Source organism: Oncorhynchus nerka, linkage group LG6 (assembly GCF_034236695.1).
Source record: "Oncorhynchus nerka isolate Pitt River linkage group LG6, Oner_Uvic_2.0, whole genome shotgun sequence".
Taxonomy (NCBI): Eukaryota; Metazoa; Chordata; class Actinopteri; order Salmoniformes; family Salmonidae; genus Oncorhynchus; species Oncorhynchus nerka.
In genome coordinates this window covers 60,562,784-60,634,872 of record NC_088401.1, presented here as the reverse complement: position 1 = coordinate 60,634,872, position 72,089 = coordinate 60,562,784, and the positions used below count along the sequence as shown (strand labels likewise).

Here is a 72,089-nt window from a genome sequence, read left to right as displayed (position 1 = left end):
GAGATGCGCGTTATCTACCATGAGATAGAGAGAGCAGTGGGGTGTAGGGCATTGTGATTAGGTTATGTGACAGACTTCAATTCAAAACTCTATAGTAGCAGAAAGATTAGAGTAGGCAGTAAAATGCTAAGCTGTGCAGGGACATGCAAAGTAATGAAAGTCTGTTCATGTGATGTTAGCGATTGATAAAACAGGAAACAGGAAGTCTATTAAAGTATTTTAAGAACTGTTAGGGTATGATGGTAACACTTTACAAGTAGCTATCATTACAAAGCCTTACTTTACAACCAGTTAACCTTTAATGTAATATGGTTGACAGGAGCCATGATAGCATTTCTAAGTACTTTTTTTATTAACAGATAAGTATGTAGCCTTTCTGATAGTAAGGACCTGTCTTCCACCAGCCCTTTTATTTTCTCAACTTGTCACAATAAATCCATATAAACGCAATCAATCAATTACGTTCTCTAGGTTAAACAGTCATCACATCCCCCTGAAATGTACGACTGAATCTGCATGCGTTCTAAAAAAGACCTCTCCACCGATAAGTTTCCTAAATGATTGCTGTGTCCTCCTGTAGTATATGTATTTGAGAGACAAACCACAGGTGGCATTTCAGCTAATCCATGTGACATGTCACATGTTAGCACATACACATAATCCAGGTCACACCTTTTTTCCACATTTTGTGCTACAGCCTGAATTGAAAATGTATTAAATTTAGAGAAAAAAAGGGTCACTGATTTACACACAATACCCCATAATGTGAAAATAAAATAAAAATCTAATTCATTCAAAATCAAAAGCTGAAATGTGGGGAGTCATTAAGTATTCAACCCATTTGTTATGGCAAGCCTAAATAGGTTCAGGAGAAAAAAATGCTTAACAAGTCACAAGTTGCATGGATAGTATGCAACTATGTTAGTATTTAACATGATCTTTGAATGACGACCACCTCATCTCTGTAAACCACACAATTGTATGTAAGATCCTTCAGTCGGGCAGTGAATTTCAAACACAGATTCAACCACAAAGACCTCAATACACCCAGTTACTACAAAGATACTGTAATGGTTTTCTTCTGGGGAAAGAGAGGCGGACCAAAATGCAGCGTGGTTAGTTTTGTGCATCTTTAATAAAGATGAAAGTACAACAAACTACAAAACAAGAAACGTGAAAAACCAAAACAGTCCTATCTGGTGCCACAAACACAAAGACAGGAACAATCACCCACCAAACCCAACACAAAACATGCTACCTAAATATGGTTCCCAATCAGAGACAATGACTAACACCTGCCTCTGATTGAGAACCATATCAGGCCTAACATAGAAATAGACAAACCAGACACACAACATAGAATGCCCACCCAGCTCACGTCCTGACCAACACTAAAACAAGGAAAACACACACGAACGATGGTCAGAACGTGACAGATACAGACGTCTCTCAGGATAAGTTAAGACCCAGATGCAGACCGTGTCGAAGTAACAATGTTTTTTACAGCAACAGAGGCAAAGGTACAGGATTACAGGCAAGCTCAGGGTCAGGTCAGGCAGAAGTCGGAAATCCAGATAGGGGCAAAGGTACAGGATGGCAGGCAGGCTCAGGGTCAGGGGCAAGCAGAGTGGTCAGGCGGGCGGGTTCAGGGTCAGGACAGGCAGGGGTCAAAAACCAGGAGGACGAGAAAAAGAGAGGCTGGGGAAAAGACAGGAGCTGACAGGACAAACTCTGGTAAGCTTGACAAACAAGGCAGACTGGCAATAGACAAATAGAAAACACAGGTATAAGTACACAGGGTATAATGGGGAAGATGGGCGACGCCTGGAGGGCTGTGGAGACAAGCAGAAAGACAAGTAAAACAGATCAGGGCGTGACAGGTGTCCTTCCTAACTCAGTTGCCGGAGAGGAAGGAAACCGCTCAGGGATTTCAGTTATAGAGTTTAATGGCTGTGATAGGAGAAAACTGAGGATGGATCAACAACATTGTAGTTCTCCACAATACTAACCTAATTGACGGATTGAGAAGAAGGAAGTTGGTACAGAATAAAATATTCCCCAAAAATATTTCAAAGCATGCATCCTGTTTGCAACAAGCCACTAAAGTAATACTGCTAAAAATGTGCCAAAGTAAATAACTTATATTTGGGGAAAATCCAATTCAACACATTACTGAGTGCCACACCATTCAAGCATAGTGATGGTTGCATCAAGGGCAAATCTACACTGGAGTTGCTTACCAAGAAGAGTTTCAGTTTTGACTGCTTGAAAAACTGTGGTATGACCTGAAAATGGTTGTCTGGCAATGATCAACAACCAATTTGACAGAGCTTGAAGAATTCTGAAGAAAAAAAAATGTCAAGTGTTGCAAAATCTAGGTGTGGGAAACTTTTAGAGACTTACCCAGAAACATTCACAGCTGTAATCGCTGCCAAAGGTTATTCTAACAAGTATTGACTCAGGAGTATATTTCTGTATTTCATTTTCTATATAATTGCTAAAATGTCTATAAAACATGTTTTCAGTTCGTCATTATTGGGTATTGTGTGTAGATGGGTGTGAAAAAAATTTATGGAATCAATTTTGAATTCAGGCTGTAACACGACAAAATGTGGAATAAGTAAAGGGGTATAAACACTTTCTGAATGCACCGTATGCATAATGCATTGACAAAATTGCATCCCTGTGAAAGAGTCCAATGAGAGGACTCTATTTTAGTATGCACCTGGCGCCAGGACCCCCTCCCATCTTGATATCCTAGAGTCAATTGGAATGTGGTGCATCCTATGATGATCCCGCATTGAAAGTCACAGCTCTTCAGGAAGGGCATTCTACTGCCAATGTTTGTCTATGGAAATTGCATGACTGTGTGCTCGATTTCTATACTACTGTCATCAACAGGTGTGGCTGAAATACCCGAATCCACTAATTTGAAGGGGTGTCCACATACTTTTCTAAATATAGTGTATAATAATTGGGATGCCTGTGTAAATGCAGTCTATGGCTTTAGTACAGGGTTGAATGGGTTCCTTTCAATCAAATTAAAGAAAAAGATGAGAAATTGGTAGTGTTACACTGAGTAACATCGACTTTGGCTCAGAAACATTTTGCTGCCAAAAATGTTTAAAGCTATCTTACCTCATTGCATGGCATTAATACAGGCAGCTAGTTTGACTGATATTTTCTTGAACCTGTGCGTGTGTGTGTGTGTGTGTGAGTGCACACATGCGTGTGTGTGTGTGTGTGTGTGTGTGAGTGCACGCATGCGTGTGTGTGTGTGTGTGTGTGTGTGAGTGCACGCATGCGTGTGTGTGTGTGTGTGAGTGCACGCATGCGTGTGTGTGTGTGTGTGTGTGAGTGTGTGAGTGTGTGTGTGCACGCGTGTGTGTGTGTGTGTGTGTGTGTGTGTGTGTGTGTGTGTGTGTGTGTGTGTGTGTGTGTGTGTGTGTGTGTGTGCACCAATGACTCCCCGCTTCCAGGAATGCTGTATTGACATTTGCATCATTTAGGTACCTAATTTGGTTAACTACAGTGCCTCAAGTACTGCAAGGAGACTGTGATATTAATGTATAATCTCATTCCCATTGAAGGGAAGGTATCGATGACTGTGTTTGGTGATGATCTATTTACTGATTGACCCTGTTTGGTAGAAAATTAGAGGGTTTCAGTATTCTGACATCCCTAAATAAGACTATTACTCTGGATAATGTGTATTAAACTAGTTGGTTAGCCAGCAGTATCTGAGCATGGCAAGACCGGCTGTGAAGAAGTGAAAAAATATCAATATGATTAAAACACATATGTCCAAGTGTAGATCAACATCAATTGGTAGGCATTGGTCTGAAGCTGAAAAGGGAAAAAATATGACGAGCACCACAATGCCTTTTCCATCCATGCTCTACCAAAGTTTTCCCGCACACAGCTTTGACCTACTACAGTAGCTATAGTGAGCTCCAAAAGTAGTGGGACAATGACACAGTTTTTGCTGTTTTGGCTCTGCACTCCAGCACTTTGTGATATGTTGGGAAAGTTACAGATTCACAAATATCATAACCCCCCCAAAAAAAATGTCTTGGGGGTATAATATAATCATTGTTCATGATTGATCCAGGACTATCCGTAATCATCATTAATGTAGAAGCGTTTAGAACCATTTTCTATTCTTATTTACAATAAAAGTGACTGTCACGATCGTTATAATGAATGTCGGACCAAGGCGCAGCGTGCGTAGAGTTCCACATGTTTATTAAATGTAACTCACAAAAACAATAAAGAGTAACAAAACGTGAGGCAAATGCAGTGCTCACAGGCACTAAACAAAAAACAAGATCCCATCAAAACCCAGTGAGAAAAAGCTGCCTAAATATGATCCCCAATCAGAGACAACGATAGACAGCTGGCTCTGATTGGGAACCATACCAGGCCAACATAGAAATAACAAAACTAGAGTACCCACCCTAGTCACCCCCCGACCTAACCCAATTTGAGAATAAAAGGCTCTTAGGTCAGGGCGAGACAGTACCCCCCCCCCCCCCCCCCCCCCGTCGCCGGAGGAACCGGAACGTAGATCATCGCCGGAGGAACCGGACCGAGGATCGTCGGAGGAGGAACCGGAATGTAGATCGTCGCCGGAGGAACCGGAATGTAGATCGTCGCCGGAGGAACCTGACCGAGGATCGTCGCCGGAGGAACCGGAATGTAGATCGTCGCCGGAGGAACCAGAACGTGGATCGTCGCCGGAGGAACCGGACCGAGGATCGTCGCCGGAGGAACCGGAATGTAGATCGTCGCCGGAGGAACCTGACCGAGGATTGTCGCCGGTGGAACCGGATCGTGGATCGTCACCGGAGGAACCGGACCGTGGATCGTCGCCGGAGGAACCGGAACGTAGATCGTCGCCGGAGGAACCGGACCGAGGATCGTCACCGGAGGAACCGGAATGTAGATCGTCGCCGGAGGAACCTGACCGAGGATCGTCGCCGGGTAGATCGTCGCCGGAGGAACCAGAACGTGGATCGTCGCCGGAGGAACCTGACCGAGGATTGTCGCCGGAGGAACCGGACCGTGGATTGTCGCCAGAGGAACCGGAACGTAGATCGTCGCCGGAGGAACCGGACCGAGGATCGTCGCCGGAGGAACCGGAATGTAGATCGTCGCCGGAGGAACCGGAATGTAGATCGTCGCCGGAGGAACCTTACCGAGGATCGTCGCCGGAGGAACCGGAATGTAGATCGTCGCCGGAGGAACCAGAACGTGGATCGTCGCCGGAGGAACCTGACCGAGGATTGTCGCCGGAGGAACCGGATCGTGGATCGTCACCGGAGGAACCGGACCGTGGATTGTCGCCGGAGGAACCGGAACGTAGATCGTCGCCGGAGGAACCGGACCGAGGATCGTCCCTGGAGGAACCGGAATGTAGATCGTCGCCGGAGGAACCAGAACGTAGATCGTTGCCGGAGGAACCTGACCGAGGATTGTCGCCGTAGGAACCGGATCATGGATCGTCACCAGAGGAACCGGATCGTGAATCATCAGCGGAGGAACCGGACCGTGGATCGTTGCCACAAAAACTCAGTGGCAAAAGGCTGCCTTTAATATGATCCCCAATCAGAGACAACGATAGACAGCTGCCTCTGATTGAGAACCATACCAGGCCAACATAGAAATAACAAAACCCTAGTCACACCCCGACCTAACCCAATTTGATAATAAAAGGCTCTCTAAGGTCAGGGCGTGACAGTGACTCCAAAATGACACAATACATTATTTACCATTCATTTTTATTGGGCACAAAATAATCTGAAACACAAGCAAAACAAAAAGTAAATGCATCAAACAAGTTTGTAGAGTCACAAGTTTCATGTAATTGTTGAGTGCTAGGAAAATGAGACCAATTACAACATTTTGACTACTTTAACAAACATAAGTGAATTTGGCCCAATACCTTTAGTCCCCTGAAATGGGGGGACTATGTACAAATTATTCTGTAATTTCTAAACAGTTCACCCAATACAGTATGTATGAAAATACCCTAAAATTTAAGCTCACCATCTGCACTTTAACCTCATAGGCATTGTATAATTTCAAATCCAAAGTGCTGGAGTACAGAACCAAAGATTGTACAAAGCTGTGTGCAAAGCTGTCATCAAGGGAAAGGGTGGCTACTTTGAAGAATCTACTATATAAAATATATTTTGATTTGTTTAACACTTTCTTTTGGTTACTACATAATCCCATATGTGTTATTTCATAGTTTTGATGTCTTCACTATTATTCCACAATGTAGAAAGTAGCAAAAATAACAAAAATCCTTGAATGAGTAGGTGCATCCAAACTTTTGACTGGTACTGTATATATATATACATATATATATATATATATATATATACATATATAATCTTGGTATACATAATTTTAAAAGCAGGGCCCTTTAAAGTCCAGTATCCATCTGAAGAGTATGAATTAGGCTGTTTGAGAATGTTTGAATCCTATACAACCTGCCGAGACATAGTTTGAAGTACAATACCAACATAGCTACTGTAGTAGGTCAAATCTGTGCGCTAGAAAACATTGGTAGAGCATGGGTGGAGTAGGCATTGTGTTGAGAAATTGTACCCGCTGATTTGGCCTAGCTTTTTGGCTTGCTCCTTACATGTGTCTGTGAACACATACACAATCACAGTTCGATTACCAATGGCAGTTAAGATAGTACCTGTTTGTGTATCAGATATTACCTATGTTGAAGTTTGAACACTTTAGATAAAACCTAGCCAATTATGGTCTCCACATCAAACGACTGAGGCTGGCGTCTGGTAAAAGCATCTCCAGTCCATCTGTAGAAATAGGCAGAGTTGAGGCACAGTTCATCAGTGACACATGGAATGAAAAGGGTGTTGCTTTACTGGACATTTCTGCTATACTGTGTTATTAGTAATCCCCTTATTGTGGATGTGTTGAGAGCCAGGTATCTCTGCATCTCATGCATCCACGAACACACACACAGTCACTGTACTATTACCAATGGAAGTTAGAGATAGGGGATATCTCATACACAAACATATACTATGTTGAAGTTTGAACAGGTCAGACTAAACGTACCTAATTATCTTCTCCCCATAAACAACCATTGGTGAGCAGGCAAGAGGTGAGGCTGGAGGTGAGGTCTTTGCCAGAGCCACATTGATGGGCATGGCAGTGTAGATCAGTTCCTGGACTCTCATCATAAAGGTTGGTCACACACACTGAAGAGGGCCCACTTGCTGGTCTTCACTAAGGTGCATGTTCGGCTGCAAACTGGACATCTCTCAATCAACTGGTGGTGTTGACTGGGAGGGCCAGGGTGATTTAGTAAACAGCCAAGTCGTAAATATAATTTTGTTCTAAAAAAAGGACAAAGCTTTTTGCTAATGCACTTCACAACTAGTTTTTATTTTATTTAACCTTTAGTTAACTAGGCAAGTCAGTTAAGAACAAATTCTTATTTGCAATGACGGCCTACCAAAAGGCAAAAGGCCTCCTGTGGGGACAATGTTTTGTCCTAAAAATATAAACACACATAACGACAAGAGAGACAACACTACACAAAGAGACACCTAAGACAACAACATAGCATGGCAATAATACATGACAACACAGCATGGTAGCAACACAACATGACAACAACATGGTAGCAACACAACATGGTAGCAGCACAAAACAGTGTACAAACAGTATTGGGCACAGACAACAGCTCAAGGGGAAAGAAGGTAGAGACAACAATACATACATAGTCAACAAATAGCCACAAAGGTCAGTAAAAGTGTCCATGATTAAGTATTTGAATGAAGAGATTGAGATAAAACTGTCCAGTTTGAGTGTTTGTTGCTGCTCGTTCCAGTCGCTAGCTGCAGCGAACTGAAAAGACGAGCGACCCAGGGATGTGTGTGCTTTGGGGACCTTTAATATGACTGGCAGAACGGGTGTTGTATGTGGAGGATGAGGGCTGCAGTAAATATCTCAGATAGGGGGGAGTGAGGCCTAAGAGTGTTTTATAAATAAGCATCAACCAGTCGGTCTTGCGACTGGTATACATAGATGACCTGTTTACAGAGGAGTATAGAGTGCAGTGATGTGTCCTATGAGGAGCATTGGTGGCAAATCTGAATCATCTGAATTAGGGTTAGTTTGGCTGCTGGGTGAAAGAGAAGCAATTACGATAGAGGAAACCAAGTCTAGATTTAACTTTAGCCTGCAGCTTTGATATGTGCTGAGAGATGGACAGTATACTGTTTAGCCATACTCCCAAGTACTTGTATGAGGTGACTACCTCAAGCTCTAAACCCTCAGAGGTAGTAATCACACCTGTGGGGAGAGGGGCATTGTTCTTACCAAATCACATTACCTTTGTTTTGGAGGTGTTCAGAACAAGGTTAAGGGCAGAGAAATCTTGTTGGGCACTAAGAAAGCTTTGTTGTAGAGAGCTTAACCCAAAATCCAGGGAGGGGCCAGCTGAGTATAAGACTGTATCATCTGCATATAAATGGAAGAGAGAGCTTCCTACTGCCTGAGCTATGTTGTTGATGTAAATTGAGAGGAGCTTGGGACCTAGGATCGAGCCTTGGGGTACACACTTGGTGACAGGCAGTAGCTGAGACAGCAGATGTTCTGACTTTATACACTTCCCTCTTTGAGAGAGGTAGTTAGCAAACCAGGCCAAAGTCCCCTCAAAGACACCAATACTCCTTAGCCGGCTGACAAGAACGGAATGGTCTACCATATCAAAAGCTATGGCCAAGTCAATAAAAATAGCAGCACAACATTGCTTACTATCAAGGGCAATGGTGACGTCATTGAGGACCTTTTAAGGTTGTAGTGACACATCCATAACCTGGAGTGGAAATGAGATTGCATACCAGAGAGAATACTATAGACATTAAGAATGCCAGTCAGTTGATTATTGACAAGATTTTCCCACACTTTTGATAAACATGGCAAAATAGAAATAGGCCTATAAGAGTTAGGATCAGCTTGATCTCCCCTTTTCAATAAAGCATGAACCGTGGCTGCCTTCCAAGCAATGGGAACCTCCCCAGAGAGGAGAGACAGGTTAAAAAGGTTAGAGATAGGCTTGGCGGCAACCTTAAAGAAGAAAGGGTCTAAACTATCTGACTTTGGTGTCAAGTTTAAGGAGCTCCATTAGCACCTCGGACTCAGTGACCGCCTGCAGGGAGAAACTTTGTAGCGGGCAGGGGAAAAAGAGGGAGGAGTATCGGGGCGAGTCGCATTAGAAGGAGTGGGAGATGAGGAAATGTTGGACGGGCAAGGAGGCATGGCTGAGTCCAATAGGAATCCTAAATTAATGAAGTGGTGATTAAAGAGCTCAGCCATGTGCTTCTTGTCAGTAACAACCATATCATCAACTTTAAGGGACATGGGCAGCTGTGAGGAGGAGGGTTTATTCTCCAGGTCTTTAAACCATTTTCCAGAACTTTTTGGGGTTAGACCCACAGAGAGAGAACTGCTCCTTAAAGTAACTAGTTTAGGCCTTCGGGATAGCCTGAGTGCACTTATTTCTCATTTGCCTGAATGAGAGCCAGCCAGCCTGAGTATGCGTGTGCCGAGCCTTCACCAAATGCAATTCTTGAGGTGGAGTAACTCTGCAAAATCATGGTCGAACCAGGAGCTGAACCTGTTTTTAATTGTAATTTTCTTCATGGGGGTGTTGGTTAACAATACCACTGAAAATATCAAGAAGAAGGTCCAAGTGTCTTTGACAGAGGGGATCAAGCTGATCCTATACCAATTTACAGAGGCCGGGTAATGAAGGAAGACTTGCTCATTAAAGTTTTTTACCAAGCGTCTATGGCAAATCAAGGCAGGTAGTTTTACTGAGCAGCCATTACGAACACAGGCTGTAAAACAATGATCACTCATTACAGTATTACAGTATTTTTTATTTTATTTTAATTTAACCTTTAAGTAAACACCAGACTGATACCTACTAGGATTATTTGTGAGGATAACATCGAGGAGAGTAGCCTTTTCTGGGTGTTTGGAGTCATGCCTTGTGGGATTGGTAATAATCTGGGAAAGATTTAGGGAGTCCCATTGTTTTAGGACATGGTCGGGTGGTTTAAGCATGTCCCAGTTTAGGTCACCTAGCAGGACAAATTCAGACTTAGTGTAACGGGCCAGGAGAGAGTTTAAGGCAGGTAGGATACAGGCCGGTGCTGATGGAGGACGATAACACCCAGCAACAGTCAACGAAGAGCTATTTGAAAGTTTAATGCTTAAAACCAGCAAATCAAATTGTTTGGGGACAAACTTGGTGGAGACAACCGAGCACTGAAGGTGATCCTTGGTAAAGATTGCCACTCCCCACCTTTGGAAGATCTCTCTTGCCGAAAAAGGTTATAACCAGAAATGTTAACATCAGTATTCAAAACACTCTTCCTTTAACCACGTCTCAGTAATGACAAACACTTCTGGATTGGAGCTGTGAACCTACACTTTCAATTGATCCATTGTAGGTAATACGCTTCTAGTGTTAACGTACAGAAAACCCAGGCTTTCGCGAGAGCAGAAATCAGTGAATCAGATATCAGAGCTAGCAACAGTAGATGGGTCAGGGTGTACATGCACATTTCCAGATATCATCCAGAGTAAAACAATAAAGGCACGGTGCAGGACAGGCAGAGCTCTGCAGTGTTCATTTATGACATTTGAATGTGCGTTATATCATATTGTACAGCAATGTCATCAGGTAACATGAATACAAAGCCGGTGAGAGGTGGTTAGAATAGGATGGGAGGCCAAAGGTCTGTCTAACCAATACAGAGTCAGAGTCCCGAGTGTGGGAACCAACATAGTCTGTCCCACGGTTGGGTAAACAAGAAAGTTCTTAGTCTACAAAGCATGCAGGAGTCATGAGGCAAATTGTAAAATAGCAAAATGCACAAGAGAAAAAAATATAACGACTTTGGGCTAGCCATTGTAAGGACAGAGTCACTCACCCCAGCAGTGCCTGTTTGCTGGAGGCAAGCAAAAGCTCGGGAGAGAGGGGGAATGTGGTGGGGGTACCTGTACCAGACAGGGAGACAACCAGGGCAGACGGTGAACAGATCGCCAGGTGGAATCCAAGCAGCAGTGCAGCAGGCTACAGGAGTAGGTGTCACACCCACTTGGGAGAAGCTTTTATTTCTGGAGGCAGATTTATTGTAGAAAATGCCAGTGGATTGTCTCTGAACAGCGGGAGAGGACTTCAAAGACCTCTGGATTTGGGTGGGGTAGCCTGTGAGATTCCTGCCATTAGTTGGGCTCAAAGGCTTCGACCCTGCTCATTTCACACCTGAGTGCGAATTGAAGTTGTATCTGGTCTGTCTCAGTTTCAGGTTGGAAGGTGTCCTCAGGTCTCTGCTCTTTGTTTGCTAGAGCACCCTCTGTATATCTTGGAAAAAGGAATCCTTGGTAGTAGTAATCTTTACAGGTAATTCTGTCCAAAATTAGGTTGTAGGTCTGGAGTTTTGATCTGGAGTGAAAGTTATGCTGTGGAGAGTATTAGTATATGTATATATGTAGTATATGTAGTAATATATGTATATGTCCCTGCCAAAAAATCTAAGTTTATCTAACTCCAACATGTTGAAAAATGTGAGAGCTCACTTGCAGTTGTCTCTCTCTCTCCCTTCCTTTGTGAATAGTTGTATCTACTTGGCTGTGGAAATAGCCTACACGTCTATCAAGCTGTGTATTTTCGAAAACAAATGTTCAAATATACACTGAACAAAAATATAAATGCAACATGTAAAGTGTTGGTCCCATGTTTCATGAGCTGAAATCAAAGATCCCATAAATGTCCCATACGCACAAAAACTTGTTTCTCTAAGATGTTGTGCACACATTTGTTTACGTCACTGTTAATGAGCATTTCTCCATTGACAATCCATCCACCTGACAGGTGTGGCATATCAAGAAGCTGGGGACAATAAAAGGCCATCCTAAAATGTGTAGTTTTGTTACACAACAAAATGCCACAGATGTCTCAAGTTCTGAGGGAGTGTGCAATTGGCATGCTGACTGCAGGAATGTTCACCAGAGCTGTTGCCAGATAATTTAATAGTAATTTCTCTACCATAATCCGCCTTTAACGTTGTTTTTGAGAATTTGGCAGTATGTCCAACCAGCCTCACAACCGCAGACCACGTGTAACCACATTAGCCAAGGACCTGCACATCCGGCTTCTTCACCTGCGGGATCGTCTGAGACCAGCCAGCCGGACAGCTGATGAAACTGTGGGTTAGCACAACCGAAGGTGTTCTGCACAAACTGTCAGAAGCAGTATCAGGGAAGCTTGTCTGTGTGCTTGTCGTCCTCACCAGTGTCTTGACCTGACTGCAGTTCAGTGTCATAACCATCTTCAGTTGGCAAATGCTCACCTTCAATGGACACTGGCACGCTGGAGAAATGTGCTCTTCACGGATGAATCCCGGCTTCAACTGTACAGGGCAGATGGCAGACAGAATATATGGCGTTGTGTCGGCAAGCGGTTTGTTGATGTCAACGTTGTGAACATAGTGCCCCATGGTGGCAGTGGGGTTATGATATGGGCAGGCACTACCGACAATGAACACAATTGCATTTTATTGATGTCAATTGGATTGCACAGAGATACCGTGACGAGATCCTGAGGCCAATTGTCGTGCATGGAAGAACTGGGACATTTTCAGCATCCAGGAATTTATACAGATCCTTGTGACATGGGGCCGTGCATTATCATGCTGATGGTGGCAGACAGCATGATAATGCACGGCCCCATGTCGCAAGGATCTATATAAATTCCTGGAAGCTGAAAATGTCCCAGTTCTTCCATGGCCTGCCTACTCACCAGTAGAGGTCGACCGATTTAAAGGAATGGCAGATTAATTAGGGCCGATTTCAAGTTTTCATAACAATTGGAAATCTGTATTTTTGGGCGCCGATTAAAAAAAATATATATGTATTTTTTAAACTTTATTTAACTAGGCAAGTCAGTTAAGAACACATTCTTATTTTCAATGACGGCCTAGGAACGGTGGGTTAAATGCTTCGTTCAGGGGCAGAACGACAGATTTTCACCTTGTCAGCTCGGGGGATCCAATCTTGCAACCTTACAGTTTACTAGTCCAACGCAATAACGGCCTGCCTCTCTCTCATTGCACTCCACAAGGAGACTGCCTGTTACGCGAATGCAGTAAGCCAAGGTAAGTTGCTAGCTAGCATTAAACTTATCTTATAAAAAACAATCAATCATAATCACTAGTTAACTACACATGGTTGATAATATTACTAGATATTATCTAGCGTGTCCTGCGTTGCATATAATGTGACTGAGCATACAAGCATACAAGTATCTAAGTATCTGACTGAGCGGTGGTAGGCAGAAGCAGGCGCGTAAACATTAATTCAAACAGCACTTTCGTGCGTTTTGCCAGCAGCTCTTCGTTGTCCGTCAAGCATTGCGCTGTTTATGACTTCAAGCCTATCAACTCCAGAGATGAGGCTGGTGTAACCGAAGTGAAATGGCTAGCTAGTTAGCGCACGCTAATAGCTTTTCAAACGTCACTCACTCTGAGCTTTCTAGTAGTTGTTCCCCTTGCTCTGCATGGGTAACGCTGCTTCGATGGTGGTTGTTGTCGTTGTGTTGCTGGTTCGAGCCCAGGGAGGAGCGAGGAGAGGGACGGAAGCTATACTGTTACACAATAGTCAAATGTTAATGAAATACAAACGGTATAGAGGGAAATATTCCTATAATTCCTATAATAACTACAACCTAAAACGTCTTACCTGGGAATATTGAAGATTCATGTTAAAAGGAACCACCAGCTTTCATATGTTCTCATGTTCTAAGCAAGGAACTGAAACGTTAGCTTTCTTACATATCACATATTGCACTTTTACTTTCTTCTCCAACACTTTGTTTTTGCATTATTTAATCCAAATTGAACATGTTTCATTATTTACTTGAGGCTAAATTTATTTTATTGATGTATTATATTAAGTTAAAATAAGTGTTCATTCAGTATTGTTGTAATTGTCGTTATTAAAAATAAATGAATAAAAATCGGCTGATTAATCGGTATAGGCTTTTTTGGGCCTCCAATAATCGGCATTGGTATCGGCGTTGAATAATCGGTCGACCTCTACTCACCAGACATGTCACCCATTGAGCATGTTTGGGATACTCTGGATCGACGTGTACGACAGCATGTTTCAGTTCCCGCCAATACCCAACAACTTCGCACAATCATTGAAGAGGAGTGGGACAACTTTTCACAGGACACAATCAACAGCCTGATCCACTCTATGAGAAGGCGATGTTTCGCGCTGCACGAGGCAAATGGTGGTCATACCAGATACTGACTGGTTTTCTGATTAATGCCCCTACTTTTTTGGGGGGTGGGGGGGGGGCATCTGTGACCAACAGAGGCATATCTGTATTCACAGTCATGTGAAATCCATAGATTAGGGCCTAATGAGTTCATTTCAATTGATAGATTTCCTTTATATGAACTGTAACTCAGTAGAACCAGATACATAAGCAGAAGTCTATGGTCTAGCTACCACTGCACTGGGAACCAACAAACTCGAACCACCTATTCTGCATGGGCCGAGGGTTAGGATTTGGAACTGGAGACAAGTGGGAGTGAAGTTGCTGGGCGGGGGTTAGAATGACGGTCAAAGATAAAAGTAAAAAATAAAATCAACATTTAAAAAAAAGTTATACGGACACTAAAAGGAATGTTGTTAGGTTACATCCAATACCTGCTTGCCTGAGGTTGATGACACGCAAGCGCTTTCGCCCCCCACAATGTGACAAAAGAATCCTTCCTCGTTAAAGAAATAGAGAACAGCTCAAACTCCTGGACGGGTTGGAATATCATGTCACACGCAGAGCCTTTGCTCCCTTGTTGTAGGGAGAACCGTTCACATGCAATTAAAGTCTAAATAGATTGCATTGCAAAACAACCGTCCCCATTTAATTCCTGGATAATGACATTGCAGTTAAGTGGACCCATTCCTCTAGAGGTGTAGTGCAGGAAAAACCTCATTAACTTTTTTTGTATTCCGTTAATTTTTTTCACAAGAATCCCGCCCCTATCTGTTGACTGATTAAAAGTGCACTGAGGGAAGTTTTGTACAGATAACACACAGAAAATCTCAGCGGGGACACCTCCCGAGATATGCAAATCATTCTATTTTACAGTGATGAAAGAGGCAGAATGAAAAAAAAAACATTGTGGCGTTTCACCAGACCTGGGTTCAAGTACTATTTGAAATCGTTCAAATGGATCTAGCGTTTGCTTTAACCTGCCTGGAGTGTCAAATAAGCGGGTTTTTACAGTTTTGTGACTATTCTATTGCAGCAGACAAGCTGAATTCAGTTTGAAATGATGAGGTCGGCGTTTCATGTTAGATTATGACCTGGAAGAAGGTCACACTTTATTTGGATAGTCCGATGTAGAAGGTGAAACTGTCAACACACTATCTGTTGATAAGCAACTGCTTGCTAAGGTTACGGTTAGGGTTGGGTTTAAAATAAGGGTTAGGGTAAGGGTTATTGGCTAGAGTAAAGGTTATGTTTAGGGATAGGATAATGGTTGGGGGGCTAGGTTTTGTAGATAGTTAGTTAAAATGTCACTGATAGTCCATCTGTAGATGCTCTACAGACTATCCAAATCAAGTGTTATCTGGAAGAATGCTGGTGATCAAGTCCCCGACCAAAATGCAAAATGGCTGCCATGAGTACAGGAGACAAATGCTTATCAAAATGGGTCTGCATGTTGTTTTTCTGCTCCCTGTCCTGGTCAATAATTCATCTATGACATGAATGATTTATGCTCAGTGTGGTCGAAAAATGTTTGTTTCAGCATGGGTCAGGTATTGTTTCATGGTATTAACTGGGGACAGCGGTGTCGGATTTAATTGGGGAAAGTATGTGGTATCCGTGCAGCTTTGGTTTTTGCTTATTAAGTTAAAGCCCTTATGCATGTGATTGCATTGTTTTCTTACATGCACGTACTAGCATATTGGCTAAACAGTACATGTATAGTCACTGGAGGTTGGTGGCAGTGGTTAGCATGCGCACAGTGTCCATATTGGGACAGCTACACGTTGGTGGTGGATGAAGTGCGTAATCTATTTAAGACATGAAGTGCTTTGAGACTCAACAAAATGTGCTGCTAGACAAATACATTTCATTGTTTCTTTTGTTTTTTTCTCTAAAGCAACTTAAGTGGCATAGACATGGATCAACAACACAAAGTACCAGGCACCATCTGTTGCACAATTCAAGTACGGCAACTTTAACTACTGTAAGCAAATCTTTTTAAGCACACCCAATTTATTTAATGTGACGCCAGCTGAAATATATATATGTATCTTCTCTTCTACTTGAAGATGTGGCAGTGTGTTTTGCTTCACAGGGTAACTAATTGCCAAGGGGTTTTGCGGCTATAAATAAATGCTGATATTTTAGTTTTTTAGTTCCAGGGTGTGGAAGTGAAAGAATCTAATCCTTGTCTTCATTCTCAGAAGAGGTTCTTATCGGGAAGCCCTGGGGGCACCAGTGTTTATCCTACAGAAAAGATGACATCAGACAGAAGCAGAGCGAAGGATTATGGGGGCTTGTAGGACGTGCTCAGCTGCCACTCAAGACAGCCGGGTTCAGAGGGGTGAGTCTTAAGAGGAGTCTGCCAGGTGAAAGCAAACATAATCCAAAAAAGCCCATGCGCAGTGGGCTTACCCATGAGTTAACCATTGCAAGTAAATGCTCTCCTATTGCAAAGCACAAGGCAGCCAACATAGTAGCACCTCCAGAGAACCATGACAACATGAAAGGTTTCACATTTTAATTGGCCAGACTTGAACAAGTTCAAGTTGGATAATACTTTTTTTAACAGTCCTACTGACCGTGTAATTTGTAAAGTAATGTACACATTCTTGATGCAAAAGATTAGTATGTTGTCCCTACCCTCGGTCCTCTTGCACCAAATATACCATTAATCAATCTTTAACAAAAGCGCTGAGGGGTGCAATCGTATCCCGAAAAGTCTGAATTAAAATTCCCCTCATGAAACTGATTTAACTGGCAGGGGCACATGTCATTAAATCTTTGTGTTTAGTTTCTTCTAATTACAAATGAATGGAATCACGCTGGCTGCATTCTGTCACAGCTATAGCAGTAAATAAAGACCGTTAAGGAGAACTCAGGAGATTTTCTTGACTTTCTGCTTCTTGATATCACATGGAGTAATTCTGGACCCAGTGAGGACATCTCCTCACGTCAACTCAAAGTAAGGCTTTTGACAGTCTTTTGAGGACCGATCATCAGGCATCCCACTAATCCTGGCACTCTGTACATTCTGCAGCACTCAGACACTGAGGGTAATAGAAATGTACGAATCCATGGTAAACAAGGTCATATTTTTAGTGTGCAGCACTATGGTAGCCTACATTCCATTTTCTTCTCTCCGTAACTTTAGTTAGTTATGAGTGCTTTTCAGTGAAATGCCTCAACAATACTAATAATTTCACATTTAATTTGATTGTCTTCTTTCTGAGCACACAAGCTTACCATATGTCAGTACATGTACTAAGAGATGAGGTGAAGGGGTGAAAGGTGACACATCCAAGAATAATCTCTGTTAACTAATTGGTCAGCCTCTAGATTTAAGTTCTGGGTCCATGCATATTAACCACTCTGCTCTGTTTCTCCTGGTTAACCACTCTGTTCTGTTTCTCCTAGTTAACCACTCTACTCTGTTTCTTCTAGTTAAACACTGTTCTGTTTCTCCTGGTTAACCACTCTGCTCTGTTTCTCCTAGTTAACCACTCTGCTCTGTTTCTCCTAGTTAACCACTCTGCTCTGTTTCTCCTGGTTAACCACTCTGCTATGTTTCTCCTGGTTAACTACTCTGCTATGTTTCTCCTAGTTAACCACTCTGTTCTGTTTCTCCTGGTTAACCACTCTGCTCTGTTTCTCCTGGGTAACCACTCTGTTCTGTTTCTCCTGGTTAACCACTCTGTTCTGTTTCTCCTGGTTAACCACTCTGCTCTGTTTCTCCTGGTTAACCACTCTGCTCTGTTTCTCCTGGTTACCTACTCTGCTCTGTTTCTCCTAGTTAACCACTCTGCTCTGTTTCTCCTAGTTAACCACTCTGCTCTGTTTCTCCTAGTTAACCACTCTGCTCTGTTTCTCCTGGGTAACCACTCTGTTCTGTTTCTCCTGGTTAACCACTCTGTTCTGTTTCTCCTGGTTAACCACTCTGCTCTGTTTCTCCTGGTTAACCACTCTGCTCTGTTTCTCCTAGTTAACCACTCTTCTCTGTTTCTCCTGGTTAACTACTCTGCTATGTTTCTCCTAGTTAACCACTCTGTTCTGTTTCTCCTGGTTAACCACTCTGTTCTGTTTCTCCTGGTTAACCACTCTGTTCTGTTTCTCCTGGTTAACCACTCTGCTCTGTTTCTCCTGGTTAACCACTCTGTTCTGTTTCTCCTGGTTAACCACTCTGCTCTGTTTCTCCTGGTTAACCACTCTGCTCTGTTTCTCCTGGGTAACCACTCTGTTCTGTTTCTCGTGGTTAACCACTCTGCTCTGTTTCTCCTAGTTAACCACTCTGTTCTGTTTCTCCTGGTTAACCATTCTTCTCTGTTTCTCCTAGTTAACCACTCTGCTCTGTTTCTACTAGTTAACCACTCTGCTCTGTTTCTCCTGGGTAACCACTCTGCTCTGTTTCTCATAGTTAACCACTCTGTTCTGTTTCTCCTGGTTAACCATTCTTCTCTGTTTCTCCTAGTTAACCACTCTGCTCTGTTTCTACTAGTTAACCACTCTGCTCTGTTTCTCCTGGGTAACCACTCTGTTCTGTTTCTCCTAGTTAACCAGTCTGCTCTTTTTCTCTTGGTTAACCAGTCTCGTCTTTTCTCCAATACACTGAAATTCATTCCTTGACCCACTGGTTACAGTAAAGCATCCTTTAATAACTATAGCTCCATGTTTATCGGAGTGGGGTGCACCTACTTTGATTATTTTGACAATCAATATTGCTGTGGTAACAGTAGTTCTTGTTAACCCTGCTTGTGTATGAGGTCAAAGTACACAAGTGGGTCTGAACAATCAATTATTTCCAGCGAGGTATCATTACTTAAGGAAGTGCCAATTTTTCAATCAACAACCTACTTTACAATCTCACAGGAATGGAGCTCAAACCTGTGTACCGCTGTATGAGTGAACCAGAGATCTGTGTGTTCACACGTGCATGTGTGTGTGTGCCGTCACTGTTAATCACTTCCTCCACCTTTCAAAAATGTGAGGGCAGCCAAAAGCCCCCTGCCAGGCTTCCTCATAGAGCTACGCCACAGGGCCAGCCAGGTCTCATCAAGGAGCTGCGCCACGGGGCCAGCCGGGCCTCATCAAGGAGCTGCGCCACAGGGCCAGTCGGGCCTCATCAAGGAGGGGCACCACAGGGCCAGTTAGGTGTCGTACGAGACACAGCGAGGACCCAAATTGATTTCAAAAGCCAGGGGGACTTACACGTTTACCTCGTCAAGCGAGCGGCAGAGCAAAGAGCATACACAAAATGAAGTAGAAAGTAAAATAAAGCAGAGGAAAGGGTTATGGGGTTGTGTGGGGGTCCCACGATAATGACATTCTCTCCCTCCCAGCTGCACCTTGCCAGTGTTCATATCCCCCTTATCCGAGACGGGCAGAGGCTGTAAAGGGGCCACCGACTGATACAATTCCTGGCACTGCCTTTGCTTCATGCTTCTCTCCTCACAATTATCTTCCCTGGCAATCATTTCTCCCTCTACTGGCGGATGTAATGGGCTCCTCTCTCTCCCCTTTAGATTGGTCTCCCTGGTGACCCTGGTAGCCCGGCTAAGTCGGAAATCATCCCTACTGTAAGCATTACTTGCATTATCTGGCTGGTTGATGCTATCTCTTTCTTCAAGATTGCCCCAAAATGGCTGCAGGTATGACTTCAGAGACCTCGCACTGACTCTAGGTATACTCTAGATTTCCAGATACAAGAAGGTGAAAGAAAAAACCTCAGGCAACAGTTGTGTCTATGTCAAATGGCTTTGAAAAATGTCTGCGGGCTGGGGAAATAGAGGGGGGTATATCTATGTGCAAGTGGGGGAGGAGAGATAGAGAAAAATACATAGTGATGTGTTCTTTATCATATAGTTCTTTATTGTCATTGTCAAAAGCAGTGCAAGTCTATGTGTATAAAACATTTACAGTACAATGAAATCACACACTGTATTGCAAACATTCATTATCAATAATAGCAGAAAGTAATTTGGTGCCCTTGCATGACCATTGGTTGTGCTGGTGGGAATGGAGATCTGGGGAGGGAGAGGGCCCAGTGGGTTGACAGTGGGGTTGAGGGTGGGGGAGAAGCTGGCGGTCATTCTAGACTCTGGGCCCAGGTGATTGGCCCGATGGTGAGGGGGTTGAGGGAGACAGACTTGGCCACAGAGCGGGACCTCCTCCTGGAACACACTGGAGAGCAGGATGAGCTTCTGTGGTTACACAGGCTGAGGCGGCAGTGCAGGAAGACGTAACGGTAGCCCCCAGACAGCAGAGCAGAGAATCGAGCCTGGAGGGATGAGGCGCTTTCCTCGACTGTCACGTGGGTACGATTGCTTGGACAACTGTCCTGAATTATGTAGTATCGAAGGAGGTTGTCAGGGCTGGGGGATTCCGTGGTGAAGCAGTCGTTCACGAAAAGCTCCGGGTCTGACTCGTCTACGGACACGCCCACATGCAGGGTGGAACCCACAAGCAGAGTGACTGCCTGACCAGCTGGGTAAGGCTCTGTGTAGTTGGAGTTACGATACAGAAACATGGAGGCTCTGGCCTTGGCACCGACTGCGACAACTGCATTGTCAGTTGGTAGATGGGGTCTGATGGGCACATCCAGGCTGCTCTCTATCTCCAGAGGATAGATACAGGAGAAAGGAAAGCTAAGAGGAGAATCATTTTGTGCATCTACTGGATAAACAAATATGCTGTTGGAGTAGACAGCCTGAGTGCCATTTGTCTTCACTGTGTTTCCACAGTGTCCCTCCCTGCGCTCCACCTGGTACCACACCATGCCATTACGATCCTCGTGGGCAGAGCAGCGCCGGTCAGCCAGATGAGCAGTGGTAGCGTTTATACCAGCAGCCTCCAGATGAGCTCTGCTGAGACCCACCTGTAGGAGGCTCCACCCACATACCAGCTCTGGAGCTTTCCTCTCACATCTCCAGTTGATCTTATCCTCACTCACACAAGTCTGATCACTTCCACAGGTAGCACATACCATAGTGTTGACGTCTGCACAATAGGCAAAGGTGCAATACGTTGGACTGACAAACTTGTAGACATAGTAGTTTCTATAGCAGGCTTTGCCATGGATTGGGGTTTGTTTATATTGGCAGCAGCTATCATAGCTCCCACAGACACCCTGCTGAACCACTCCGTCCGACAGCTGGGGGTGGGGATCTGTGAGCCACATCGGGCTGTTGGTACCACATGTGTGCTTTTGCACACACCTCTCTGGCATCTGAACACTGGTGTCCCCCAGGAACATGCGATACCAGCCCCGAAAGTTGATATCCTTGTCGCAGTTCCCTATACCCCTGTAGTTGGTGGCACGCCAGGCGTCATTCAGTACAGAGTAGTGCTGGCAGTGGTCTGCACAATGAGATGTTCCACCAATACTGATACAGTCCTGTCCCACTGGACACTCTGTGTCCCCACACATAAACTGGACAGAGTGGGGGTCCACGTTTGGGCTGGTGTGCTGGACTGAGCGGAGGTTATCGTCAGAAAGCACCAGGCAGTTGAAGGACCCAGGGGTGTTCTCACAGACCTGAGGGGCGCAGGGCTGGTCAGGAAAGGAACACTCGTCAATGTCCACACAACCCAGTATAGAAGACCAGCGGTAACCTTGACGACAGCAGGATCCGCTTTCGCAGATCTTGGGGTTATAGCAGGTGATGGCATTGCCGACAAAGCCGTCTTAACAGGTGCAGGTGAAAGGTGCAGGTGAAAGAGCAGCAGAGCCCCTGATGTCATCACTAAGAGCCCCATCATTTAGATCAAAACAGCCTACACACCATTCACAGGAAGTATGTGCTGGCTTCTTCCTGTGAACTTGAGAATTTATATTTTTCCAGAGACATCATGTGACTATCGGTAAAATACTTTTATGTTGTGATTACGTGCATGGAGTTACTTATTAATCACTATGAAAACTGATAACTCAAGTATAAATGAAAAACTCTTCATCTGAAAAATATGGCTCCGCTTAATCTGCGTAATTCTTGTCCCATGTAAAATACAACTTTGGAGATTCTAAAGTTGTTGAACCGATAAGCTTTGACTTAATTTACAATTGTACATCTGACACTGACACATTTATTTGATTAGGATTTGATTGGGTTATTTTCCCATAATAGTCCCCCTGCAGAATGAGTCATGCAAAGTAAACTTCCCTAGTGAAAAGTAAACTTCCCTAGTGAAAAGTAACTTCCCTAGTGAAAAGTAAACTTCCCTAGTGAAAAGTAAACTTCCCTAGTGAAAAGTAACTTCCCTAGTGAAAAGTAAACTTCCCTAGTGAAAAGTAAACTTCCCTAGTGAAAAGTAAACTTCCCTAGTGAAAAGTAAACTTCCCTAGTGAAAAGTAAACTTCCCTAGTGAAAAGTAACTTCCCTAGTGAAAAGTAAACTTCCCTAGTGAAAAGTTAACTTCCCTAGTGAAAAGTTAACTTCCCTATTGCATAATTGTCCCAATTGCAACAGCACACGTAAAAAAAAACAGAAACGGCACAAACAAAAGAACAACATGAATGACCTTAACTTGGAATCGGATTGAGTCGTGATGCTTTGTGGTTTTAAATATAATTTGTTTGGCATATTGGAAGTTGTCTTTCTGTTGCACTATGCGGCTACAAGTTGAAAGCCACAGAATATTAAACGTAACATTTATAATTAACGAAGTAAAGAGTCAGAATATTCTGAGTGAGAATCCGTATCAAACCCACCAAACAGATCAGTATGTAAATAGACAATGTTCTAATAGCTAGTTTTATTGCTGTTCTGATGTCCTTGGGGAAATATAATGGCCTCCAGAACCTGCAAAATAAATCCTTGAAATCCATCATGTTAGATGTTGCTTCTTGGATGTTAATCTGACTTTAAGTATCTATTTACGCACAACAAAAGCAGAGCTGGCTATCACTTTGGTTTTTGTATCACATTTCCACAACGCATGTAAAGAAAAAATTATGACCCCATTATCTAGGCCGTGCAAGCATTGGAATAGCTTGATTTGTTTTATTTCTTCACTAAGACCTCTGTTCAAAATATATTTCCAAATGAGGAGTGAGCTACTCATATTAAAAGGGAAACTTCACAGTTTTTCAACTTCATCTCCAGCATCACCCCAACATCAACATATGTGAAAATTGCACATTTCTATGTTTTGTTGAAAAGAAGATAGAGGAAGTTAAGTGTTTCCAATGTCATCATCAACCAATTAGTAGGCAATGGCTGCTCATAATTGATTAAAATCACACAATGCACACTGATGATGTCATTGGAAACACTTATCTTCTTCTATCTTTTTTACTACAAAACATAGAAACGCACCATTTTCACACATGTTGATGTTGGGGTGGTGCTTTTTTAAATGTCCCTTTAAAGCCACTCACAAGATTAACATTCTCATTTCAAAGGAGGCCAGAAATTGTGGTTGTGCTTTGTCTGCCTAGCCTGTTCTTCGTCGGCCTGTAGTATTTATTACCATTGGCTCGGAAGGTTTTATCAGCGTTCATTCAGTGCAGCACTTGCACACATGACAGTTCATTTTCTGCATGATGTCACAAAAGTCGATACCATCTTGTAAAGACAAATACCAGATAACGCTGGCTAACTGATGCAATTTGGGGGAAGACCCTTAATCATGGGGTCATAGCAGGTGGTGCCTTCATGAACCATAAACCACTTCAAATCTCATACAACAAGACAGGGTGTCTATCTAATTAGCTGGACTGGAGAAATGTTTTGCTGGCTTGCCCTTTATTTGAGTATGTGTATTGCTATAGTGAACTCAATTACTTGAGCATATTGTATAATAGTTAAGTGCTACACCTGTACAATGTTGTGCATTGTATGTGATACATGTTGTATTTTTGTTAACTCCTGGATGCACTTTTTTTTCTAAACTGAAATGAACATCCCTTTGAATAAGAGTTGTTATAAAGTAAGCAAGGCACGGGAGGTAGGTAAACCTGCCACAAAGCAGCCAACAACTGCCCAGCAAGGCAAGGGAGGTAGGTAAACCTGCCACAAAGCAGCCAACAACTGCCCAGTAAGGCAAGGGAGGTAGGTAAACCTGCCACAAAGCAGCCAACAACTGCCCAGCAAGGCAAGGGGGGTAGGTAAACCTGCCACAAAGCAGCCAACAACTGCCCAGCAAGGCAAGGGAGGTAGGTAAACCTGCCACAAAGCAGCCAACAACTGCCCAGCAAGGCAAGGGAGGTAGGTAAACCTGCCACAAAGCAGCCAACAACTGCCCAGCAAGGCAAGGGAGGTAGGTAAACCTGCCACAAAGCAGCCAACAACTGCCCAGCAAGGCAAGGGAGGTGGGTAAACCTGCCACAAAGCAGCCAACAACTGCCCAGCAAGGCAAGGGAGGTAGGTAAACCTGCCACAAAGCAGCCAACAACTGCCCAGCAAGGCAAGGGAGGTAGGTAAACCTGCCACAAAGCAGCCAACAACTGCCCAGCAAGGCAAGGGAGGTAGGTAAACCTGCCACAAAGCAGCCAACAACTGGCCAGCAAGGCAAGGGAGGTAGGTACACCTGCCACAAAGCAGCCAACAACTGCCCAGCAAGGCAAGGGAGGTAGGTAAACCTGCCACAAAGCAGCCAACAACTGCCCAGCAAGGCAAGGGAGGTAGGTAAACCTGCCACAAAGCAGCCATCCCCTGCCCAGCAGGGAACTGAGAAGTGGTACAACACAAAGCAGCCACCCCCTGCCCAGCAGGGAACTGAGAAGTGGTACAACACAAAGCAGCCATCCCCTGCCCAGTAAGGAACTGAGAAGTGGTACAACACAAAGCAGCCATCCCCTGCCCAGCAGGGAACTGAGAAGTGGTACAACACAAAGCAGCCATCCCCTGCCCAGCAGGGAACTGAGAAGTGGTACAACACAAAGCAGCCATCCCCTGCCCAGCAGGGAACTGAGAAGTGGTACAACACAAAGCAGCCATCCCCTGCCCAGTAAGGAACTGATAAGTGGTACAACACAAAGCAGCCATCCCCTGCCCAGCAGGGAACTGAGAAGTGGTACAACACAAAGCAGCCATCCCCTGCCCAGCAGGGAACTGAGAAGTGGTACAACACAAAGCAGCCACCCCCTGCCCAGCAGGGAACTGAGAAGTGGTACAACACAAAGCAGCCACCCCTGCCCAGTAAGGAACTGAGAAGTGGTACAACACAAAGCAGCCATCCCCTGCCCAGTAAGGAACTGAGAAGTGGTACAACACAAAGCAGCCACCCCTGCCCAGCAGGGAACTGAGAAGTGGTACAACACAAAGCAGCCACCCCCTGCCCGGCAGGGAACTGAGAAGTGGTACAACACAAAGCAGCCATCCCCTGCCCAGTAAGGAACTGAGAAGTGGTACAACACAAAGCAGCCACCCCCTGCCCAGTAAGGAACTGAGAAGTGGCACAACACAAAGCAGCCACCCCTGCCCAGCAGGGAACTGAGAAGTGGTACAACACAAAGCAGCCACCCCCTGCCCAGTAAGGAACTGAGAAGTGGAAGCAATACAAAAGACAACCATTAGTTTGAGAGTATTTGAACTTTTTGTATTGTTTGTTGGTTTGGCAATGCCACTGTCAGCCAGAGAAATATGCTGGGAAAGATTATCACCACAGCAAGCAAGATACTTGGAGTCAAACAGACAGGCCTGGATGAGATCTTTAAGGTCAGGGGCCTCCGAAAGGCTCACAAAATAATTTTAGACCCAAGCCACACCCTGTACCCGGACTTTGAACTACTCCCCTCTGGGCACAGGTATAGGGCATCCCTCGGCAGGAAAAACGGAACTAGACAATCATTTGTGCCAGGTGTGATATCTCTCCTAAATAGCTCGGACTCGTGTTCCTATCGACCCGGTAAGGCCAGCAGGCTAGTCTCTTTTTATTGGCATGTAACTGTTATGAAAGTTGTATTGTCAAATTGTTTTGTATTTAAATGCCACTTTAAACGTGTACATGACACGGTAACAAAATTTCCCCATGGCAAAAACAACATGCAAAAATCTTCCTAATAAGGTCAATGCTTTAAGCTTGAATATTTTAGTGGGTCGCAAAAGTTTTCTTCCCTTGTGTTAAGTGAGCTAAGCACAGATTGAAAGCTTGAGTGAGTCAGTTTTATTTTTACCTGACTTTGTCTGTTAAGATTCTGAGATAACTGTATGGTGTCCATATTAGGACATCCTTGGTCTCAGACACTGTCGTACATACAACATGTTGGCAGGGAAGATACAAGGTCATAATGATGTGGATTTACCACAATACAGGTCTGATTCAATCAATTTGTTTGACGTATACACGATACACTGTCCACAACATGTTTGGTCATCTTATATTACGGAGATGTAATGACATATTAAACGGTAGGTTCGCTCATTTATCTATATCAGGACTAATTAGGGCTCTGAATTCAATTGTTAATTTGTGAAAATGTATTATGTGCCTAAAACATGCATGTTCCTCATTAAGCTCTTACAGAATGTAAAGTAAACAACACCATTAATTACTCTGAAGGCAAGGACATGGTAGTAAAAGTAACATGGTACTAAACACATACTGTATGCAGATATTAACCCGCAATGATACACGTTCAATTTACAGTGAATCCCCTACACAGGACAATTTCAGTTTTAGCGCTATTTATTTTTTATCGAAGTTAACTTTCCGGGACCCCCTGCACTGACTGAATGCCTGATGTACTGTTAATAGCCAGCACCATATTGCCGCTTAGCCTATCACTGGTGATATCAACTATGAACACTGAAAGGTCCTTTCTTCCTCAGAGAGATAAGCATTACAGCATGAGATGAGAATGAATGTCTCCATTCTGGGAGTGTTAAATCACCCAAAAGCGGCTCTTAATGTGGGCAACTCTTGGTGATATGATATACTGTATAACGAAGTCCATTATAAGAATTAAGCTGTAGCTTTCACGTCTCAGCATGGACCCTCAGATAAAGTCGGCCATCAGAATAGGACAACGAAGGAACACAGAGAGAGACGTTGTCACACCAGACTAGCATGGCTTTTTACTTTGCAAATGGCTGTTTTATATCTCTGTCTGAAAGAGGGAAAGAGAATACTGGGAGGGCAATTTAGATGTGAAACTTGTTTTTTTGATTCAGAAATTAAGCTGTAATATGTGACGGCTTTGCTTGGTTAAAGATTAATATGACGAAAAGAGGGAACATGTTCTGATCTCTATGAATATTCTGGTCTCTCTGGTCTCCTCGCCCCCACATGTTTTTTTGATCTCTTATTTCTTCCAGATGAACATCTCTGTCTGCATAACGACAACAGCGTTGGGGAAAGCTGTCACAAAAATTCTCTCCAGAAGCAATTGTTGAAAAAAAAGTTGAAAAAAGTTGAGTTATGATATATTGTAATTGGCCTGAGGCCTCACCGAGACCTCTCCATAACCTAAAGAAGAATACATGCTAAATCATTCTCATGGCATGTTTTTGCATAAACTAGTCCTTAGGCTGCCCTGTGCCTCTTAGATACAGTCCAGACTTCTTCTAAATCGTTCTTGTTAAATCAGTTAGCAAACACTTAATCTATACCCCCGGGATGCTTTAGTCCATTCACAGAAGAAGCAGGTGGCTATTGCTATTCGGGGGTTTATATGCTTTTGGAAGAGTTCGTTAAAAACACTCTGCCTTATCTCTGAAGGGTTCCTATCGTTTGAAATATGCCTTATTGTTGAGAGAAATATCAATTTAGCAGTAGATTTTTACAACACACTCTACCACACAGTCTCTTTCTTCTCCCTCATTCTCGCCCCCTCCCATATGCGGAGTGTGATCACCATAATCATGAGTGACTAGTTTGATTTTCTGAGGAATAGACTTTTGTTTTCTCTAGATATTCTGGCAATACTGTCCATGCAAATGAATAACGCCCAAAACATTCCACATCGTCATCAAATAAAACACACACAATTCTATAAACACTATACAGACAGAAATATCCAGAAGAAGTGCATGGGTAGTTAAAAAGCTATAACCATATCCATATTTTTACCAGAAGGCAGTTATTCAGTAGTATTAGTCCTACTGTGACAGTTACTTCCTTATTACCTCACAATGAACAATGCCCATGTTGGATTTATGTGTACAGTATGAGTATAATGTTCCATTGCACTCATTATTGCTTCTCATCACTGTTCTAGCCTGCAATCCTCCCACCATGCAATCTAAGACCGGTATCTGCAGCATGAGGGATGGAGGATAAGTTATTACCATGCTTAGGAACTAAAATGGACAGCTTGCGGCCTCGCAACATGAACAATATTTACAGTTGAAGTCGGAAATTTACACACACTTTAGCCAAATACATTTAAACTCAGTTTTTCACTATTCCTGACATTTAATCCGAGTAAAAATTCCCTGTTTTAGGTCAGTTGGGATCACCACTTTATTTTAAGAATGTGAAATGTCAGAATAATAGTAGAGAAAAGGATTTATTTCAGCTTTTATTTCTTTCATCACATTCCCAGTGGGTCAGAAGTTTACATACACTCAATTAGTATTTGGTAGCATTGCCTTTAAATTGTTTAATTTGGGTCAAACATTTTGTGTAGCCTTCCACAAGCTTCCCACAATAAGTTGGGTGAATTTTGGCCCATTCCCCTTGACAGAGCTGGTGTAACTGAATCACGTTTGTAGGCCTCCTTGCTCGCACACGCTTTTTCAGTTCTGCCCACAAATGTTCTATAAAATTGGCTTTGTGATGACCACTCCAATACCTTGACTTTGTTGTTCTTAAGCAATTTTGCCACAACTTTGGAAGTATGATTGGGATCATTGTTCATTTGGAAGACCCATTTGGACCAAACTTTAACTTCCTGACTGATGTCTTGAGATGTGGCTTCAATATATCCACATAATTGTCCTTCCTCATTCCGTCCAGTGCACCAGTCCCTCCTACAGCAAAGCACCCCCACAACATGATGCTTCGGCTTGCAAGCCTCCCCCTTTTCCCTCCAAACATAACGATGGTCATTATGGCCAAAGAGTTCAATTTTGTTTCATCAGACCAGAGGACATTTCTCCAAAAAGTACGATCTTTGTCCCCATGTGCAGTCGCAAACCGTAGTCTGGCTTTTTTATGGCCGCTTCCTTGCTGAGTGGCCTTTCAGGTTATGTCGATTGGGGACTCATTTACTGAGGATATAGATACATTTGTACCTATTTCCTCCAGCATCTTCACAAGGTCCTTTGCTGTTGTTCTGGGATTGATTTGCACTTTTCACACCAAAGTACGTTCATCTCTAGGAGACAGAACACGTCTCCTTCCTGAGCGGAATGACGGCTGCGTGGTCTCATGGTGTTTATACTTACATACTATTGTTTGTACAGATGAATGTGGTACCTTCAGGCATTTGGAAATTGCTCCCAAGGATGAACAGTCAACTTATTGTATGTAAACTTCTTACCCACTGGAATTGTGATACAGTGAATTATAAGTGAAGTAATCTGTCTGTAAACAATTGTTGGAAAAATTACTTGTGTCATGCACAAAATAGATGTCCTAACCGACATGCCAAACTATAGTAAGTTAACAAGATATTTGTGGACTTGTGGACTTGTTGAAAAACGAGTTTTAATGACTCCAACCTAAGTGTATGTAAACTTCTGACTTCAACTGTAGATGCAGTCTATCAATTCTAATTTGGCCATTTCATCCTTGAAATAAAGTAATACATTGCTGCCATCTGCTGCTTTAGGTAGAGCAAAGCATCACATTTCATTTCCCATTTCTAATTGCCATTGTGGAGCTAAGGAACATTTGATTTGTAATTCTACATTAGATGCTATGTTAATGGTTCTTAAAGGGATAGTGCGAGATTCTGGCAATCAAGCCCTTTTTTCTATTTTCCAAGAGTCAGATGAACTCATGGTTACTATTGTTAAGTCTCCGCATGCAGTTTGAAGGAAGTTTCTCATTAGCGTTAACATAATTGCTAAGTAACTGGAAGTCTATGGGAACAGTCATTGCACTGATGCTAGTTAGCAATGGCTTGTGAAGCTACCTTCAACTTCCTTCAAGCTGCACGCAGAGACATACATTTTCATCTGAATATGGGGAAGTAAAAAAGGGATTCATGGCTGAAATCTCACACTATCCCTTCAAGACAGTGACAGTTCAAATATCCAAATATATATATACATAGTAAATGTGTTACAAATATAAATGAATCTGTAAAAGGTGACACTAGGTTGACATTTGGATTAGATAGTGTCTCTTTGACTGTTAATGTACAGTCAAAAAGACACCTTTGAGGGTGGGGTCAATGCTTGGGTCATTTTGACATAAACATGAGAGGTAATGCCTCTGTGAGCTCTGACATAATGCATTGGCATCGTTGTAGAAATGATTTCCACCTTCCATACTCAATCTCCACGCTTTATGTCTGAGTCCTCAAAGAACAGCTTAAAGACCTGGCAAAAGGGGCACAACCAGATCATTACCCAACCAATCCATGCAATCAATGAACCTTGACCTAATTGTTCCTTTATATAGCTTTACTCTACAAATTATACATATGTAGGATCTTCATTTGAGCCAGTTTTGCTACAGCAGGAAAATAATCCTGCAGCAACAGGAAATGTGAATTATTATGTGGATTATAATTAATGGATATTTTTTATAGGGGTTGATACATATTTTTGTTAGGGCAAATCAAGTCTGACATTTTTAAAGTGAAAATGACAAACTTTAGGAGCCTTTTAGACATCGCATATGCGCTGCAAGTTTGCATGCGCTACAAATTCTCAGCAACAAAAGTGATCAAATTAAGATCCTACATCTGTAGCGTCTAATTACAGTCAAAACAGGGTGAATTATTAATAGACATACATTAACCTCCCACTTAATCACACACCAAATGTTCAAACAGACTCCCCTGGACAGATACAGACCTTCGCCCCTGAGTTTGAGCCCCTTATTGATGACTTCCTTTCTGCTATCCTCTCCAGCGTACACTGGGGGAAAACGTTGAATGGAGCAAGGACTTCAATCACCACACACAATGTCAACACCTGCATGAGGCCCATATGACTGTCTGAGCACAGATAAGAAAAGGTAGTTTAGCACACGTAAAGAATTGTTTTGAAGTTGTGTGAACTGTTTTGACAGCATGGAACCTTGATTCTAAAAAGGTGTTCAATTGATAAAAGCCCCTCTGGGTTTCTTACGTATCCTGCACGTGTTTTCTTTGTTTACCTCTTAAACATTCATCATTGTTTAGTATTTTCTTATATGCAAAACATTAATATTTCACCAATCATATACAAGCAGTCATCATGCTACATATAGCATGATATAAAAGATAACAGTTATCATGCTACATGTAGGGTGACATAAAAGATCGCCGTTATCATGCTACATGTAGGATGATATTAAAGATAACAGTTATCATTATACATGTCGGGTGATTTAAAAGTTAGTCATCATGCTACATGTAGGGTGACATAAAAGACAACCGTTATCATGCTACACGTAGAGTGATATAAAAGATCGCCGTTATCATGCTACATGTAGGATGATATTAAAGATAACAGTTATCATTATACATGTCGGGTGATTTAAAAGTTAGTCATCATGCTACATGTAGGGTGACATAAAAGACAACCGTTATCATGCTACATGTAGAGTGATATAAAAGATCACCGTTATCACACTACATTTAGGGTGATATAACAGATAACAGTTATCATGCTACATGTAGGATGATATAACAGATAACAGTTATCATGCTACAGTTAGGGTGATATAACAGATAACAGTTATCATGCTACAGTTAGGGTGATATAAAAGATAACAGTTATCATGCTACAGTTAGGGTGATATAACAGATAACAGTTATCATGCTACATGTAGGATGATATAACAGATAACAGTTATCATGCTACATGTAGGATGATATAACAGATAACAGTTATCATGCTACAGTTAGGGTGATATAAAAGATAACAGTTATCATGCTACAGTTAGGGTGATATAAAAGATAACAGTTATCATGCTACAGTTAGGGTGATATAAAAGATAACAGTTATCATGCTACAGTTAGGGTGATATAAAAGATAACAGTTATCATGCTACAGTTAGGGTGATATAACAGATAACAGTTATCATGCTACAGTTAGGGTGATATAAAAGATAACCGTTATCATGCTACAGTTAGGGCGATATAAAATGTAGCAGTCGTCATGCTACAGTTAGGGTGATATAAAAGATAACAGTTATCATGCTACAGTTAGGGCGATATAAAATGTAGCAGTCGTCATGCTACATGTAGGGTGATATTAAAGATAACAGTTATCATGCTACATGTAGGGTGATATTAAAGATAACAGTTACAATACTACATTTGGGGTGTTATAAAATACAGTCATCATGCTACATGTAGGGTGGTATAAAATATAACAGTTATCATTCACATGTAGGGTGATATAAAAGATAACACAACATTTATAACGCTAAATGTAGGGTGGTGTCATGACGTTGGCCTGGGGGGTAGGTTGATGACAGTCATAAATACCTCTTCCCCCCTTTTTTCCTCTCTCTATGTAACGTTCCTCATCTTCCTCCGATGAGGAGAAAGAGAGGTCTGACCAATTTGCAGCGTTGTATGTGTCCATTTTAATAAGAAAAACTGAACACTACAAAAATAACAACGTGACCCAAACGAACCGGTCCCATGTGGTAACAAACACTAACATGGAAGATAATCACCCTCAACTCAAAAGTAAAACCAGGCTACCTAAATATGGTTCTCAATCAGGGACAACGATTGACAGCTGCCTCTGATTGAGAACCATACCAGGCCAAACACAGAAATAGCAAATCATAGAAAAACTAACATAGACAACCCACCCAACTCAAGCCCTGACCATACTAAAACAAAGACATAAGAAAAGAACTAAGGTCAGAACGTGACACTCTGTGGTGCCCGACTCTCTAGTTAATTACATTTACATGATTAGCTCAATCAGGTGATATTAATTACGGAGAAATTATTTTATAGAATAGCATATCATATCACTTAATCCGGCATAGCCAAAGACACGACAGTGGTATAAAAGATAACAGTTATCATGCTTACATGTAGGATGATAAAAAAGATGACAGTTATCATGCTACACGTAGGGTGATTTAAAAGATAACAGTTATCATGCTACATGTAGGGTGATATAAAATAACAGTTACCATGCTACATGTAGGGGGAAATAAAAGATAACAGTTATCATACTACATGTAGGGTGACATAAAAGATAACCGTTATTATGTTACATGCTTAGGAAGACCACCAAAATCTCTGAAATCTCCATCGCTAACTACAACATTTTCAGACAAGATAGAACGGCCAAAGGGGGCGGTCTTGCAATCTAATGCAGAGATAGCCTGCAGAGTTCTGTCCTACTATCCAGGTCTGTACCCAAACAATTTGAAGTTCTACTTTTAAAAATCAAACTCTATAAAAACAAGTCTCTCACAGTTGCCGCCTGCTATAGCCCACACTCTGCCCCCACCTGTGCTCTGGACACCATATGTGAACTGATTGCCCCCCCATCTATCTTCAGAGCTCGTGCTGCTAGGCGACCTAAACTGGAACATGCTTAATTCTTGACGCACCCATCCCGTTAGCGGGATCATTTTCATCAACAGCAGCTGAATTGCAGAGCGCCAAATTCAAATTAAATTACAAAAAATATTAAATTTTCATGAAATCACAAGTGCAATATAGCAAAACACAGTTTAGCTTGTTGTTAATCCACCTGGCGTGTCAGATTTCAATAAAGCTTTTCGGGGAAAGCATAACAAGCGTTTATGTAAGAACATCTCTCTCAGTAGACAAAATATTACAAACAGCTAGCAGCCAAGTAGATTGCTTTTCTGACTTTCGTGACCAATCAATTAAATCGCTTACCTTTGATGATCTTCGGATGTTTGCACTCAAGAGACTCCCAGTTACACAATAAATGTTCCTTTGGTTCCATAAATATTATTTTTATATCCAAAATACCTCCATTTGTTTGGCGCGTTATGTTCAGAAATACACAGGCTCGAGCGGTCACGACATCGCAGATGAAAATTCCAAATAGTATCCGTAAAGTGCGTAGAAAGATGTCAAATGTTTTTTATAATCAATCCACGGGTTGTTTTTAGAATATATAATCGATAATATGTCAACCGGAATGTAGCTTCTTCCATAGGGAGAGAGAGAAAATGGCTGTTGCGCATGAAAAACTCTGCTGGCACCCAGCCATCCACTGACGCGATGGGTTCTTTCTCGCTCGTTTTTCAAAATAAAAGCCTGAAATTATGTCTAAAGACTGTTCACAGCTTGAGGAAGCCATAGGAAAATCGTTGATATCTCTTTAAATGGAGGCAAGGCATCTAATGGAACAGATAGCTTTCAGGCAAAACAGCACTTCCTTGTTGGATTTTCCTCAGGTTTTCGCCTGCAATATCAGTTCTGTTATACTCACAGACAATATTTTGACCGTTTTGGAAACTTTAGAGTGTTTTCTATCCTAATCTGACAATTATATGCATATTCTAGTTTCTGGGCCTGAGAAATAGGAAGTTTCAAATGGGTACGTTTTTTAGCCAAAAACGAAAATACTGCCCCCTACAATCAAGACGTTTTAACACCCCAGCCATCCTACAATCTAAGCTTGATGCCCTCAATCTCACACAAATTATCAATGAACCTACCAGGTACCACCCCAAAGCCGTAAACACGGGCACCCTCATAGATATCATCCTAACCAACTTGCCCTCCAAATACACCTCTGCTGTTTTCAACTACACGTATATACTGTATACGTATATACTGTACTCTAGATCATCGACTGCATCCTTATGTCACTAGCCACTTTAACTATGCCACTTTGTTTACTTTGTCTACATACTCATCTCATATGTATATACTGTACTCGATACCATCTACTGTATGCTGCTCTGTACCATCACTCATTCATATATCCTTATGTACATATTCCTTATCCCCTTACACTGTGTATAAGACAGTAGTTTTGGAATTGTTAGTTAGATTACTTGTTGGTTATCACTGCATTGTCGGAACTAGAAGCACAAGCATTTCGCTACACTCGCATTAACATCTGCTAACCATGTGTATGTGACAAATAAAATTTGATTTGATTTGATTTGACCAAGATCTCAGCGATCACTGCCTCATTGCCTGCATCTGTAACGGGTCAGCGGTCAAGCAACCTCCACTCATCACTGTCAAACGCTCCCTGTAACATTTCAGTGAGCAGGCCTTTCTAATCGACCTGGTCCGGGTATCCTGGAAGGATACTGACCTCATCCCGTCAGTAGAGGATGCCTGGATATTATTTTTTTTTAATGCCTTCCTCACCATCTTAAATAAGCATGCCCCATTCAAGAAATTTAGAACCAGGAAATGATATAGCCCTTGGTTCTCTCCAGACCTGACTGCCCTTAACCAACACAAAAACATCCTATGGAATTCTGCATTAGCATCGAACAGCCCCCGTGATATGCAACTTTTCAGGGAAGTTAGCAACAAATATACACAGGCAGTTAGGAAAGCTAAGGCTAGCTTTTTCAAGCAGATATTTGCATCCTGTAGCACAAACTCAAAAAGGTTCTGAGACACTGTAAAGTCCATGGAGAATAAGAACACCTGCTCCCAGCTGCCCAGTGCACTGAGGCTTGGAAACACTGTCACCACTGATAAATCCACTATAATTGAGAATTTCAATACGCATTTTTCTACAGCTGGCCATGCTTTCCACCTGGCTACCCCTACCCCGATCAACAGCCCTCCACCAGGTACAACCCCAAATCCGTAAACACGGGCACCCTCATAGATATAATCCTAACTAACTTGTTCTCCAAATACACCTCTGCTGTTTTCAACCAAGATCTCAGCGCTCACTGCCTCATTGCCTGCATCCGTATTGGGTCTGTGGTCAAACGACCACCCCTCATCACTGTCAAATGCTCCCTGAAACACTTCAACGAGCAGGCCTTTCTAATTGACCTGGCCTGGGTATCCTGGAGGGATGTTGACCTCATCCCGTCAGTAGAGCATGCCTGGTTATTCTTTAAAAGTGCCTTCCTCACCATCTTAAATAAGCATGCCCCATTCAAAAAAATGTAGAACCAGGAACAGATATAGCCCTTGGTTCTCTCCAGACCTAACTGCCCTTGACCAGCACAAAACATCCTGTGGCGTTCTCCATTATCATCGAATAGCCCCCGTAATATGCAACTTTTCAGAGAAGTAAGCAACAAATATACACAGGCAGTTAGGAAAGCTAAGGCCAGCTTTTTCAAGCAGAAATTTGCATCCTGTAGCACAAACTCAAAAAGGTTCTGAGACACTGTAAAGTCCATGGAGAATAAGAACACCTCCTCCCATCTGCCTAGTGCACTGAGGCTTGGAAACACTGTCACCACTGATAAATCCACTATAATTGAGAATTTCAATAAGCATTTTTCTACGACTGACCATGCTTTCCACCTGGTTACCCCTACCCCGATCAACAGCCCTCCACCCCCCACAGTAACTCGCCCAAACCTCCCCCACTTCTCCTTCTCCCAAATCCAGTCAGCTGATGTTCTGATAGAGCTGCAACATCTGGACCCCTACAAATCAGGCGGGCTAGACAGTCTGGACCCTCCCTTTCTAAAATTATCTGCCGAAACTGTTGCAACCCCTACTACTAGCCTGTTCAAACTCTCTTTCGTATAATCTGAGATTCCCATAGATTGGAAAGCATCCGCGGTCATCCCCCTCTTCAAAGGGGGAGACACTCTAGACCCAAACTGCTACAGACCTATATCTCTTCTACCCTGCCTTTCTAAGGTCTTTGAAAAGCCAAGTCAACAAACAGATTACCGACCATTTCGAATCCCAATGCACCTTCTCCGCTATGCAATCTGGTTTCAGAGCTGGTCATGGGTGAACCTCAGCCACCCTCAAGGTCCTAAACGATATCATAACCGTCATCGATAAGAGATATTACTGTGCTGCCATATTCATCGCCCTGGCTCTGGTTTTTGACTCTGTCAATCCCAACATTCTTTTTGGCAGACTCAACAGCCTTGGTTTTTCAAATGATTGCCTCGCCTGGTTCACCAACTACTTCTCTGATAGAGTTCAGTGTGTCAAATCGGAGGGCCTGTTGTCCGGACCTCTGGGAGTCTCTGTGGGGGTGCCACAAGGTTCAATTCTTGGGCCGACTCTCTTCTCTGAATACATCAATGATGTCGTTCTTGCTGCTGGTGATTCTTTGATCCACCTCTACGCAGATGACACCATTCTGTATACCTCTGGTCCTTCTTTGGACACTGTGTTAACTAACCTCCAGACGAGCTTCAATGCCATACAACTCTCCTTCCGTGGCCTCCAACTGCTCTTAAATGCAAGTAAAACTAAATGCATGCTCTTCAACCGATCGCTGCCTGCACCTGCCTGCCCGTCCAGCAACACTACTCTGGACCGTTCTGACTTAGAATATGTGGACAACTACAAATACCTAGGTGTCTGATTAGACTGTAAACTCTCCTTCCAGACTCCCATTAAACATCTCCAATCCAAATTTAAATCTAGAATCGGCTTCCTATTTCGCAACAAAGCATCCTTCACTCATGCTGCCAAACATACCCTCGTAAAACTGACCATCCTACCAATCCTTGACTTCAATGACTCCAACACTCTACTCAACAAATTGGATGCAGTCTATAACAGTACCATCCGTTTTGTCACCAAAGCCCCATATACTACCCACCACTGCGACCAATATGCTCTCGTTGGCTGGCCCTCGCTTCATACTCGACGCCAAACCCACTGGCTCCAGGTCATCTACAAGTGTCTGCTAGGTAAAGCACCGCCTTATCTCAGCTCACTGGTCACAATAGCAGCACCCACCCGTAGCACCCGTAGCATGAGCTCCAGCAGGTATATCTCACTGGTCACCCCCAAAGACAACTGGTCACCCCCAAAGACAATTCTTTGGCTGCCTCTCCTTCCAGTTCTCTGCTGCCAATGACTGGAACGAACTTCAAAATCACTAAATCTGGAGACTCCAACCTCCCTCACTAGCTTTCAGCACCAACTGTCAGAGCAGCTCACAGATATACTGCACCTGTATATAGCCCATCTGTAAATAGCCCATCCAATCTACCTCATCCCGAAACTGTATTTATTTATTTTGCTCCTTCGCACCCCAGTATCTCTACTTGTACATCCATCTTCTGCACATCTATCACTCCAGTTTTCAATTGCTAAATTGTAGTTACTGCACCACCATGGCCTATTTATTGCCTTTCCGCTCTTATCCTACCTCACTTGCACATGCTGTATATAGATTTTTCTACTGTATTATTGATTGTATGTTTGTTTATTCCATGTGTAGCTCTGTGTTGTTGTATGTGTTGAACTGCTTTGCATTATCTTGGCCAGGTCGCAGTTGCAAATGAGAACTTGTTCTCAACTAGCCTATGGTATAGGGGACGCTTGCAGATTTTAAAAAGCTTTTCGGCGAAAGCATAAGAAGCTATTATCTGATGATAGCACAATGTCAATAAAGAGGGTAGCATATTTCAACCCTGTAGGTGCTACACAAAACGCTGAAATAAAATATAAAACATGCATTACCTTTGACGAGCTTCTTTTGTTGGCACTCCAATATGTCCCATAATCATCACAATTGGTCCTTTTGTTCGATTAATTCCGTCCATATTGTGGAAGGACCACCAGAGGGCAGGCTGGGCTCATGGATAGTAGCCCAACAAGGCATGGGAGACAAGGTAACCAGAGGCAATTAAGCACAGCTGACGGTACTAATGACATACTCTCCTTCCCCTATAAGAGAGAGGATGGAACCAGCAGAGGGGGAGGGAAAACTATCTCTGGAAGATGGGCACCGAGAGAGAGGAGCTATCCAGGAAGAACCACTAAGACAGTGACAAGCCTGTGACTTTTTGTTGTAGTTTAAAGATAAGCCTATTGTGTTCCGGTTTCATCCGGAGAAGAAGATGTATGTTTTTCCTTGGAAGATTTTCATTGATTATGTTGGACTGTTTGTGTTGACCAAATGCCCTCAATAGAGAACTGTGTTCAATCAAGAAAACCTACTCCTGACTCGTTTATTCCACCTTCCCGCTTTCGAGTGACGCCCAATTACTTGGTCCGCTCACAATATATACCCAAAATATCCATTTATAAAGCACGTTTGATCCAGAAAAAAAACAGCTTTCCAAAAACGCAACGTCACTACAAAACATTTCAAAAGTGCCCTATAAACGTTGCTAAAATATTTCAAACTACGTTTGTAATACAACTTTAGGCATTTTTAAACGTTAATAATCGATCAAATTGTAGACGGGGCAATCTGCATTCAATACAGCAAGTAAACAAACCATGCTCCTTTTTACGTCTTGCGCAACTCTCAATAGTGTAACGCTGTTCCAGGATATGCTTCTTCTTCGTTGCACAAATGAATAACCTCAACCAAATTCCAAAGACTGGTGACATCCAGTGGAAGTGGTAGGTCCTGAAAAATGGTTCCTATCAAATATCCCTTGGCAAAGACAACTGAGGGTACAGTCAGAGACAAAATAATAATAATTCTTAACAGTTGGTCCTTTGGGTTTTGCCTGCTACATAAGTTATGTTAAACTCACAGACATGATTCAAACAGTTTTAGAAACTTCAGAGTGTTTTCTATCCACATATACTAATAATATGCATATTTTATATTCCATGAGTAGCAGGAAGTTGAAATTGGGAACGCTATTTATCCAAAAGTGAAAATGCTGCCCCCTATACCTTAGGAGGTTATAAAGGTGAAATAAAAATAAATAAATAAAAATTGTGGGAAACTATAGTTGCGTTTACACAGGAGACCAAATTATTGGCAAAGATATGATTTGATTGGTCAAAAGATCTGTGCAAACACACCTAATGTCTAAACACAAAAAAAAACACATGTTAACTGATCTTTTGAGTTCCGATTTATATCACATTTGTATGTGGTTCTCAATCTTGATAGAATATTGGCTGTGTTTACACAGTCAGCCCAATTTTGATATTTTCCCACAAATTTCTATTTTAACCTATCAGATCAGCTCTTTTGCCAATAATTGGGCAAAATATCATAACTGAACTGCCTGTTGATCTGCCGTTACCATGACAACCACCAAAAAGTGCATGCTAAATCTGCATTCTACTTCAAAGGCTACATCAGCGTAAATGTGCAAATCTGATATGGGTCACATAAAACTAAGTGTGGACAGTCAGAAAAAAATATTGTATATAAAAAAATATAGAATTGGGTTAATACGATGACTGTGTAAACACTGCCAAAGGTCACACACACACACTACTTGGCACCTTCTTGTAACAATTAATCTATGAATATAATGTAAACATAATTATTGCCAGAGACTGTTGTCTTGTAGACAGCTTTATAATCTCTCACGTGCCTCCAGTACTTCCCATAAAACAATAACAGCAGCATAATGGGTTTGCTTCTTGATATCCTTGTATCAATCATAAGACATCTGATATGTGTTTAATGTAGATAAACAAGGAAGTGAATAGGAGTGTATAACCAGTAACCCATATCACTGATAAATGTCATGTTGAGCTCTTTGAAACTTCAACACGTTGTTTGTTGTGGGAGTATCATAAAGGTAAGAGGTCGGAACATGATCAATTCATGACGGGTGGACTATCCCTTTAAGCTATGTTTATACTCCAATACAGAATGAATGTCAAATGTCATTTCAGATGTTTACAACATTTATGTATTTCATACAATAATAAAAAAGGATGAAGTAATGTTTTCACACAGTAAGGCCTATCATTGTGATCATTTAGATGATTTCTTTAACCAATCAATCAGAAGTACTTGGTGGGGTCGGACTTGTCACACATCTGGACGTGGACGTGAGAAGTGATCCCTGGGTAGACACTCTGCATGGGGAGCAGGGTCCCAATCCTCTGGCCCTTCTTCACCACCCCAGAGTAACTGTCAGGCTTCACGTAGAACAGCTTAAAGCACAGACCTGCAAGACAGAAAATCACAGTGTGAGTCAATCAATCAATCATTCAACCTGTCAATCAATGAATTTGCCATATATTCTTCCATTTCATTCTGCCATGACACGTTAGTTGTCGGTGTGTACTCTACCTCAGTGAAACAGTAGTCATTACATTGGGATGCATTATTAAAATAGGCATAGCATTTACAGTATTATTGATCTCCTTCCAGGGTATTAAAACAAATAATTCAGGATAGACTATTGATCTCCTTCCAGGCTATTAAAATAAATTATTCAGGGTAGACATTGACCCTCCCCACTGAGGTTGATCCCATCGTTGATGGCTGCCTTCTTCGGGTTTGTGTACACTGTCACTTTGCCGCTGAGTTTCACGTCAAATGGAGCGTACACTGTGGCCCCGTCGTTACACACAATGTCAATGCCCTCATGCACATGGTCTGTTCTGGACATAGAGAGTGGAAGGGGTTAATGCAGAAGGATTCACAAAGCATTCACAGTCTCTCAATCAGACCACTATGGTATGTTTTCACTTGTTGTTTTGTGAGTATTGTACTGTGTACAGTCAGTGTAGGGGTCTCAGATCAAATTGATATTATTAATATTGTACTAATTGGTTCTTAGAAATAATTATTATGTGGTTACCATCTTACCAACTAAATTATGACGTAAATTGCAGACAGTCAAATAAAGCTAAACCAGGGACGGCAGGGTAGCCTAGTGGTTAGAGCGGTGGACTAGCAACCGGAAGGTTGCAAGTTCAAATCCCCGAGCTGACAAGGTACAAATCTGTTGTTCTGCCCCTGAACAGGCAGCTAACCCAGTTAGGCCATCATTGAAAATAAGAATTTGTTCTTAACTGACTTGCCTAGTTAAATAAAGGTAAAATAAATAAAAAACTGATACATTAACTTGCCATACCTGCTTGCTCCATACTGTCCTTGTCCCCAGTTGTCCCCTGTCCTCCTCCTGTTACAGGAATTTCCGCTACACAGTTGACCAAACTTGGCCATCTCACACTCTGGCAACACAGCTAGAGATTAGATGGACAACAGATAAGTTGACTGAGGAGGAAACCCTTTTATGCTGATATTCTTTTCCACTAAACTAACTAAAAGGCATTCATATTAAAGGGGCAGTGCTGTCAAAAGTTTATCATTTTCAAAGGATAATTGATCAGTAGAAAACCATTTTGCAATTATGTTAGCACAGCTGAAACTGTTGTTCTGATTAAAAGAAGCAATAAAACTGGCCTTCTTTAGACTAGTTGAGTATCTGGAGAATCAGCATTTGTGGGACCGATTATAGGTTCAAAATGGCCACAAATAAAGACCTTTCTTCTTGATGTCGTTACTCTATTCCTGTTCTGAGAAATGAAGGCTATTCCATGCGAGAAATTGCCAAGAAACTGAAGATCTCGTATGACGCTGTGTACTACTCCCTTCACAGAACAGGGCAAACTGGCTCTAACCAGAATAGAAAGAGGAGAAAGTTTGAGAAACAGACGCCTCACAAGTCCTCAACTGGTAGCTTCATTAAATAGTACCCGCAAAACACCCGTCTCAATGTCAACAGTGAAGAGGCGACTCCAGGATGCTGGCCTTCTAGGCAGAGCACTGACGGGAATAGAAAGAGGAGTGGGAGTCGGTAGTGTATATTGTATTTGAATGGTAGTGTATATATCTTTTAATGTATACGCCGGGAGTCAGAAAGCAGGTGCAGAAGGTGAGTTTTAATAATGAACAGACACAAAAGAACAAACGTGGGACGCATACTAAACGTGAGAGAAAAAACACCTAAAGAATGATGACAAGAGAGGGCTAAATAAAGGACATTTTTAAATACATTTTTTGATAAGTGTTACGGATACCAGTATCAACAGGTGTTGCTCTAATTCGTACGGTTGTGAGGTCTGCAACAAAACAGGTGCCTCAGGGTAACTGTAGTTTGAAAGTCTCAGTCCCCGACCGCAATTATGAACCATTCATTTCCGAGGGGTTTGTGTCCCTAACGAATGACGAAGCGTCTCAGCGTCCGGTTAAAATCCTTAGAGATACTGATGCGGCGCAGTCGTTTATATTGTCTGATGTGTTGCCCTTATCTGACGATACATACTGTGGTTCCAGTGTGTTAGTGCAGGGTATTGAAAAGGGTTTTGTCCCAGTGCCATTGCACTTTGTGAAAGTACACTGAGTTAATCAGTGGAATATTCAGAGTGGGGGTACGTCCTAAGTTGCCAGTGAAAGGTGTGACCTTTATAATGGGTAACGATATTGCCGGAGGAAAGGTAGTACCCGTATTGGAAGTATTGGATAAAAGTGACCACTCTCTCTCGAATGAGCTGGCACAGAGTTATCCACATGTGTTCCCCGCTTGTGCTGTCACTCGTGCTCAGGCATGACAAGAGGGTGACATGATAGATTTGTCGAACACTGTTTTGTTCAAAGAGGATGATCAAGAGGATGGATTGTGTGATACCTCTGAGAAGCTGATCATCTCTGACAAACAGCCCAGGAAAGAATCAAAGAATGTTGAACTTATTGCTGATGCAATACAGTTACCAGTCACTCGTGAGCAGCTGATTGCTAACCAAAAGGTTGACAACAAGCTTGCTAAATGTTTTTCTAATGTTGTCTCATTGGAAGATGTAAAGAGGAAGAACGTGGCTTACTTCATTGATGGTAATCTCCTCATGCGTAAATGGAAATCCCATGTTGACGTGGGTGGAGATTGGAATGCTGTTTACCAAATAGTGATTCCTACAGCCTTTCGACAAAATGTATTATCCCTTGCTCATGATCACCAGTGGTCTGGTCATTTAGGAATCTCAAAGACTTCTGATCGGATCCTTCGACATTTCTTTTGGCCGGGTTTAAAACAAGATGTGGCTCAGTTCTGTCGGACATGCCACACATGTCAGATAACAGGAAAACTAAATCAGGTTATTCCTCCCGCTCCTCTTTGTCCCATACCTGTCATAGGTGAACCATTTGAGCATGTGGTGGTTGATTGTGTCGGACAGTTACCGAAGACAAAAACGGGTAACCAGTTTTTGTTAACGATAATGTGTATGGCTACAAGATACCCCGAGGCCATTCCTTTGCGAAGGATTACAGCCCCGGTAGTGAGTAAAGCCTTAATAAAAATCTTCACGACGTTCGGGTTACCTAAGGTGGTACAAAGCGATCAAGGTACCAATTTCCTATCCAAGCTCTTCAAGCAGGTGTTAAAATCATTGTCAATTACGCACCGTGTGTCAAGCGCCTATCACCCAGAGTCTCAGGGTGCACTTGAAAGATGGCATCAGACACTGAAGTCTATGCTACGTAAATATTGTTTGGAATCTGAGAAAGATTGGGATGAGGGAGTTCCTCTAGTTTTGTTTGCTGCTCGTGAAACTGTGCAGGAGTCCCTAGATTTCAGCCCGGCTGAACTAGTGTTTGGTCACACAGTGAGAGGACCAATGAAAGTCCTTAAAGAACAGTTCTTGTCCCAAGAGTTGTGTACCAGAGATGAGAATATGTTGGACTACGTTAGTCGCTTTCGTGAGCGCCTACACCAAGCTTGTGCTCTCGCAAAGGAAGCTCTGTCTTCCTCACAGAGGAGCATGAAAAGACACTATGATAAACAGGCTGTTTCTCATCCACTACAGCCAGGTGACCAAGTACTGGTGTTATTACCTGTTCCAGGATCTTCACTGTCAGCTCGTTTATCTGGTCCTTATTTAATTGAAAAGAAAATAAGTGAAACTGACTATGTGCTTCAAACTCCTGATAGACAACGCCAATCTCGTGTGTGTCACATTAACATGTTGAAAGCTTACCACACCCGACCCATCACACAGTTAGAGAGTTCAAAAACAGAGGAAGGTACTGCTGTCTCCTCTGCTACTACTGCTATCATAGTGGACTGTCATATTGATGATGTTGATGGCTTGGAGTTGTGCAATACTCAGCAGCAGTGTGTTAGATTGCCCAACTCAGAAATGCTGCTGTCTATCCAATCCGGTCTGGTTCATTTAACGGACGGACAGGCCAACGATATTGTGAGGCTACTACACAGTTTTCCATGTCTCTTTAATGACGTTCCTACTCGCACAAACGTGTTGGAACATGACATTAATGTTGGAAATGCTACACCTATCAAGCAACACCCATATCGTATCAACGCTTCCAAGAGGAAGATAATGAGGGATGAGGTGAAATATTTGTTGGAGAATGACCTGGCTACGCCAAGTTCAAGCCCTTTGAGTTCTCCTTGCATTCTGGTTCCTAAACCTGATGGTACTTCCAGATTATGTACGGATTATCGAAAGGTAAATTCTGTCACAATGCCAGATTCGTTCCCGTTACCCAGACTGGACGACTGTATCGACACTATTGGTGCTGCTAAGTATGTAACTAAGTTGGACCTCTTAAAAGGTTACTGGCAGGTGCCGTTAACTTCACGTGCTTCTGAGATTTCTGCCTTTGTGACCCCAGACAACTTCCTACAGTACTCAGTCATGGCTTTTGGGATGCGAAATGCACCAGCCACTTTCCAACGACTGGTTAACTCCGTATTAGCTGGCGTTCCTAATTGTAGTGCATACCTTGATGACCTAGTGATTTATTTGTCTGAGTGGTCAGATCATGTTGACTCTCTAAGGGTAGTATGTGAACGGTTGGCAGCTGCTTCTCTAACCCTGAACTTGGCAAAGTGTGAGTTTGGGAAGGCTACTGTTACCTATCTCGGTAAAGAGGTTGGCCATGGACAGGTGCGCCCTGTTGATGCCAAGGTCTTGGCTATAACTGCATTCCCTGCACCTACCACCAGACGAGAGCTACGCCGCTTTTTAGGGATGGTTGGCTACTAAAATTTCTCTGCGGTAGTTGCTCCATTGACCGATTTGCTCAGTCCGGCTAAATCATTTGTGTGGTCCCCTGATTGTAAGAGAGCTTTTGAATCTGCGAAAGCACTCTTATACTGCGAAAGCACTCTTATACTGCGAAAGCACCCCTGTACTTGCTGCTCCGGATTTTGAACAACCGTTCAAGCTTGAGGTAGATGCTAGTGCCAGAGGTGCTGGTGCTGTTCTACTGCAGCAGGACAAGAGTGGAGTAGATCATCCCGTTTGTTATTTTTCCCGTAAATTTAATAAATGTCAAACAAACTATGCGACAATAGAACAAGAATCAAATCAAATCAAATCAAATTTATTTATATAGCCCTTCGTACATCAGCTGATATCTCAAAGTGCTGTACAGAAACCCAGCCTAAAACCCCAAACAGCAAGCAATGCAGGTGTAAAAGCACGGTGGCTAGGAAAAACTCCCTAGAAAGGCCAAAACCTAGGAAGAAACCTAGAGAGGAACCAGGCTATGTGGGGTGGCCAGTCCTCTTCTGGCTGTGCCGGGTAGAGATTATAACAGAACATGGCCAAGATGTTCAAATGTTCATAAATGACCAGCATGGTCGAATAATAATAAGGCAGAACAGTTGAAACTGGAGCAGCAGCACAGTCAGGTGGACTGGGGACAGCAAGGAGTCATCATGTCAGGTAGTCCTGGGACATGGTCCTAGGGCCCAGGCCAGTTGAAACTGGAGCAGCAGCATGGCCAGGTGGACTGGGGACAGCAAGGAGTCATCATGTCAGGTAGTCCTGGGGCATGGTCCTATGGCTCAGGTCCTCCGAGAGAGAGAAAGAAAGAGAGAAGGAGAGAATTAGAGAACGCACACTTAGATTCACACAGGACACTGAATAGAACAGGAGAAGTACTCCAGATATAACAAACTGACCCTAGCCCCCCGACACGTAAACTACTGCAGCATAAATACTGGAGGCTGAGACAGGAGGGGTCAGGAGACACTGTGGCCCCATCCGAGGACACCCCCGGACAGGGCCAAACAGGAAGGATATAACCCCACCCACTTTGCCAAAGCACTGCCCCCACACCACTAGAGGGATATCTTCAACCACCAACTTACCATCCTGAGACAAGGCCGAGTATAGTCCACAAAGATCTCCGCCACGGCACAACCCAAGGAGGGGGCGCCAACCCAGACAGGCTGACCACAACAGTGAACAACCCACTCAGGTGACGCACCCCCCCCCCCCAGGGACGGCATGAGAGAGCCCCAGTAAGCCAGTGACTCAGCCCCTGTAACAGGGTTAGAGGCAGAGAATCCCAGTGGAAAGAGGGGAACCGGCCAGGCAGAGACAGCAAGCTCCAGAGCCTTTCCGTTCACCTTCCCACTCCTGGGCCAGACTACACTCAATCATATGACCCACTGAAGAGATGAGTCTTCAGTAAAGACTTAAAGGTTGAGACCGAGTTTGCGTCTCTGACATGGGTAGGCAGACCGTTCCATAAAAATGGAGCTCTATAGGAGAAAGCCCTGCCTCCAGCTGTTTGCTTAGAAATTCTAGGGACAATTAGGAGGCCTGCGTCTTGTGACCGTAGCGTACGTGTAGGTATGTACGGCAGGACCAAATCAGAGAGATAGGTAGGAGCAAGCCCATGTAATGCTTTGTAGGTTAGCAGTAAAACCTTGAAATCAGCCCTTGCTTTGACAGGAAGCCAGTGTAGAGAGGCTAGCACTGGAGTAATATGATCAAATTTTTTGGTTCTAGTCAGGATTCTAGCAGCCGTATTTAGCACTAACTGAAGTTTATTTAGTGCTTTATCCGGGTAGCCGGAAAGTAGAGCATTGCAGTAGTCTAACCTAGAAGTGACAAAAGCATGGATTAATTTTTCTGCATCATTTTTGGACAGAAAGTTTCTGATTTTTGCAATGTTACGTAGATGGAAAAAAGCTGTCCTCGAAATGGTCTTGATATGTTCTTCAAAAGAGAGATCAGGGTCCAGAGTAACGCCGAGGTCCTTCACAGTTTTATTTGAGACGACTGTACAACCATTAAGATTAATTGTCAGATTCAACAGAAGATCTCTTTGTTTCTTGGGACCTAGAACAAGCATCTCTGTTTTGTCCGAGTTTAATAGTAGAAAGTTTGCAGCCATCCACATCCTTATGTCTGAAACACATGCTTCTAGCGAGGGCAATTTTGGGGCTTCACCATGTTTCATTGAAATGTACAGCTGTGTGTCATCCGCATAGCAGTGAAAGTTTACATTATGTTTTCGAATAACATCCCCAAGAGGTAAAATATATAGTGAAAACAATAGTGGTCCTAAAACGGAACCTTGAGGAACACCGAAATTTACAGTTGATTTGTCAGAGGACAAACCATTCACAGAGACAAACTGATATCTTTCCGACAGATAAGATCTAAACCAGGCCAGAACATGTCCGTGTAGACCAATTTGGGTTTCCGATCTCTCCAAAAGAATGTGGTGATCGATGGTATCAAAAGCAGCACTAAGGTCTAGGAGCACGAGGACAGATGCAGAGCCTCGGTCCGATGCCATTAAAATGTAATTTACCACCTTCACAAGTGCCGTCTCGGTGCTATGATGGGGTCTAAAACCAGACTGAAGCATTTCGTATACATTGTTTGTCTTCGGGAAGGCAGTGAGTTGCTGCGCAACAGCCTTCTCTAAAAAATTTGAGAGGAATGGAAGATTCGATATAGGCCGATAGTTTTTTATATTTTCTGGGTCAAGGTTTGGCTTTTTCAAGAGAGGCTTTATTACTGCCACTTTTAGTGAGTTTGGTACACATCCAGTGGATAGAGAGCCGTTTATTATGTTCAACATAGGAGGGCCAAGCACAGGAAGCAGCTCTTTCAGTAGTTTAGTTGGAATAGGGTCCAGTATGCAGCTTGAAGGTTTAGAGGCCATGATTATTTTCATCATTGTGTCAAGAGATATAGTACTAAAAGACTTGAGCGTCTCTCTTGATCCTAGGTCCTGGCAGAGTTGTGCAGACTCAGGACAACTGAGGTTTGGAGGAATACGCAGGTTTAAAGAGGAGTCCGTAATTTGCTTTCTAATAATCATAATCTTTTCCTCAAAGAAGTTCATGAATTTATTACATTTACATTTACATTTAAGTCATTTAGCAGACGCTCTTATCCAGAGCGACTTACAAATTGGTGCGTTCACCTTAAGACATCCAGTGGAACAGCCACTTTACAATAGTGCATCTAAATATTTTAAGGGGGGTGAGAAGGATTACTTTATCCTATCCTAGGTATTCCTGAAAGAGGTGGGGTTTCAGGTGTCTCCGGAAGGTGGTGATTGACTCCGCTGTCCTGGCGTCGTGACGGAGTTTGTTCCACCATTGGGGGGCCAGAGCAGCGAACAGTTTTGACTGGGCTGCGCAGGAACTGTACTTCCTCAGTGGTAGGGAGGCGAGCAGGCCAGAGGTGGATGAACGCAGTGCCCTTGTTTGGGTGTAGGGCCTGATCAGAGCCTGGAGGTACTGAGGTGCCGTTCCCCTCACAGCTCCGTAGGCAAGCACCATGGTCTTGTAGCGGATGCGAGCTTCAACTGGAAGCCAGTGGAGAGAGCGGAGGAGCGGGGTGACGTGAGAGAACTTGGGAAGGTTGAACACCAGACGGGCTGCGGCGTTCTGGATGAGTTGTAGGGGTTTAATGGCACAGGCAGGAGCCCAGCCAACAGCGAGTTGCAGTAATCCAGACGGGAGATGACAAGTGCCTGGATTAGGACCTGCGCTGCTTCCTGTGTGAGGCAGGGTCGTACTCTGCGGATGTTGTAGAGCATGAACCTACAAGAACGGGCCACCGCCTTGATGTTAGTTGAGAACGACAGGGTGTTGTCCAGGATCACGCCAAGGTTCTTAGCGCTCTGGGAGGAGGACACAATGGAGTTGTCAACCGTGATGGCGAGATCATGGAATGGGCAGTCCTTCCCGGGAGGAAGAGCAGCTCCGTCTTGCCGAGGTTCAGCTTGAGGTGGTGATCCGTCATCCACACTGATATGTCTGCCAGACATGCAGAGATGCGATTCGCCACCTGGTCATCAGAAGGGGGAAAGGAGAAGATTAATTGTGTGTCGTCTGCATAGCAATGATAGGAGAGACCATGTGAGGTTATGACAGAGCCAAGTGACTTGGTGTATAGCGAGAATAGGAGAGGGCCTAGAACAGAGCCCTGGGGGACGCCAGTGGTGAGAGCGCGTGGTGAGGAGACAGATTCTCGCCACGCCACCTGGTAGGAGCGACCTGTCAGGTAGGACGCAATCCAAGCGTGGGCCGCGCCGGAGATGCCCAACTCGGAGAGGGTGGAGAGGAGGATCTGATGGTTCACAGTATCGAAGGCAGCCGATAGGTCTAGAAGGATGAGAGCAGAGGAGAGAGAGTTATCACTGCTAAAGTGAAAGTCATCCTCTCTTGGGGAATGCTGCTTTTTAGTTAGCTTTGCGACAGTATCAAAAAGGAATTTCGGATTGTTCTTATTTTCCTCAATTAAGTTAGAAAAATAGGATGATCGAGCAGCAGTAAGGGCTCTTCGGTACTGCACGGTACCGTCCTTCCAAGCTAGTGGGAAGACTTCCAGTTTGGTGTGGCGCCATTTCCGTTCCAATTTTCTGGAAGCTTGCTTCAGAGCTCGGGTATTTTCTGTGTACCAGGGAGCTAGTTTCTTATGAGACATTTTTTTAGTTTTTAGGGGTGCAACTGCATCTAGGGTATTGCGCAAGGTTAAATTGAGATCCTCAGTTAGGTGGTTAACGGATTGTTGTCCTCTGGCGTCCTTGGGTAGGCAGAGGGAGTCTGGAAGGGCATCAAGGAATCTTTGTGTTGTCTGTGAATTTATAGCACGACTTTTGATGTTCCTTGGTTGGGGTCTGAGCAGATTATTTGTTGCAATTGCAAACGTAATAAAATGGTGGTCCGATAATCCAGGATTATGAGGAAAAACATTAAGATCCACAACATTTATTCCATGGGACAAAACTAGGTCCAGCGTATGACTGTGACAGTGAGTGGGTCCAGAGACATGTTGGACAAAACCCACTGAGTCGATGATGGCTCCGAAAGCCTTTTGGAGTGGGTCTGTGGACTTTTCCATGTGAATATTAAAGTCACCAAAGATTAGAATATTATCTGCTATGACTACAAGGTCCGATAGGAATTCAGGGAACTCAGTGAGAAACGCTGTATATGGCCCAGGAGGCCTGTAAACAGTAGCTATAAAAAGTGATTGAGTAGGCTGCATAGATTTCATGACTAGAAGCTCAAAAGACGAAAACGTCATTTTTTTTGTGTAAATTGAAATTTGCTATCGTAAATGTTAGCAACACCTCCGCCTTTGCGGGATGCACGGGGGATATGGTCACTAGTGTAGCCAGGAGGTGAGGCCTCATTTAACACAGTAAATTCATCAGGCTTAAGCCATGTTTCAGTCAGGCCAATCACATCAAGATTATGATCAGTGATTAGTTCATTGACTATAATTGCCTTTGAAGTAAGGGATCTATGTTGGTAGATAAGATGAGAGCACCCCTCCAGCTAGGATGGAGTCCGTCACTCCTCAGCAGGTCAGGCTTGGTCCTGTTTATGGGTGAGTCCCAGAAAGAGGGCCAATTATCTACAAATTCTATCTTTTGGGAGGGGCAGAAAACAGTTTTCAACCAGCGATTGAGTTGTGAGACTCTGCTGTAGAGCTCATCACTCCCCCTAACTGGGAGGGGGCCAGAGACAATTACTCGATGCCGACACATCTTTCTAGCTGATATGCACGCAGAAGCTATGTTGCGCTTGGTGATCTCTGACTGTTTCATCCTAACATCGTTGGTGCCGACGTGGATAACAATATCTCTATACTCTCTACACTCGCCAGTTTTAGCTTTAGCCAGCACCATCTTCAGATTAGCCTTAACGTCGGTAGCCCTGCCCCTTGGTAAACAGTGTATGATCGCTGGATGATTGGCTTTAAGTCTAATACTGCGGGTAATGGAGTCGCCAATGACTAGAGTTTTCAATTTGTCAGAGCTAATGGTGGGAAGCTTCGGCGTCGCAGACCCCGTAACGGGAGGAGTAGAGACCAGAGAAGACTCGGCCTCTGACACCGACCCGCTGCTTAATGGGGAAAACCGGTTGAAAGTTTCTGTCGGCTGAATGAGCGACACTGGTTGAAAGTTGTCCGGCTGCGGGGACTGTGCCAGGGGATTTATACTACTATCTGTACTTACTGGTGGCACAGACGCTGTTTCATCCTTTCCTACACTGAAATTACCCTTGCCTAACGATTGCGTCTGAAGCTGGGCTTGCAGCACAGCTATCCTCACCTTAAGGCGAGCACAGCGGCTGCAATTAGAAGGCATCATGTTAATGTTACTACTTAGCTTCGGCTGTTGGAGGTCCTGACGAATCGTGTCCAGATAAAGCGTCCGGAGTGAAAAAGTTGAGGAAAAAATAACTAAATATATGAACGGTAATTAAAAAGTGAAAACCGTAAAGTTGTCAGGTAGCAAAATAGGTTGGCAACAAAACGCACAGCAACTTGAAAACAAGCCTGCAAGTTGTGACCGGAAATGAAGAAGAAGAAGCTCTTGCTTTGTTGTTGGCTCTGCAATACTTTGAAGTATATATTGGTTCCAGTGCCCTACCAGTGATTGTATATACAAAAAGGGTTCTGATAATGTGTTTGCGGATGCTTTGTCTCGTGTATAATGATTGTTGTATGTTTTGCAAGGTTGTTGCGTTGTTGTTGTGAGTATTCATTGAAATACTGTAGTCGCAATCCCTAGGGTTGCTCTTTTAAGGGTGGGAGTGTTACGGATACCAGTATCCTGTGTGTGTGTGTATGTATCCTGTGTTGTTTTCTCTCCGTCTCCCCTCACAGGTGAAAATCATCACTCCCCAATCAGTCACCAATCCAATCATCAATCAGAAGACACACCTCCTCCTGTTTCCTACCCAATCACAGTTCCTTTCCCTTGGTTTAAAAACCCTGTCAGTTGTTTGCTCAGGAGCTCAATCTCTCTGTAAATGCCATGTCTGTAGGGCTCTGTGGTTCACTCGCTCTTTGTGTATTAACCTCTCTTTCGTTTGAGCACCTCCATAGCACTTTGTCATCACCTGTGAGTATTGTTTTTGGTTATGGTGTTTGTGTTTGATTGCTGGTGGGAAAAGGGGAAACCAAGACAAGTCGCCCATGGGCATACACTACCCGTAGGTAAACTTTGTTAAATACACTAGTTAGAACTGGGCGGACCACCCACTGTATTTTTGGTTAGTTAGTTAGCTGTTGTTAAAGTAGGCTAGTCTAGCTTAGTTTTTTTTTTGAATACTTATTGTTTCTTTCCTTGGGTCCAGCTCAGCCCCTTTTCCTGCTCCCCCCATTACCGTGTGTTTACAAATAAACCTTGAGTTTGACGGTAGATTTCAGTTGTCGTAGTTATTTCGTTCTCACTGACTTTGTCACTATTATAATTTGCATGAGTTATGTTACGGTTCTCATTACCATCCCCCCTAGACTGTCGGGCCAAAAGGGATTCGTAACAATAAATGAATAGACCAATAATAAAGAGTTTTCCCTCTCAGCCATTAACAGCTTGTTTTCAGGTTACACATTCCGCCCATCAAGCTCCTCCAAATAAGCCCCTCTCTCAGATTACTCCCAGACAGTACTAGCAAAATGTTTGCCTGGGAAATTGCATTTAGTTAAAAATAGTGAGAACTTTCCCACATTACACACTGCCTTTAAACTCAGTGCCTCTTTGCCTGACATCATGGGAAAATCAAAAGAAATCAGCCAAGACTTCAGGCCAGGAAAAACATTGTAGACCTCCACAAGTCTGATTTATCCTTGGTAGCAATTTCCAAATGCCCGAAGGTACCACCTTCATCTGTACAATTATTATTATTTTTTCAACCTTTATTTAACCAGGTAGGCAAGTTGCAATAGGCTGAGAGAGGCTGGACTGAGGGCTTGTAGGCCTGTTGTAAGGCAGGTCCTCACCAGACATCACCGGCAACAATGTCGCCTATGGGCACAAACCCACCATCGCTGGACCAGACAGGACTGGCAAAAAGTGCTCTTCACTGACGAGTCGCGGTTTTGTCTCACCAGGGGTGATGGTCGGATTCGCGTTTATTGTCGAAGGAATGAACGTTACACTGAGGCCTGTACTCTGTAGCGGGATCGATTTGGAGATGGAGGGTACGTCATGGTCTGGAGCGGTGTATCACAGCATCATCGGACTGAGCTTGTTGTCATTGCAGGCAATCTCAACGCTGTGCATTACAGGGAAGACGTCCTCCCTCATGTGGTACCTTTCCTGCAGACTCATCCTGACATGACCCTCCAGCATGACAATGCCATACTGCTTGTTCTGTGCGTGATTTCCTGCAAGACAGGAATGTCAGTGTTCTGCCATGGCTAATGAAGAGCCTGGATCTCAATCCCATTGAGCACGTCTGGGTCCTGTTGGATCGGAGGGTGAGGGCTAGGGCCATTCCCCCAAGAAATGTCCGGGAACTTGTAGGTGCCTTGGTGGAAGAGTGGGGTAACATCTCACAGAAAGAACTGGCAAATCTGGTGCAGTCCATGAGGAGGAGATGCACTGCAGTACTTAATGCAGCTGGTGGCCACATCAGATACTGACTGTTACTTTTTATTTTGACCCCCCACTTGTTCAGGGACACATTATTCCATTTCCGTTAGTCACATGTCTGTGGAACTTGTTCAGTTTATGTCTCAGTTGTTGAATCTTGTTATGTTCATACAAATATTTACACATGTTAAGTTTGCTGAAAATTAACACAGTTGACAGTGAGAGGACGCTCCTTTTTTTACTGAGTTTACAAACTGATATTTTGGCATACTGTTGTATTTCGTACTGTTCTTGATAGCTTTTCATGTTCTCCATATTGTGGTTTGATATTTCAATGTAGTTTCAGAGTACCGATGAACAGAACTATTAACATGCTGATGGTGTGATCTGGTTTTGATGTATGGCTGCTGTCTGAATGTTCCACAGCGAACGCCTGGCCTTGTTGTTCTCTGCCCTCTGTTTTCCTGTGAACTGTGTATGCCTTGGCTCCAGAGTCGACAAGGAAGCATCCCTCTGTGTTTGATTTTGAACAAAAGCATTGTCACCAGATTAACAAAGGACACATTTGGTTTCCACTCAAGTGATGACAGAGTTTGAGTGTGAAAAATATGTTTGGGGTGATACATCCTATAAAATTCTGAAGCACGAATAAAAGTCCCATCACTTAAAAAAAAAGTCAATATAACTTTACGGAAAGGAAATTAACCTGTGGATATCTTGTAAGCATAATACCCCATACTTCCATTGCAAATGTTGGTAAACAAATACCAGTGGAAGCAATACAAGTTAAAATATTCAATCAGAAACATTTACTGGGTGTTGTACATTTTTAATTACTAAATTAACGGTACACATTCTGACAAAGCCACATGATGTTTTAGTAACTAAATACTTTACCTTGAAAACATACTCTAGGATCTATAATTCATGAAGGAAATGTCCAAAACTTGAATTGGTTCCAGACATAAGCAGTCAGTCACACCTGGTATAAACAGAATGCATTCCAAATGCCTGCCCATTTTTACATGGACAAGCCTGAATTTGGCCAAGAAGTCTAAATAGAAACAAATGGTGGCATCACTTACGTGATATGCTGTTGGTGACCTCACAGCTACAAGCTATGCAGTCTATATTCCGCAGACAATTACCACATAGCTGTAATACTGTACTGCTGATTCTGTACTCTGAGATATTCTTGTCAGTAAAGAATCTATAGTAGGATATTCGCCTAAACAATACAAAACATACAAATACAAACATAACTATATCACACCTGTCCAGACCCACTAGCCCTCACCCCTATCTCCAGTGCCCTTTACTTCTGTATCCCTACGTGATGATGATTCCTAAAGACTTAATCCTCCACCTCCCTCCATTGACTGCTTGTTTATGGGAATGGCACGGAAATGGCAAAGGAAGACCATCCATTTGGAGTTGTCTATGACAAGTCCTCACATCTGGTATAGCTGTGTATACCGAGTCACTGAATGTATACATGAGATGTCTCACATATACCATAGGAAAACATTGCGTGCCACAACAATGGAGTGAGCCTGAGTCTGATCTAGGTGTCTATATGTCTAGGCCTCTATTGCCTATTGGCCTCATGCTGCCTCCCCCTCTGACGTCCCCGGCCTCTGACTAGACATGGACAGCAGTATGACCTTTGACCTTTGTGTCCCCTTTAAGGAGGACGAATAGGCCACCTGATTCCCCGTGGACGAGTCTCTCCCGTTGTTGCCGTGGCAACACAGCACCATCACGACCTTGTCCCTGAAGTCGTCGGAGATGTAGTAGAAGATGAAGGGGTCAATGCAGCTATTCAACGTGCTAACGGCTAGGCTAACCATGTAGGGCACATACAGATCCTCTCCATTGTCCACCAGATAGGAGTCTGAGTAGTGCAGGAGGAGGAGGACGTTGCTGGGCAGCAGGCAGCCCACAAACACCACCAGGACCAACATGGTGACACGCATGGCGTGGGCGTAGCGCTGGCCCCCTGCCACCAGGGTGCGTATCACAGAGACGTAGCAGTAGAGGACGACCAGAAGGGGGAGCAGGAAGCTGAGAAAAAAGAGTGTGAGGAAGTAGGGCAGGAAGTAGTTATCGTGCACCTCCTCAGGCAGCGCGTCATGGCAGGTTGTGATGCGCGGCTCATCCAGTGTGTAGGACTGGCGCGAGATGAGGAGAGGCAGCATGGCAGCCAACACCACCACCCACACACATAGGCTCATGTAGAAAGAGGTGCGGCGGCTGCGGAGGGTCTTGGCACCGAAAGGGTGCACCAAAGCCACGTACCGGTCCACAGCGATGAATGCCAGACACAGCACCGAGCCGTACATGTTGCCGTAGAAGAGCGCCGTGACCACGCGGCAGAATGGCTCACCGAAGGCCCAGTCGTTGCCCTGTAAGTGGTAGACGATGCGGAAAGGGAGCACCATCAGTATCATGAGGTCGGTGGCGGTGAGGTTGATGAGGAGGATGGTGGAGGGCAGCTTCTTGGTACGGAACAGAAGGACCCACAGTGCCAGGAGGTTAGCCGGGAGGCCCAGAGTGAAGGTAATTATGTAGAGGATGGGTATGTAGAGCACAGTGGTGGAAGCCTGCACCTCCTTGGTCTGCTTGTCGTTCAGGGTGGTGAAATTACACTTGGACATCAGCGTAAAGGAGCGCAGCCCTGTCCAAGAAGGCACAGAAGATTTGAGGATTCATTAGACATTATACATGCTACAAGCATTATACAAGGATTCTCAGTATACTGTATTTCATGTACTGTATGTTGATTCAAGGATTTAGTGTGGGCTTACATTACAAGTTTGTCAATATATTTCATTTGATATAAACAGTTCGTACACATACTGTACTGATGTTTTATCCAGGAGAAACTTTGCACCCAAGCATTCAGACTCAAATTTCCTATCGACATGAATATGTGATTTACACAAAAGATTGAGCTGGGCATATCTCAAATTAGGATTCAGCCCACTTTGTTATGCTTGCAAGACTTTCACGTATTTAAATCATGTCGTGATGTCAAAGGGAGATTTGGGTGAAAATTTGAGTTACTCACGAGGATCTCAAGCTAGGATTCAACACATTAACCACGTTTCCATCCATAGTTTTTATGCAAGTAAAGTCATATCATATAAAAACAATTCATGACAGCTGTGATGGAAACGGTCTTCTCAGGAAGACATCTTTAGCATCCTAAAGGTTTAGCCTACAAACTACAGACCCCTCTACGGTAAGATGACTCTCAGGAACACGACTTGTCTGAAGGTAGCCCAGTACCAGTTTAAAAAATGAATCAAAGTATATATGGAAGTAGTTTGCCTAAAAAAGGTCTTAGAAATGTGTCACAAAATACCGTTACGGTCAACATGATGATCAGTGCTTGACTGCCATAAAAATATTCTCTAATGTATGCTAGACTACCTGCACTGTATCTGCAAGCTGTTGGCTAGAGCACACATGCAAAGACTAGAGTAGGTACATTTACTATTTAAGTTTTTGTTGAAATGTGAGTTGAAAATGCGATGGAAACACATTGAACTTCAGATTTTTATTCTGTACATGAAGATTTAAAGCAAAAAAAATGTTAAATTTGTGTGCAGTATGTTTTCACACAGTGATGTTGATCTGCAACAAGTCCATTTGGTGTAGTGCTGAGCGATTAACCAAAACGACGGTTATTTTGTTTTTTAAATACTAATTGACCAATGTAAGTTGAGTATTTGAATTCCATCTGGTTCAGTTTTTTTCTCTGAGCTCAAGGCGCACATTGCAGTTTCTCTAGTACTCTGAAACTCCAGTGAAATATCAAACCACAATATGGAGAACATGAAAAAGCTATCAAGAACAGTACGAAATACAACAGTATGCCAAAATATCAGTTTGTAAACTCAGCAAAAAAAGGAACGTCCTCTCACTGTCAACTGTGTTAATTTTCAGCAAATTTAACATGTCTTAAAGCAATGTGAATAAATTATGCTTAATAAGTGAAAAGCATTCATGTCAGTCACTACCATCATGGGACTTTTATTTATTGTTTTATTCTGTTACAGCATTCAACTCAAATAATCAAAACCGAAATCAAAAACCTTGATCATTTTTTTTATAATCTAACCAAAACAACCTCAAAAAGCACTAATTGCTCAACACTAGTTTGGCGGAAACACACCACTGGTGGGAAAATGCACATATTTTCTTTATATTCACATGAAATCTGTGGCCAATTTCAATGGAAACCTAGCTATAAGAAAAAATGTGTCTCATCAGCTTCAAAAGACGCTAGGGTCATGGGAGGGATCTAGCAAGAACATTAAAGTGGTCTGTGGTGTGTCCAAAGGTCAGCTTGACTCATCACATCCTCAAGCAGATCCTCTAGATGCTGAACAAACAACCCCTTAACTGTGTAATTGACATTTACTCTGCAGCTGAAAGCTCATAATGACCACATGTCCCCTTTGAGACCTGGATGCTTAATAAATATTAATCTATGTGAGCTGGAAAGTTGAGAGTTAATGTGCTGTTATTAGGTTAATGCACATTAACTCTCAACTTTCCAGCTCACATAGATTAATATTTATTAAGCATCCAGGTCTCAAAGGGGACATGTGGTCATTATGAGCTTTCAGCTGCAGAGTAAATGTCAATTACACAGTTAAGGGGTTGTTTGTTCAGCATCTAGAGGATCTGCTTGAGGATGTGATGAGTCAAGCTGACCTTTGGACACACCACAGACCACTTTAATGTTCTTGCTAGATCCCTCCCATGACCCTAGCGTCTTTTGAAGCTGATGAGACACATTTTTTCTTATAGCTAGGTTTCCATTGAAATTGGCCACAGATTTCATGTGAATATAAAGAAAATATGTGCATTTTCCCACCAGTGGTAAAATGCAAATGTATATTTTGGTATCCAGATTTAGCACTGTTATAGGTCTACAGTTGAGCATGTAGTGGCCAGGGTTGAGGAGTTACACGCCATCTGATTACCCCCAAAATAATTAACTGGAATCAGTTACTGTAACAATCGTTGTTGGAAGGATTGGACCAAGGTGCGTGTGGAAGGCGTTCATCATGTTTATTTTTTTACCCCTTTTTCGTGGTGTCCAATTGTTTAGTAGCTACTATCTTGTCTCATCGCTACAACTCCCGTACGGGCTCGGGAGAGACGAAGGTTGAAAGTCATGCCCGATACACAAGAAGCACTGCTTCTTAACACAGCGCGCATCCAACCCGGAAGCCAGCCACACCAATGTGTTGGAGGAAACACTGTGCACCTGACAGCCTTGGTCAGCGCGCACTGCGCCCGGCCCGCCACAAGAGTTGCTGGTGCGCGATGAGACAAGGATTTCCCTGCCGGCCAAACCCTCCCTAACCCGGACGATGCTAGGCCAATTGTGCGTCGCCCCACGGACCTCGCGGTCGCGGCCGATTACGACAGAGCCTGGGTGCGAACCCAGAGTCTGGTGGCACAGCTGGCGCTGCAGTACAGCGCCCTTAACCACTGCGCCATCCGGGAGGCCCCCATCATGTTTATTAATGTGAACCAGCAACGAAACAGTAAAGACTAACTAAACGAATGTGCCGCTTTGAAATGCAAAAAGTCTACAATACAAAGGCTACCTAAATATGATCCCCAATCAGAGACAACGATAGACAGCTGCCTCTGATTGGGAACCATACTAGGCCAACCTAGAAACGAAAAACTAGAATGCCCACCCACCCTAGTCACACTCTGACCTAACCAAATAGAGAAATAAAAGGATCTCTAAGGTCAGGGCGTGACAGTTGCATTACCAGATAAAATATTCTAATCAGATTACAGATACTGTAGAAAAACGTAACTTCTTGGATTACTTTTAAATTCAGAAATTATGTTTGCGAGAGAAAAAAAAAAACATTATGACACCTTGCCGTTTTCTCAAAGTTTAAGTTTGTTCCACCTGAGCGAGTCACAGACCACTATGATGACACACCATATGCGTTTGATGGATCTTTCTTGTCTTCTTCTTCTTAATGCCTCTAAACGGAAAAGTAATCCAAAAGTAACTGAAAATGTTCAAAGTTCCATTACTGATAAACATTTTGGACAGGTAACTAGTAACTGTGTCAATCCACGAAATGAGTGCCTTTTGCATCCCTTTTGATATTTTAAGTAGAAATTGTCCAACAAGATTGGATTTTAACACAGAGAAATCAATCAATCAGATTTTTTGTATTAATAAAGACTTACTAATGTGAGAAAATGCATCATTTTGTCATGCCCCTCCATGCACCCTTTGTGACTTCTAGAAAGATTTTAACCCACTTAACCCCAAAATGTCTCCAAGTTTCATCATCATTATAAAGCACTAGTTATTTTTGTTGCTTTGACAGTCATTTCTGAAGATGATTATTTATTTCATGTGATTAGTGATTCATTTACATCTGTCCCTCATTTTAAGGTCAACACTTTCTCGTGAACTAGACTGTTGTTTTAATGTGGTGGATCTATTCCTCTTTAAATATTTCTTTCAAAAGAAAAATGTTACATCTAAAAGTCAAATCATAGTGTAAAAGCAGGTGAGTTGGTTCTACTCTTAGCATAGCATAGCACGTCAACTGTGTTACCCACTAGATAGTCAGGCTAGACTTGTTTGAACATTTATTCAAAAAAAATGGTGAAGCTTGGATTCAATTGCCACTGTTGCAGACAACAAGCTTACATTCCCCCTGTCACAAGGGTATTTATGGCTGATTTAAGATGAAATAGTCAACCCTGTTACGGTCAACCCTGTTACTTTTTTTGGCACTTAATAGGCACTTACTATAATATTTGTTTTATTTCACCTTTTGAGATGGGAAAACTTTTTTTTTTTGTATCAAGTTGAACATGTGCTCTTCATGACCAAATGTAATATTAGGTAAAAAAAAAAAAAGGTAATACATTTCAAAATGTAGCCTACCCAACCCTGGTAATGGCTCAGTGTTGTGGACACATTTTTTCAAATCAGCCATGGAATTCATGCTTGCTGCTGTTAAGCCATAACAGCTAGGCGGCAGGCTATAGTGAAAGTTCCCAGAGAGCTCAGGCCCATTTCAGCGAACGCATTCCTACTCTGTAGATAAGGGGTATGTTCAGCTTGCATGCTGGTATCTTCAACATAACAAAAAAAACAAGATGAGTAAGATTCAACATGAACACCTACACACAAAAAATTCACACACATTTTGAATGTTTTATGATAAAGCCTCGGTTAATGGTTTGCCTGATGGAAAAAAGACAGAAAGGAGTTTCGAATGAAGAAGAGATGCATCAACTTACGGACGCCAGTGCATTCCTCCGTGGTGGAAGAGGGGGAACAGCCATGTAGAAGAGAGGAGAGAAAGAACAGCAAAATAAGAGTCCCAGCTGGGGCAGAGAGAGCCATGGTTCAGGAGAGGATCTGTAAGTTGTGGCTAGGAGGTACTTCCGCAAGCAGAGAGCTGCCTCACACGCTCCTCTCCCTTCCTTTCTCTTCTCTGTGTTACACAGCCTCTCCTCCCATTACCACCTGCTCAGTAATATATTTTAGCCTCTGACTGGAGTTGTGTGCGTACCAAATCCACTTGATGAAAGGAGATGCAGTCTGGAATTTGAATATGAAGTGGCGGTGTAGAGCTGGTTCTTTTCTTACCAAGTCCACTTGTATTGCAGTGACTGTCTCTACAGTGGCAGTCACACACAAACACATTAAAAAACACACAAACACATACTTCATAGGTAAGTGTCATTGTGTTCAAGAGCTCCATGCTCTGACGTTCATTGAAATATCCTGTCCTAAGCAACACCGACACACTCCCCGCTCCTCTTTAGGATTGTGGCACCAACTGAACATATTTGTGCAGTTAGTCCTTAATCTGCACACATACCGAACCATTCCAAACCATACCATAGCAAACCATAACAAACCATACCATACCTAACCATACGACAGTTGTGTGGTTGGACTTTGATCATAGCTGACACGCGGTCAATTCCATGGTAACAGAATGACGCTGAGACACTTTAAAAGTACCAAACAAAAACTACTGATTGACCAATACAACATTACAAAGGCACAAATATCATACCCCCAAGACATGCTTACCTCACCATTACAATGACAGGGAATGTTAGCATGTCTTGGGGTTATGATATTTGACTCTCTGCAGCGTTCTCACTCATCATTATTCGTGATTAATTCATGGTTATCAGTAATAATGGTAGCATAATGTAGAAGTGTTTTGAAACATATTCTATTCTTATTTACAATAAAAGTGACACCAAAATGACATAATACATTATTTACCATGTATTTACATTGGGCACAAAATAATCTGAAACACAACCAAAATGAACTGCAAATGCATCCAACACGTTTGTAGAGTCACAAGCTTGATTTAGTCACTGCAGACTAGGAATATGGGACCAAATACTAAACTTACTTTATTTATAAGAATCTGTAGTGGTGTCAGTAAGTTTGATCCCTACCTTTTGAAAAACAAATGTGTACTTGTTAAACAAAATATCTTTCATGTTGGTCTGTATTAGTATAACCTAATATAATTTCCCCTGTTTTTAGCATACAATATAACTCACTATTTGAAGAATTTACTTTATACAGACATTAAATCAAATCAAATCAAATTTATTTATATAGCCCTTCGTACATCAGCTGATATCTCAAAGTGCTGTACAGAAACCCAGCCTAAAACCCCAAACAGCAAGCAATGCAGGTGTAGAAGCACGGTGGCTAGGAAAAACTCCCTAGAAAGGCCAAAACCTAGGAAGAAACCTAGAGAGGAACCAGGCTATGTGGGGTGGCCAGTCCTCTTCTGGCTGTGCCGGGTGGAGATTATAACAGAACATGGCCAAGATGTTCAAATGTTCATAAATGACCAGCATGGTCGAATAATAATAAGGCAGAACAGTTGAAACTGGAGCAGCAGCAGCACAGTCAGGTGGAAGTTGAAACTGGAACAGCAGCATGGCCAGGTGGACTGGGGACAGCAAGGAGTCATCATGTCAGGTAGTCCTGGGGCATGGTCCTAGGGCTCAGGTCAGTTGAAACTGGAACAGCAGCATGGCCATATTAGTGGTCATATTTAACAAGGGTGTCAATCATTTTGGACCTTAGTGTATATCTCTTATTTTCTCACCAAATATAGACCCTTATCTTTCATTTGACACAAATGTGTTGTGCTTCTATGAACTTCACGTTAATGTTAATGGGGCTTTTTACATAGAAATGCCCACATGCAAACTGGACAGAACTACATCGTAATTTTCATTCGACCTAATTCATTGTTTTAATAGTCTACAGACGAGAATGGATGTAGATTTGATTTTTTTCTTTACAGAATTAACAAAAGTATTCATTTCTTAGAAGTCACTTTTGCCTAATAGAGTATTGTTGGTCCGTATTTAATTAAAATAAACATGAAATTACAAGACACAAAATGTTGTGGAGTTCTGTTTGGCATTTTCCAGACTGTTCACTGTTACCTACTTCAACCACCAGAGGTCAGTCTTGACAAACAAAAGTAAAAAGCGCAACTGTTTTCTTGAGTTGAGAAAATATGTGGGTGGAATTTGGAAAATACTCCGTTGCCTGTAAGGCCCTGCACGCAGTCTCTGATTCAACAGAACGTCAGCAAGACAGCAACAGTAGTATGTATTAATATAGGACATCTCAAACCTAATTCCACTACTGATAAGAGGGCAGAGGAAGCGAAAGAATACCTACATAGAAACAAATGACAGGCACAATCAATGTTTCTAAGGCAAAAACAGATATTTTATATCAGAGACAGCTCTGACACCTTTATTTACTTCAATTAAAGTAGACAGCATGTCGCCCCCTTAGTTTTTCTGTCATATCAGGAGTGATATCTCGAAGATGCTGTAGTTAAACAGCCCATCGCTCCTAATTTACTGTAACTTCAAACGCCCACCAAAGCTTCGGTGATTTAGTTCACAGCCATCCAGCCATACATAACAGTATCCAGGTTTGATGTACTGTAACAACAACCCAGACATCTCTCTACTGTCTGTACTGCACCTCTTTGATCTTTACTGCACGACTCCATTGAGAATCAGATCTTATATCATTCAGTCATTTTCCACCTAAGCAGGTCTCTCCAGTGCCGCACGGATTTAGTGACAGGAGCAAGCCCGAGCGAAATGTATCAATTAGCTTGTCACTGAGCCCCGGGTGGCCGCGGGCTCTCTTCTTGCCAAAGGTAAGCCGATCCCTCAATGTAGCCACCTGCCTGGTCTAAGGGGAGACAATTTACTCGCTCCTCTCCTGTTGCCAGACTCTCCCTCTCTCCTGTCCTCCTCCGCCACACTCTCCCTCTCCTCCCCATCAGTCCCCCTCTCCTATCCTCCTCTGCCAGAATCCCTCATATTCCTCCTAGTCATGATTTTAATCATGGCTGAAAGTCTGTACACTGGCCATGGACTGGAGAGACTCATCTCAAACTCCCCCGCTTCATCCTGAGTCTACTGTTGGCTGTTCGTTTTATGAACTGTTGGCTGCTTTTGTGCAGAGCACAGCACAGGTGGGAAAATACAAGAGCCTGTCAACAATGGATAGAGCGGGACCAGAGGGTATAGTGGCAAATGGACTAAGTAGTGGAACACCAAGGGAAGCCATTTTGTGTTCAGATTGGAACAGTGTAGCACACACACACACTGTGTGTGAAGGGGATCCATAATCTTTGAGCAGGTGCTCCTTGTCTGGATGATTGGCATGTCTTTTGCTCCCTTTTCCCCGAAATTGGCCTTGGTGAAAACACTGTCATACAATCTCAAAATTCACAAGATTAGGCTACATAAAGATCTTTATAGCTTAGTTTGGTTTTGATAGCATAAACCTGTCACTGCAGGATAGTGACATATTGGTTGCTCTAATCAATAAGACTATAGCCTACCAGTTTAGAACATGTCTTGAAAACGTTTAACCTAATTGACTGCCTACAATTGGATATGAGGGACACTGTGACCAAACCACGCTTTATCAGTAGGCTATAATTGATTAAATAACGGTACCATTAATGTTGACAGGTGAGGTGATTGTAAGGCTATCTACAGGTGGCCGTCTTTTCAGATATTGAGAACGTTGGCGTGATGGTAGGCCTACAAGCGCATCTGTCGTTCTTTTCTAAGTCGCGCTGCGCTTGCGCTGTGTGAATCCAGAAGGCAAAGACCAGAGAGTGAATCGCATTATCGTTTTTTTGATGGCAAGGGCCACTGAACGTTCATAATAATAAAGCAAGTGAAGAGGTTTTGTATCAATGTCGTTTTGGTTCGAGGAAATGGAGAAGGTAGGTACCGCGTCATGGCTTTCGAAGCTGTGAATCAATGCGAAAAAAAAATTAACATTAGTGGCTACGAGCAAAGGTAGCTGGCAATCATTGGCACGCTATTGTGAACACAAATCAGTAATGACCGCTGTTCACTTGTGGCAATAATACACAGCTGTAACGTTAGCATATTTTAGAAAGACATTGCCACTCAGACAGCGTGCCGGCTATTAAAAATCTGGATACGGTCTATATGGTTTTCATAGCCTATGCATTAAAATTAGAAGGTTATGTATTTGTTATCGGGATACCCTGCTAAGTACTCGAACGATACACATGCGCATTATAGTTGACATTAATATAGAGCCTATGATATTCAAATAAAGGGCTCTCCTTAGGTTTTCATGCGATTAAAGGTTAAATGGATTGTCTTGTAATATTAAGCAATTGACAGCAAATAAGAAAATTATAACATAAGGATATTGTCATCTTCCCAAAGCCATTTAATGTCATTATTTCAGCTCGTCTCTACAGATCTAATGTGCGCTTTTATTATTATGTATTGCTTCGTTCCAAATGAAGTGTAGGCTACACATGTATTGGAATAAGACAACTGTGTGAAGAGCACAACATGTTTTTATGACGGGACGCCACACGGAAGACGCCGAGCCTCTGTCTTTTTTTTGTTTGTTTTTTTTGTGGGGGGAATCGTTGGAGTGGTTCGATTCCCTGAATAACAGCTTGGATGTAAAGGGGACATTACAGTAAGACATTCCGAAGATGCCCAAGAGGTGGACCACAGCAACGCCATGCAGCTATCTCCCGGTCGTCTTGTTGGTGCTCGTTCTGCCCAGATGTATACTGTCGATCCGTGCCGACAAAACCATCAGCAAGGAAGACCATGTTAGTGCTACGGTCAATGCCACCGTACTTGACTCAAAAGGCAATCCTAAACAAATTCTAACCAAGGACGATTGCATGTACGGACAGAATTCACCGAAAGTGGACGCGAAAGGAATCGTGATTGCACCTGCACCGAATCATGGAGGTAGGTTGGCACAAGTGTGCCACACTTTGCTGCTTATACACAGGCAGACACAGGCAATAATACTACCCACATACGCACACACTTTGCTTCTAAGTGAAACCTGTTCCCATAAAATGTTCAAGTTCCAGACATTGCATCTGTGTAATCATCAACATCCGTGTGTGAATGAGAGAGAAATCATTTTCATACAGAGACCCTTTTTGTTATATTTTCTAAAAGCCTTTTATAACCTTTAACATCTTATGACACTCATTTAAAAGAATAAGGGTCAAGGTTTGAGTTTGTCAAGCAATTTTATCTATAAAAACATTGAACTATTTGACTCTGCTAGTGACACACACAGTAAACCAGACAGATGCAGTGCCTCACCAAATGACACATGGTGACAAACTACTGTGACGTTAAAGACCCTTTTGAAGGGCCTTCTACCAAACTGCTGCTGGATTAATAAATGCCCAATTGTTTAGGCAATATTTTCCTGTTATTTCACCATGCAATATTATCACACTCTTTCTTCAGTAGTCGCATTTCCCCTCCCTCCCCGGTTATGGGGCCACGGGTTGGAAATAGACAATGTTTCTGCGAAACTAAACTAATTTCTCAGAATATTCAAATAAATATCTGACATGGACAACTTCCTGGAGATTTTCATTCACATTCTATTTTGTTCTGAACTGAACACTATCTCGTTTTCAAGATTTGCAAACAGTGGTAACTTTTCTGTTCAAATTTTAACCTGTAAGCTCACATGGGCTTTTTGGCTCTCCTTGCTGTGCAAACTCATATTTGCCCCATTTCCCTAAACTGCTTGTTTGAGTGCCTTCGGGTTAATCTGGTTGTGGTAAACAGACTGGATACAGGTCTCCCTCCTCAGCTTTCGGTAAACACTAAACAGCAGCGTCCCCTAATTAACTGTGTGTGTGTGTGTGACTGCATTACTGAGCATAATTTCACCCTATAGCTATGAACATTGTGTACTCCCTTTTGGTCCACTTCTCCCCTACTCCAACAACCATTAACCGGGTCTCTAAGCTACTGTAGTAGAACATTACATAGTGGGTAACTTAAACGTTTTAGCTGAATCATCCTGGTCCTTAGACTGTTGCATGTGTATTGCAGCGAAAGGCCAATGGGGATCTACTATGTCAATAATGCCACCGTTGGGGGGGGGGGGGGACATATCATCTTTCTGGCGTCGTAGGTGTGAACCTACGATCTTCACCGATCCTCTACGTCTGTGAGAGGAAGAAAGAGAGGAAGCAAGTAAACATCATTAAACATGTTTCTACCTTTTTTGTTCTTGGCATAAGGACTTTGTTCTGAACAGTTCTTTGTCTTGCTTGTTCACAAAGAACAAAAGGATACCCTTTGAAAGGCTTTTACTCGTCCCTTTGGAGGATGATATGGAACACGATAGGTGTGTAGTTGCTATGGAAACTGAAGTGGACAGAAAAGCAGCACTACGGTTGCCATCCCTGTTGTGGGTAGAAGGCACCTTTTGATTTGTCCTAAGTGTATCACTTCAGTATGGGCAGCCTAAAGTAGTTACACTTCTCCTGTTCTTGTAATGTCCAAACGTTTTATCAAGAACTTAATTGGTTGAAATCTGATTTTAATGTAATTTAGCCTTGTGTCCGTGACTACCTTGTTTTTGGTGTCGCTCGGGTTGACGACCAATCACCTAGTTTCCTTTGTCTGCTGCTGGTGCCGTAGTGGCAGTTTGGCCTTGGGGGAGTGGTGTGACCTGTGCTACAACCCTGCCAGTGATAGTCTAACCGCCAACCCCAACCCCGTTCAGGCAAAGTGGAACACCAACAGTATGTTAACAACCATATGACCAAAGGAAGGGCTAATGTTCACCAAAGTAACAAATGGACTTGAGTTTGTATGACTTGGGCCATAGTTACTTGGTAGATCCCTGTTGTTGTGTATCACATCAACGGGGAAGTGCTATTAGTCATGATAAGGTTCTTCTGTTGAAGGGGTTACTGGACTGAAATAAAATTGGTTTACCCGCTGGCCGCACTCTGCGAGTGCTGTACAGGTGTCCGTTACTCTGCTTGCTCCATTGCGTCTGTACATAGGCGAGCAGGCACACTACCCTGTTTCTGGTCTTTCTTCAATTCAATAGGCCTGACAGAAATCAATCTCTTAGCACCACACGTGTACCTGACTCGATGGAATTATCATCAGCACTCCATTTGATTTCAAGGATGTCGCATGGCTGTTGACTGGACAAAAAACCTTGCTTTGGCAGTCACCTGCATTCCATTTGACATGTGTGTTTGTATAGCTGAGGAAATGAGAAACAAAACGACTTGGCATCAGGTAGAAGTTGCCCGTGTAACATTTTATTCTAATGTAGCCTGTTCCTCAGTATGAGACTACAGCATCAAGCCTCTTTGATCACCCACCTTCACTTCTATCTATCTATCCAACAATCCATCCACCTGTTTTGCAGAGTCACTAGTGCTAGGTGTGTTGCAGGCCCTTTGCTTCCAAATACTGTGCTCAAATTTTTCCGACTGCTATTATAATGTAACACGTTCTCCACCAGGACCCAATATTGTAAGGACTTCATAACAATGGCAAATATACTGCTGCAGTGGCTGCCAGCTGTCGCTTCTATGGAGGACATGAATAGAAATGGTAACAAAATCCTGGCATCATCAAACTCTGACTGGATTCTTGGCAGTATCAGAGCACCTATAATGTACAAATACTCTTTTCACATTGACCTTTCTTTGTCTGTAGCCTTTGAACCTTGACCCTTAGTTGTGCCTAGGACATTTTAATTCACACTATGCTCTGCTGATATTTTGAACCTTGAACTCTGTCTTTGGTCTGTAAGTGTCAAATTACTCAAGGTGAGGTGTCAAACCAATCGTATCCGTTTAATTCAGGTCTCGTTTTATATTAGGACAGTTTTCAATATCTTGTAACATTCTCACACAACCTTTTTTCTATCCCCTTAATTAAAATGGTTTATTATACTGAGTGTGAGTACCGGTAGTACTTCAGGAGAGAAGTAAAAACATCATTTACAGCCTCCTCCAGATTCAGGGCCTCTTGGAACATAAACCAGTTGATTTAGCACTTCCTGCCTTTCCATCTATGGCTCTCTGTCTCTTTGGCTGCGGAACCGTATGACTGAGGCGGAAGACATATGGTGGGGAGATCAAACGATCAGAACCAAAGCTGTTCTGAGCCCATTCGGCGAACCATAAAGATGAGCAGTCCCTCGGATGAATCCCTGCCTTGCTGCTTCTCTCCTACGCTCCATTTACTTAGACTAGTCTCTCCTTACCACAGGTCTGACTCAGCAGCCAATGATAAATCATTCCAGAAACTAGCCAACCTATCAAGACATTCAGCATCCCACTAACACCCAATCAGAATTAAGACAGAGCAGCCTTGTCAGATGGATGGAGGCCTGACGTAAAAAATACTTGGCCAACAAGACCATGTGTCAATGGAAACCCTATTATGCCATTGCGTAGTTGCAGAGCCCAGGGATTTGAGGTGCTTGAGTGGGCACACATGGTGGTAAATGACCCTGGCAATACGTGGCTCTGTAGGGATGTTGGCTAATTAGCCTCATCCCAGGCCATGGACGACCAACTCTCCCTAGCTACTGGGAAGAAGGAAGGACAACTGTCGGCTTGCCCAGTTATTTGTACTGTCCTTACAGGCTGCCACACTTGAAATTGTGCACAACTGATGGCCAAGGCCGGCCTACTCATTAGGCAGGATTAGGAGTCAGATTGAAGAGGGTGACCTTTTCTGAGCTAAACTGACCAAGACACGCCTCCAACAACACACATAACCTCACATAATTCTGCCCAAAACAAAATGACAATTTCTCTCAACCAGTGGCATATGGGCTTTTTAGGTGAGCGCTGATGCCGCCTTGTGATACGCAGTGCTCATTCTGTTAGACAGGGGCACAAAATATTTCACTTACCCATTCCCAGCGTGCCTCTCCAGGGTGCTGTTGTAGAGACTCATCGCTGCGGCGCTCCACCAATGTGGTGTTGTTGGTATATTGAATAAGTCCCAATTGGTTGTCTGTGGTAGGGTGGATGCCATGTGCCCTGCACAATTCAGACGTTTGTTAGCCTTTTGTTATTTGATTTATTTGGATCCCCATTAGCCAACGCCAATGGCGACAGCTAGTCTTACTGGGGTTCGAGATATAACGGAAAATGCATTACAGACAAGACTTTACAATTGACCTCCATTTTAAAAACATGAACATGTGTGTGTGTGTGCGCGTGCGTGCGTGCGTGCGTGCGTGCGTGCGCGCGCGCATCTCAGTTACACATGTCAGTACATACACACAACAGGTAGGTCACATTGGGGAGAGGTGTTGTGCCCTGAGCTGTTACTTTATTTTAATTTTTTTAAACCATGGATTTACTTGTACAGGATGATGCCCGAGGGATTGACATTCATGACAGAATTCCACTCACTCACTCACCAGCATCGTTATTACTATCCAGAAGTTTGAATTATAAGGTTATTTGAGTGAATAAGTAGGCTATAATAACCTTCCCTTGACCCTGTCCTTAAGAGGGCGTCTATATAATTCCTGTGTGAAATTGTTACCTCAGAGCGGTCTTGCAGGCTCCCTGTGTGAGTCGGGTGAGCTCATGTAGTATGTTTCCCAGCACCAGTCCTCGAGTACCTCCCAACAGCACACATTTTTGTTGGAGTTGTTTGGGGTACTCAAGCACTGAAGTTGGGAAACACTGTATTACATCAAAGTTTTAGAGCTTTCTTGGTTTAAAAACGAATCTGGTAAAGATACAGTATGTTCACTAATAGCCCTATTCGTACGCGACTAAAAATGTGTCCAATTGCAG

The 72,089-nt window shown here is 43.0% G+C and overlaps 2 protein-coding genes and 2 pseudogenes across 8 annotated transcripts in view; 1 reads left to right on the top strand and 3 right to left on the bottom strand.

Annotated features, from left to right (window-relative positions):
• Nucleotides 1-20,426: 20,426 nt before the first annotated feature.
• Nucleotides 20,427-28,139, bottom strand: LOC115130056 (uromodulin-like; annotated as a pseudogene).
• Nucleotides 28,140-40,703: 12,564 nt separating this feature from the next.
• Nucleotides 40,704-43,894, bottom strand: LOC115131176 (leukocyte cell-derived chemotaxin-2-like; annotated as a pseudogene).
• Nucleotides 43,895-46,576: 2,682 nt separating this feature from the next.
• LOC115131175 (proteinase-activated receptor 4-like) lies at nucleotides 46,577-62,463 on the bottom strand. 2 transcript variants are annotated; one of them, XR_010464127.1, is made up of 2 exons: nucleotides 62,173-62,260; nucleotides 46,577-47,066 (listed from the first exon to the last, which is right to left on the bottom strand). XR_010464127.1 is itself a non-coding variant. In XM_029662770.2 (2 exons), the coding sequence occupies exons 1-2, from the start codon at nucleotides 62,276-62,278 to the stop codon at nucleotides 56,466-56,468; spliced, it is 1,179 nt and encodes a 392-aa protein (XP_029518630.1). In that variant the 5' UTR covers nucleotides 62,279-62,463; the 3' UTR covers nucleotides 55,676-56,465. The 2 variants fall into 2 exon arrangements, 1 of the variants encoding a protein (XP_029518630.1); XM_029662770.2 differs by lacking the exon at nucleotides 46,577-47,066 and adding an exon at nucleotides 55,676-57,538 and having other exon boundaries at nucleotides 62,173-62,463.
• A 3,526-nt stretch (nucleotides 62,464-65,989) lies between these two features.
• The window catches only part of LOC115130797 (E3 ubiquitin-protein ligase RNF130-like), a 106,246-nt gene continuing 100,146 nt past the window's right edge, over nucleotides 65,990-72,089 (top strand). The window contains exons 1-2 of one of the 6 annotated variants that reach the window (XM_029662245.2): nucleotides 65,994-66,197; nucleotides 66,764-67,224. In XM_029662245.2, coding sequence (XP_029518105.1) covers nucleotides 66,957-67,224 — 268 coding nt within the window. In that variant the 5' untranslated portion in view covers nucleotides 65,994-66,197; nucleotides 66,764-66,956. Of the gene's footprint in view, nucleotides 67,225-72,089 lie in introns of all 6 variants that reach the window. The other 5 variants (XM_029662246.2, XM_029662249.2, XM_029662248.2 and 2 more) reach the window with 5 other exon arrangements.

Excerpts from the sequence above, each read along its gene's own strand:
- LOC115131175 (XM_029662770.2), bottom strand. The coding sequence starts at position 62,278 with ATGGCTCTCTCTGCCCCAGCTGGGACTCTTATTTTGCTGTTCTTTCTC. Across the intron at positions 57,539-62,172 it reads GGAGGAATGCACTGGCGTCC|GGCTGCGCTCCTTTACGCTG; the intron begins GTAAGTTGATGC and ends CTTCTTGGACAG.